Source organism: Carcharhinus amblyrhynchos, chromosome 4 (genome assembly GCF_965287045.1).
Source record: "Carcharhinus amblyrhynchos chromosome 4, sCarAmb.v2.hapA, whole genome shotgun sequence".
Lineage (NCBI taxonomy): Eukaryota > Metazoa > Chordata > Chondrichthyes > Carcharhiniformes > Carcharhinidae > Carcharhinus > Carcharhinus amblyrhynchos.
Window position 1 is genome coordinate 31,380,419 of NC_137327.1, and position 61,773 is coordinate 31,442,191.

The 61,773-nt window shown below is 43.2% G+C and overlaps 1 protein-coding gene across 2 annotated transcripts; it reads right to left on the bottom strand.

The window, feature by feature from the left end:
- Positions 1 to 12,462: 12,462 nt before the first annotated feature.
- vstm2b (V-set and transmembrane domain containing 2B) lies at positions 12,463 to 60,360 on the bottom strand. Of its 2 annotated transcripts, XM_080188097.1 has the most exons (6): positions 59,403 to 60,360; positions 58,499 to 58,683; positions 56,867 to 56,899; positions 55,898 to 56,264; positions 46,485 to 46,514; positions 12,464 to 13,234 (listed from the first exon to the last, which is right to left on the bottom strand). In XM_080188097.1, exons 1-6 carry the CDS (start codon positions 59,473 to 59,475, stop codon positions 13,158 to 13,160), a joined length of 765 nt encoding a protein of 254 aa, XP_080044223.1. In that variant the 5' UTR covers positions 59,476 to 60,360; the 3' UTR covers positions 12,464 to 13,157. The 2 variants fall into 2 exon arrangements, with proteins under 2 accessions (XP_080044224.1, XP_080044223.1); XM_080188098.1 differs by lacking the exon at positions 46,485 to 46,514 and having other exon boundaries at positions 12,463 to 13,234.
- Between the last annotated feature and the right edge of the window lie 1,413 nt (positions 60,361 to 61,773).

The window sequence follows — 61,773 nt, forward strand, 5'->3', positions numbered from 1 at the left end:
CCTACTGTCTTTTTTGAGCGGGAAGAGTCTCTCCACCTCTATCCTATCCATCCCATTCATCATCTTATACGTCTCAATGAGATCTCCCCTCATTCTTCTAAACTCTAACGAGTACAAGCCCAGTTTATTCAGCCTCTCCTCATAGCTCAACCCCCTCAACTCCGGTATCAGTCTAGTAAACCCCCTCTGCACTCCCTCCAAGGCCAAAATATCTTTGCGCAGGTGCGGCACCCAAAACTGCACACAGTACTCCAGCTGCGGCCTCACCAATGCCCTATACAGCTGCAGTAAGACCTCCCTACTTTTATATTCAATCCCCCTCGCTATGAAGGCCAGCATCCCATTCGCCTTCCTGACCACCTGCTGCACCTGCAAGCTGGGTTTTTGTGACTCATGCACAAGGACCCTGAGGTCCCTCTGCACCGTCGCCTGCTGCAGTTTTTCGCCCCGTAAGTAATAGTCCTTCCTACCATTCTTCCTACTAAAGTGGACCACCTCACACTTGCCAACATTAAATTCCATTTGCCATTTCCTGGCCCATTCGCCCAGCCTATCTAGATCCTTCTGCAGACTCTCCACACCCTCCGCACAATTTGCCGTTCCCCCAATCTTGGTGTCATCAGCAAATTTTGACACCCTACACTCGGTTCCCTCCTCCAGATCATCTATATAAATGGTAAAAAGCTGAGGCCCCAGCACCGACCCCTGGGGCACTCCACTAGTCACCATCCGCCAATCCGAATAGCACCCGTTGACCCCCACTCTCTGCCTCCTATTTGACAACCAATCCTCTATCCACGCTAACACCCTACCCCCAACTCCATGTCCCTCGACCTTCTGTAATAACCTCTTGTGAGGTATTTTGTCAAACGCCTTCTGAAAATCTAGAAAGACCACATCCACCGGCTCTCCTCTATCAACTGCCCTAGACACATCCTCATAGAATTCCAGTAAATTTGTCAGACATGACTTCCCTTTAATGAAACCGTGCTGCGTCTGCTCTATGAAGTAATTCCCTTCAAGATGCCTCGCAATTTCCTCCTTAATGACAGATTCTAACATTTTACCTACCACAGACGTTAAACTAACCGGCCTATAATTCCCCGCCTTTTGCCTGGCACCCTTCTTAAACAACGGCGTAACATTAGCCGTTTTCCAATCATCCGGCACTTCCCTGGAATCCAGTGACGTCTGGAAAATAACCACCAAGGCATCCACTATCACCGCCGCCATTTCTTTCAGAACCCTCGGATGCATTCCATCCGGTCCTGGGGACTTGTCCACAATCAGCCCCTCCAGTCTGTCGCGCACCACCTCTCTAGTAACAGTAACGTCATTAAGACCCTCCAGTCCTACCACCTTTCCATCACTAACACCCGGCAAATTATTCACGTCCTCCTCCGTGAAGACAGAAACAAAAAAGTTATTCAATACCTTAGCCATATCCCCATCCCCTACCACTAGGTCCCCTTTCTCATCCTCTAAAGGACCAACATTCACCCTAGCCAGCCTCTTCCTTTTTATATATTTATAAAAACTCTTGCTATCCTTTTTTATATTAAGCGCTAGCCCAGCTTCATAGTTTCTCCTACCCTTCTTTATCAACTTCTTTGTCAATCTTTGTTGACATTTAAACCTCTCCCAATCCTCTTCTCGCCCACTACTCTTAGCTACTCTAAATTCCTCCGCTTTTAATTTAACACTTTCCTTCACCTCCTTCGTTATCCACGGCTTATTACCTCTCTTCCTATTATCCTTTTTGACCATCGGAATAAATTTCCGCTGAGCACCAAGAAAGATCTCCTTAAAGATCCTCCACTGCTCCTCAACAGACCCTCCCTCCAACGCGCTCCCCCAGTCCACATTCGCCAATTCTTCTCTCATCCTACCGTACTCCCCTCTATTCAAACAGAGGACGCGTGTCCGGGCACCCACTTTCTCCTCCTCCATCTGCACCAGAAACTCCACCATACAATGATCATTCTCCCCAAGAGGATCCTTCACCACAAGGTCCCTAATTCTACCTATTCAGAAATGAAGCTTTTGAATATAAATATAGGCGAATGGAAAAAGCCTGGGGTATTAATGGAAGGTAAGGGTTAATTTATCTTTCTGAAGGCTGCAGGGCAGTATTGTGGTTTGGGTGAAATCAAACTTTGTGCCAAGGTGGAACCAAATGGGTTATTTTAGTAAAATATGGTGTAGGGATATGGGGGTAGGGCTTGGGTGAGATTGTGGTCAGCGCAGACTCGATGGGCTGAAGGGCCTCTTTCTGCACTGTAGGGTTCAATGATTCTAAAAGGATGAAAAGGGTACTAATTTGATGCTGTGCAAATAAGACACATCTGCTTCAAAGTCTAGTTTTAGCATGCAGCTTAGCAGGAGCTAATTGATTGCCATGATTTTAATGCACTACCAGGTATTAACACGGGTTCCTGCAGGTTTCACACTCAAGTGCTGATTAGAGGCGATTTGTGTGGAGCTGCCTACATGGGATCCTTGCATTTACTTCCACTGAAGGTGAGGATTGTTCAGGTTGACACATAAGCTGACACATTACAGGATGACTTAGAGGTTTGCGAAGAGGACACAAAGGCTCTCTGATACGGAACAGGAAAAGAATTGGCAGGGATGCGCGATTTGCATCTGATCTTCCTGACTTCCCTTGTTTTTTACAATGTATTCACAGGTGCTGCTGTCAATGCTTACATTTTTTGCCCATCCCTAGTTATCCCTGAGCAAGTGGTGGCGTGTTGCATTTTTGAACTGTTTCAGTCCATGCGGTACACTTGATTGTAGTGCTTTGGCACAACTGAGTGACTTATAAGACCAGAGGGGCTTAGAGCAGTTAAGAATCCACAACATTGCTGTGGGTCAGGTGTCACATACAGGTCAGACAAGGTAAGGATAGCAGATTTCCTTCCTTGAAGGACATTACTGAATGGAGGTGGATTTTTATGTCTGGTAATTTATTGGTTACCATTACTGATGCATACGTATGTACCACCTTTTTAATTAGGTACAGAAATAGGCCATTTGGCCCCTCGGTCTTATTATTTGATAATATCATGACTGATTTGACTGTGACTTCAACTTTACTTTCCTGTCTACTCCCTAGACCCTTTAATCCCTTGTGAATCAAGCATCTGTCTCACTCAGTCTTAAAAATATTCAATGACACAGCCTCTACTGCTCTTTGGGGAAGAGGATTCCACAGACGAATGACCCTTTGAGAGAAAATGATTCTCCTCATTTCCATGTCAAATGAAGAATCCTTATTTTTAAATTGTGGCCCCTTGCTCTAGATCCTATAGATTTAAGGTAAGCAGCAGGAGATTTAGAGGGGATTTGAGGAAAAATGTTTTCAGTCTGGATGTTGCAGGAATCTGGAACTCGCTGCCTGAGAGGGTGGTAGAAGCAGGAACCCTTGACATTTAAGAAGCATTTCAATGGCACTTCAAACGCCATAGCATACAAGGCAATGGACCAAGTGCTGGAAAACTGGATTAAAATAGATAGGTGCTTGATGCTGGCACAGAATGATGGACTGAAGGGCTCTTTTATGTGCCGTAAAACCCTATTGCCATGGCCTTATCATGGCCTGGATCCCCCTGCACCAGCAACATCCCCCCGCCGCCCAATGGATGCAGTGAGTCAGTTAAACTTCATTCAGTTCAGCGAGATCGTAATATCTAACTAGATGGGAGTGGCTGTAAAATCCTAGCTCTGGTCCTTGTGGATTGGAATGTAACAAATGTAACTCTTCCATTCAAGAAAGAAAGAGGAGAGCAAACAGGGGACTGCAGGGCAGTTAGCCAGGGAACATTTGTGGAGAGAATGCTAGAATCTATTCTTATAGATGTGGCAGCAGAGTGCTTTTTTGGAAAAAAAAATCACGATAGCCCAGGATTTGCAATCAGAATGAGGGTGATGCTGAAGCATCATTATTGCTTGGCATCTTTACTATGGGTGGCAATGGTGGCACAGTGGTTAGCACTGCTGCCTCACAGCACCAGGGGCCTGGGTTCAATTCCTGGCTTGGGTTACTGTCTGTGTTGGGTTTGTAATTCTTCTTGTGTCTGCGTGGGTTTCCTCCCACAGATTGAAAGACATGCAGGTTAGGTGCATTGACCTGTACAAGCACCTGAGTTTGGCAGCGGGGGGACTTTCACAGTAACTTAATTGTTAATGTAAGCCTTACTTATGACTAATAAATAAACTTTATTATGTAAATCTGACAACAGAAATTTTAAATCACAAAATTGTGTACTTTGGAGTTCTCTACCCATTCATTCTGTATATTTATGATGTAGATTGATAGATTCTTGGGTGTTAAGAGAATTAAAGATTCTCTTAGGAAAGTTCAGTTAATGGAAATTCTGTTCTATAATTTTCATGAATGTCAGAGGTGGACAATAGGTGAAAGGACTGTGTGACCTACTGCTCTTATTTCTTATGTCCTAATAATATATCTCATTCTCTGCTGGTGACATTTAGACCTGGGATGAATTTCAAAGCAGAACTTGTTTTCAGTGCAGTTCATCCTCAACCTATTCACAATAGTGACATACTTATACTGTGCTAAATTCATTTCTCTTGTCCAGTATTTTTATTCTTGTTGTAGTGACAGAGATTTCATCGAGAAGTCAGTGAATTATGTTTACAATGTGCAGAGAATGTGTGGCTAACAGCAGCAAAAAAGCAAGAGAAAGGAGACTCAGATTTGAATTGGTGATAGGTCAATTCTTCTGGATTTTATCAATAACTTCTTGAGTTCCCATGTGACCCCCCCCACCCCGGGATCCATCCTGTCATATTATCACTGGAGAATTGGAAGAAGCGTAGAATACAGACAGTACTCATGCTGCAATTAAAGCTGTGTGGATTGACTACAGTTGACTATGTACTTCATGCTGGTAAAAATATTAAATAGTTATTAAAATGGACATTTAAGCTGGGATTCTCCCAGCCTGCAGCGCTGTTTGAGCAGTGCAGTAAGCCAGGAGACAACAGCCGGGAGGTGGGGGGAGGGGGGGGGGGGCTCTCGCGAGGTTCGTGTCTGGCGCCCAATTGGCCATGAGTCTCTCAGATGCTTTTTTTTAGTGCCAGGGCTAATTATCATATGGAAGTTTGAATTTACATATGATTAGCAAGCCTGGGATGGTATTCTCTGAGCCTGCTAGCATTGCCCCCCACCCCCCCACCACCCCACTGCCAGGAGTGGTTCCCAGCAGGTTTATAACTGCTCCCCACAAATGGGCATCAAGCATCTTCACCCTGCTCATGGTGACACAGGCTGTTGAGTCTCCCCCAGGAGGTTGGGGGCAAAGGGGTGTGACACTTGGGCGGTGCCAGCCTAGTAGTACCAGCCTGGCACCTTGACACTGCTCACCAAGTACCTTGGCACTGGCCACTGGGCACTAGGCAATGTTGAGGAGGTGGGACCAGAGGGGACAGGATATACTGAGGTGGGACCTTTTGGGCAATGAGTGGGGAGGGATTGGGGTTGGCCATCTAAGGAAAGTTGGCCCGGGGAAGGGGGGAAGTCAGCCGGGAGGGAGCAGTAGGCCCATGATCAGTATGCGAGGGTGTTGGGGGTAGTCAGGAAGGCCAGCAATCAGAGGGTTCCGGGGAAGCTGGCAATGGGGATACCATTGTATGTACTGGCTATTGTGGATGCAACAAACCATTACTGGGCATCTCTTTTACTGGATGGACAATCAATAAAAATGGAGGTGAATATTCAAGCCACAGTTCCTTTGGCACCAGAAACGTTTTACCAAAAAAAGCTTTGACATATTGCCTTGAAGTGTTCAAAACTTATACTGGGAAAGTGGTTGTGTTGAAGGATTGTATTGCCATAACCATTAGATTGAGTGGACAAACCGCAGATTTGTCCTTGCACATTGTTGAAAAAAATTATCCAGCACTAATGACAGGAACCTGGCTGTTAAAAATCAGATTAAATTGGGCCAAGGTAAATCTCATGATAGATTCCAAAACAGGTCGACCGAAGATCTTGAAGAAACACGCTATTGTCTTCAATGGTGATCTACAAAGCATGAAGGAGATCTCAGTTAATTTAAAAATTAAAGACAAAAGTCAGGCATAAAGGCTAGGTTAGTGTCATATGCAATTGGATGAATTAGAATGGCTGGTCAAAACAGGAATCCTCAAACCCATTGTTGTGAGTGATGAGGCAACGCTGATTGTACTCATGAAGAAGAAAGATGGATCAGTGCCCATTTATGGCAATTTTAAAGTCACTTTACGTGGTACTTTGTACAGAGCAGGACCCTCTGCTTCTAATCAATGATTTATTTACTGAGTTGGCTGGGAGCCAACCCTTCAGTAAAACTGACCTCAGTCAAGCATTTCTTCAGATGAATGTGGATCCATATTCACAATACTGCTTTCTGATTGTGACACACAAAGGATTATTCCAGTATAAAAGATTACCATTTGGCATCACAACCATACCTGCATTGTTCCAATGTGCAGTGGATCAAATTTTAAGTGGATTAGAAGGAGTCCAGTGTTACTTATCTTAGTTACTGGAAAGAATGAGGAAGAATATCTTCTCAACCCAGATACTAAGGTCCAGGGATGAGAAAATTACAGATTAAGAGTCTGGGAAGATGAATGTGAATTTTTCCAATCTTCAGTTGAGTATTTGGGTCTTGTCATGGATGCAAAGAGACTGCAGAAGTCACCTTCGAAAGTCAAAGCCTTTACTGATGCACTTGCACCTCAAAATTTCAATCAATTTTGATCTATTTTTGGACTTACTAAATTATTATGGAAGGTTTATCCCTAATTTGCTACTATTTTTAAAGCCTTATACCATTTGTTGTATCAACACTGAAAATGGAAGTGGATGAATCAGTGCGGGAAAGCCTTTGCATAAGCTAAGGAGGCTCTACTAAAGTCAAAAATCCTGACACTTTGATCCAAATTTCCCCTTGCAACTGGGATGTGACTCATCTCCTTATAGGGTTATGGTGGTGGTTTCCCACATAATGCCCACAGGTAAAGGGCAGCCAATAACTTATGAATCAAAGTTCCTGAATAAAGCAGAAATCAATAAGAAAAAAATGTCCCAGGAACCATTTTTGAATTTTTGGAATAAAGTGGTTTTACCAATTCCTGTATGGGAGAAAATTTACTTTACTGATGGACCATCATCCTCCGACAACGATATTTGAGACTCATGCTGGGATTCCATCACTATCAGTGAGCAGGATGCAGAGGTCATAGAATCATAGAGATTTACAGCATGGAAATAGGCTCCTCGGCCCAACTTGTCCATGCTGCCCTTTTTCTTACACCCCTAAGCAAATTCCAATTACCAGCATTTGCCCATATCCCTCTACACCCATCTTATCCATGTAACTATCTAAATGCTTTTTAAAAGACAAAATTGTACCTGCCTTTACTACTGTTATTTTACAGACCTCTATAAGGTCACCCCTCAGCCTTCTGTGCTCCAGAGAAAAAAGTCCGAGTCTATCCAGTCTCTCCTTATAATTCAAACCATCAAGTCCTGATAGCATCCTAGTAAATCTTTTCTGCACTCTTTCTAGTTTAATAATATCCTTTCCATAATAGGGTGACCAGAACTGCACACAGTATTCCAAGTGTGGCTTTACCAATGTCTTGTACAACTTCAACAAGATGTCCCAACTCCTGTATTCAATATTCTGACCGATGAAATCAAGCAATCCGAATGCCTTCTTCACCACTCTGTCCACCTGTGACTCCACTTTCAAGAGCTATGAACATGTAGCCCTAAATCTCTTTGTTCTGTAACTCTCCCCAAAGCCCTACCATTAACTGAGTAAGTCTTGCCCTGGTTCAATCTACCAAAATGCATCACCTTGCATTTGTCTAAATTAAACTCCATCTGCCATTCTTCAACCCAGTGGCCCAATTGATCAAGATCCCGTTGTAATCGGAGATAACTTTCTTCACTGTCCACTATGCCACCAATCTTGGTGTCATCTGCAAACTTACTAACCATGCCCCCTATATTCTCATCCAAATCATTAATATAAATGACAAATAACAGTGGACCCAGTACTGATCCCTGAGGCGCACTGCTGGTCACAGGCCTCCAGTTTAAAAAAACAACCCTCTACAACCACCGTCTGGCTTCTGTCAAGAGACCAATTCTGTATCCATTTAGATACCTTACCCTGGATCCTGTGAGATTTAACTTTATGCAAAATCTACCATGCGGTACCTTGTTAAAGGCCTTGCTAAAGTCCATGTAGACAACATCAACTGCACTGCCCTCATCTACCTTCTTGGTTACCCCTTCAAAAACTCAATCAAATTTGTGAGACATGACTTTCCACTTACAAAGCCACGTTGACTGTCCCTAATCAATCCTTGCATCTCTAAATGTCTGTAGAATCTGTCTTTCAAAATACCTTCTAACAACTTACCCACCACAGATATGAGGCTCACTGGCCTGTAGTTCCCAGGCTTTTCCCTGCAGCCCTTTTTAAACAAGGGCCACTCTCCAACCTTCAGGCACCTCACTCGTGACTATCGATGATTCAAATATCTTGACTAGGGGAGCTGCAATTTCCTCCCTAGTCTCCCACAATGTCTTGGGATACACTTCATCAGATCCTGGAGATTTATTTATCTTGATGTGCGTTAAGACTTCTAGCACCTCCTTCTCTGTAATATGTACACTCCTCAAGACATCACTATTGAATGGTCCAAGTTCTCTAACATCCATGCTTTTCTCAATACTGATGAGAAATATTCATTTAGGATCTCACCCATCTCTTGTGGATCCACATACAGATAACCTTGTTGATCTTTAAGAGGCCCTACTCTCTCCCTTGTTACTCCTTTGCCCTTTATGTATTTGTAGAAGTTCTTTGGATTGTCCTTTGCCTTATCTGCCAAAACAATCTCGTGTCCCCTTTTTGCCTCCTGATTTCTCTCTTAACTCTACCCCTACATCCCCTATACTCTTCAAGGGATTCACACGATCCCAGCTGCCTATGCATGTCATGTGCTTCTTTCATCTTCTTGACCAGGGCCTCAATATCCTGAGTCACCCAGGGTTCCCTACTTCTGCCAGCCTTGCCCTTCACTCTAAGAGGAACCCTGGTTAACATACTTTTGAAAACCTGCCACTTACCAGACGTCCCTTTGCCTTCTCACAGACTCCCCCAATTGACTTTTGAAAGCTCCTGTCTGATACCACCAAAATTGGCCTTGGCCCAACTTAGAATTTTAATTTTTGGGTCAGACCTATCGTTCTCCATTGCTATCTTAAAGCTAATAGAATTATGGTCACTGGTCCCAAAGTGAACCCTCAGTGTCCACCAGGTGGGCATTGCTGTTGTCAGCAAACACATATCTGATAAAGTATCATCAGTCAAACCTGTGTGAGAAAACTGGTAGACTGTTCCGGCTACCTTTATTCAACAATCCGTCAATAAACAGTTTGTGTGGTAAGATTTTCTACTTCATGCAAGCAGATAACACTCCACAGGACAAGTTAAGACGCTTATCAGAAATGATCCAGTACTGTCAGAAATCATGGTGTTGTGTGGCAAGACATTATGAGCAAACCCTGAGTTAAAGCTATATTACACCCAAAGACTCAAACTATCCATACAAGCAGGGTGTTTCCTCAGTGACAGTCATCATTCCACCATTATTAAGAAAATGTGTATTAAACCAATTGCATGAAATTTATTCTGACATCGTAAGAACATAAGGATGAAGGAGGTAGCCAGAAGCTACTTTTGGTGGCTAAGATTCAATGTTGACATTGAGGAAAAGACAGGAATATATTTGTTTTGTGCCACCATTAGCTCCATTACTCAATGGAAATGAACAGGACAGGCTTGGCAAAGAGCACATATTGATTATGTTGGATCATTCAAAGGGTGTATGTTTCTCTTTCTGGTTGACGCACACTCAAAATGGCCTGAAGTTGCCATTATGAAGACAATGTCCTCGGCCAAAACAACTGAAAAACTGGATGAAATTTTCAACAGATTTGATTACTCTGAACAACTCATGGGCAATAATTTCACAAGAATTCATAAACTATTTCAAGGAGTACAGGATTTAACACATCCGATCCACCACTTATCCTGCCACAAATGGGCTGGCAGAATGCTTTTTATAGGTAATGAAAGGTTGAAGATAACTAGAGATCAAGGTTCATTGTCTAAATGATTGAGCCAATTCCTGCTGGCATACAAAAATACTAAACACTCAACAAGCCAAATTTCTCCGCCTTTGCTCATGGTTAAATGTCAAGTACCACACAGCATTTGATTTGCTGAAACCACCCAAGGCAATTATTGAGAAAAAAAGCAAGATCAGGTTATACCTCGAGAGAACAAGACGAAACATCGTCAGGGTCAAGAAGTTCTGGCAAGGAACTCGAACCTCAAGTGAAAAGTGGACACCTGTCGTCATCCTAGCACAGACAGGATCGTTCTCCTACACCATACAAACATGAAACAATGTGAAATAGAGAAGAAATGTGGATCAACTTTTGGCAACAAGAAGTAATCTGCCAGAGACAGAACCAACAGCTGTGCCAAGAGAAGACATGGACCTTCTGGGCTTAATGGGCCGAATGGCCTCCTTCTGCACTGTAGGGTTCCTATGATTCTTGAAAATGTGACATTACCCAAATCATTTGGGGAAGATAGAACCTCAGTTCAGAGTCCTTCAAAGCTGAGTCAACCTCAGAACATTTACATCGACTCCAGTTAGGACAATCCAGGCAATGTTCAAACCAAGCCAAAGACACCTGAGGTTGCAGTAAACACTAAAAAGCTGACATGTGAAGTTCATTGGCAACCACACAGACAGCGATGGCCTCTGGAATGTCTGATCAATTGACTTGTTGCTTACTAATTATTCATGTTGCTGAATTTGATTGTTAAAATTATACTGTTATTCGTGTCAGGAACCTTTGATTTAAAGAGGGAGAAAAGTGTTGTGTATTCATGTTATTTCTAATGTTTTCTCACTAGCAGCTTTGAATTGGAGAAGAGGCACTTTAAGCAATTGAACACATGACATCGCGGTAACACAGTGGGGCTGCTACCTCACAGCGCCAGGGACCCAGGTTCGATTCCAGCCTTGGATGGCTTTTTGGAGTTTGGATGACCAGTACCACTTGCTAATCTTCAGATACTGTTGTCCATTTACAGCAAGATCTAAGCAATAGTCAGGCTTGGGGTGGCACGATGGTACAGTGGTTAGCACTGCTGCCTCAAAGCACCAAGGATCTAGGTTCAATTCCAGCCTCAGATAACTATCTGTGTGGAGTTTACACGTTCTCTCCATGTCTGCATGGGTTTCCTCCAGATGGTCCGGTTTCCTCCCACAATCCAAAGATGTACGGGTTAGATTGACTGGCCATGCTCAACTGCCCCTCAATGTCAGGGAGCTTTAGAGGGTAAATACATGGGGTCATGGGGGTAAGGCTTGGGTGAGATTGCTATCTGTGCAGCCTTGATAGGCTGAATAGCCTCTTTCTGCACTGTATTCTATAATCCAATTATTAGGCTGATAAGTGGCAAGCAATATTTGCACTAAACAAATGCTGAGCAATGACTACCCCCAGCAATGGAGAATTTAACCATCTTCTCTTGCTGTTCAATGGCATTACCGTTACTTACTCCCTCGCTATTAACATCAGAAAACAAGGAATGTTAACAAGGAATGTTAACCAGAAATGTAATTGAATGAGCTACAAGAGCAGGTCAGAGGTTTGGATTTCTGTGATGGGTGACCCATCTCCTGACTCCCCAAAGCCTGTCCACCTTCTACATGGTACAAGTCAGGAACGTGACAGAATATCCTTGACTTACTTAGATGGGTGAAGCTCCAACTACACTCTCAAAACCATCCACGGAAAAATCAACTCCCTTGATCAATACCATCTGAAACATTCAATCCCTCCACCACCATGCACAGTGGCAACATGGCATACCAAGAACAAGATGCACTGAGCCTCTCTCAACAGCCCCTTCCAAACCTCTACCACCTGGGCAAACAAGGGCAGCAGTCATATGGGAACAACAAGTTCCCCTTCAAGATACACCATCTTTAGTCAGCACCAAATGTATGCATGGTGGCACAGTGGTTAGCACTGCTGCGTCACAGCACCACAGTTCAATTCCTGGGTTGGATCACTATTTGTGTGGAGTCTGCATATTCTCCCTGTGTCTGTGTGTTTCCTCTGGGTGCTCTGGTTTCCTCTCACAGACCAAAAGACGTGCTGGTTAAATGCATTGGCCATGCTAAAGTCTCCTTCAGTGTACCCGAACAGGAGCCAGAATGTGGCAACCAGGGGATTTTCACAGTTAACTTCACTGCAGTGTTAATGTAAGCCTACTTGTGACACTAATAAATAAACTTTAACTTCAAAGAAAAAGAATTTAATGAATCGGCCATTTTTGTGTTAAGATTGAGATGCACAGCAATACAGCTATTGAAGACATTATTTGAAAATTCTTTATTCCAACTTATTTTCAGCAATATATCAATACAGTTTATAAATGAATGTCTTACCTTATTTTCCATCTTTATTAAAAATAAATATTGTTGATGCTAAGTGGTATTTATGATGGAATGCATTGTATCTACTTAGAATTCTCAAAGGGAATCAAATCTAAATGCCAGAAAGTAAAACGAGAGAATGAACAAAGGGATCAATCTAAAATATTCAAATTTCATTAGGTTACTGACCCTGCATCATCACTTTAGAATATTAAGAACTGATAGGTGATTATGGAACGAGTTGTGCAGAAAACAAGCAGGTGGAATTTGTCACAAAGAAAATAATCTTATTAATAACAATTGCCATGCCATATTCAGCAAGGCTTTACATTGTGTTTATTGGGAAATCAATTTACCACGTTGAGAACATTTAGAATGTGCAACATTGGACAGCTGAAAATGTTTGAAGGTCATCCTCAGAGAAACATTTTTTTCCCTCTTATGCTTTTGAGAGCTTCCTTTGCGATTCTTTGAAAGGCAATTTGATCTAACCAGTTTTTAAATTCTTCACTCTTCATAGTCTTTTTTCTGCCTGTGTCTCCACTGCACATTTTCTTTGCTTGAGAAAGGTTACTTTTGGAGAAATCAGTCAAGCTTTATTAATATGTGCAGAGCCTTTGTAAGATCAGCAGAGAGATAAACAGGAATGGGTGAGTTGCAGAAAAGGGTTCAAAACCTGCAGGCAAAATAAAATATCATTTGTACAGCACTTCAGTTTGAATAGTCATGAATGACATTTCCCGATCATTGCAATAAGTGTACGCAAATCAGATAGGGTATTAATCCACAATATTACACTCTCGCCATCTGTCTGATTGATGCAGAATGTGGAAATTGCTCACTTTGCTTTTGTACTCAAAATATTCTAAATTAAAATTAATTGTTTCGGATCCAAAGTGCTGGATGATAAACAGAATGTACACTGAAACAACTGAATTTATGGTAAAGAAATGAAATGGCTATGTTTGGATCAGAGTTATACTACTGAATGTAATTATCACTAAATGTGATCATTTTGGAAATCCCATTAGAGCCCCTACAGTACAGAAGGAAGCCATTTGGCCCATCGAGTCTGCACCGACTCTCTGAAAGAGAATTTGACCCAGGCCCACATATCCCACATATTTACCCCACTAATCCCCCTAACTGACACATTTTGGACACTAACCATGGCAATCCACCTAACCTGCACATCTTTGGACTGTGGGAAGAAACTGGAGCACCCAGAGGAAACCCAAGCAGACACAGGGAGAACTTGCAAACTCTGCACAGACAGTGACCCAAGCTGGGAATTGAACCCAGGCCCCTGGTGCGGTGAGCCAGCAGTGCGAACCACTGAGCCACTGTGGGTGCTATTTCAGGGTCATGCAAACAGGAGTTCATTAATATTGTTGCCAGATGTCCCCTCTGGCCACTGCATCATAGAAACTAACTCCGTTTATGTTGTTGCTACTATGGCATTTTGATACACACCAAAAGAAAGAATAAAGAAAAAGATATGAATTTATATTCACAACCTCAGGACATTCCAAAACATTTAACAGCCAGATAGTATTGAAATGAAGTCACTGTCGTAGCGTAGGAAGTGAAATATTTTGCGAATTGGAGATGTAGCTTTAGAGATAGTCCTCACATGACTCCCCCAGTATTTGGAGATGCCAACATTGGATTGGGATGGGCACAATAAGAAGTGTCACTATTCCAGGTCAAAGTTCAACAGGTTTATTTGGAATCATGAATTTTCAGAGTGCTACTCCTTCATCATCTGATGAAGAAACAGCACTCCGAAAGCTCGTGAATCCAAATAAACCTGTTGGACTTTAACCTGATGTTGTGAGACTTTTTACTGGACTCCCCCAATAGTCACTGAGGTGGGTTTCTGCAGTAAAAGTGACAATTCAGAACTTCTTATTTTCAATAGAAAAGTGTCTCGTTTTCTCCACAAAGCTGGATTTATTTCACTCTAATAGTTACTGTATGAAAGCCACAGTCTATGGTTAAACATATTACGGCTAGCAAAAACCTTTCTGTGACCGTGAACACACATCAAACAGAAACACTCTTCCAAAGTATGGAACTTGCACTCTTATATGCTAACTATTGTTGACACCAATATGATGTCCTTTCAAACAGCGGTAGTACATACAAAGTAAATACAGGAGAAGAGATGCAGGTCTTCATGTGCGTTTCACAACTTGAAATCAAAAGTAGATGAGAACAGGAAAATGTTTTTCCTTCCTTCTAGTGGAGTAATTGTTGTTGGATTCATTAATCTCTGTGTTCGGGTTATATGTTCTGTGCTCTGATTGAGGATTTCTGTCTTCCTATTTTGTTGTTGCTAGAGAAACTGCTTCAGGTTCTTATTATCAAAACTAACAGCTCCTCAGTCTGACCTTCAGAGAGATTGTTGGGAGAAGGTTATTTAGTCTTGTTTACCTCAGGTAGCAATTCATCTGTTAAACCAAATTGCCTATGCTGCCTTCAGGCCCGCTACTGCAGGAAGTTACTGAAAATAAAGCTCTTCTCTAATAGACACCGGGTTCACCTCCTTTTATTTTTACTATTTAAATTCTTAACCATTTCTTTCTTTGCTGCTTATGCCCAGAACCATTCCTGCTTAACTGATATAAGTTTCCACTCCAGATGGGAACGACAGGATGGGCATCACAGTAGCACAGTGGTTAGCACTGCTGCTTCACAGCCCGAGGGACCTGGGTTTGATTTTCAGCTCGGGTCACTGTCTGTGTGGAGTGTGAACATTCTCCTCGTGTCTGCGTGGGTTTCCTCTGGAGGCTCTGGTTTCCTCCCACAGTCCAAAGATGTGCGGGTTAGGTTGATTGGCCATGCTAAAATTGCCCCTTAGTGTCCTGAGATGCATAGCTTCAAGGGATTAGTGGGTGGGATACATGGGTAGAGCCTAGGTGGGATTGTGGTCGGTGCAGATTCGATGGGCCAAATGGCCCCTTTCTGTACTGTAGGATTTCTGTGAACTTGAGTCAAGATTCATCATGTCAAAGACTTGCTTTGAATTATTTTCTCTTCTGGAATTGTGCTGACTGGATCTGTATAGGCCGACATTTAAAAATGGTTTCAATTAGAAAAGAGTTGCAGGCCGTGCCTCCATGTTTGACTGATCCACTTGACACAGTTTCCACATGAACAGTTGGAAAAGAAATTGGGAATGGTCCAGCATTTGGCACTTGACTGTCACCAAGGAGTTCATGGCATCAGGATAGGAAAATGGAGAGAAAATGGATAAGGGAGAAAAACAAAGTGGGATTTGCCGTAATGATATTTCAATTGGTTGCAGGGATCCCATTAAATGCTAATAATCTTTCTATTTCTGACTTCCCACTGGTGTCTATGTGTTGCCTTGGAAGCCAGGATGCAAGATCTAAAACATCAGTTTTTTAGCTATGTCATTTGACTCGTGTATATCAACTCATCTCCCTTGCACTAAATGGTTCAGTAACTCTCTCGAAGTAATTCTCCCAAGAATGTCATTTACCATTACTATTTAAATAAAGTTTATCGTCACTTGGGTCAGCTTTGTTTTAATGTAAGCAGTTTAATTACTGTTTTCGATGGTTGCCAAGGTTTCCTGAAGAAGAGATTGACCTAATATCTGCTCAGACATCTTTAAGACGTCCTTCAGATTTGGGATATTTGTTCCCCAAAATCGTTGTGTGTTCTGCCCATTTTATGTCCTTAAAGCAATGCAACGAGACTGCCCAACTGCCCCTGGGTTACTAATAGTGGTGGCTAGGTGAAGCCCTTAAGTGGGCATTAATTTCCCAGTTCACGGTCTCATTTGGCAGCGGGGCACAAAGGCTGTCAATGACCCTTCTCGCTACAGTCTTAACTGAGGTGCAGGCTGGAAAATGGAATGGTCCACACCTGCCTCTCCCACTGACTAATTAACTGCCTCCCTGCTGCAGGCCCACCATTGGTGGGGTGGGGGGGGGGGGTGCAGGAGGGGTGGGGCACAAATTTTCACCTCCCCAATTTCCACCCCGTTTTGTTTGTGTCAACAAATGTGATCCACGGACATGGGGACACGTAGCATTTTCATTATTTTGTTTAGTAACTTGAGAATAAATTGCACTGAGTGTATGAAGTGACTTTGATTAGAACTATGACTGTGTGTGTTCTTTTGCTGTGAAATTAAACAGCTTAAAGCTCCGACCTCATCTGACCAGGTCTTTTATTGATTCACTTTGAAGAGGATTGGGGAAGCACTGGGGGGGCCATGTCGCAAAGTCATGAATGTCTGGTTCACATCATAAAGGGGATTGCTAGTGTAACATCTTTGGTTTATGCTGTTACCCAGTTAGAAATCAGGCAATAAGAGCCACCTGTAGATGTAAAGTGAACAAACCACGAATAGGAGTGACTAGCACCGCCATTTCTGAGAATTTTAAGACAAGACCAAAATTTGTAAGAAACATATTAACTGGTGAACAATGTACAATCATCAAAAATGTATATTGTATACAAAAATGTATATTGTATACACTGTATATTGATGAATCAGTGTATTACTTGTGAACACCCCAAGAAGTGGCCTATGACTAAGACTTTCTCACAAAAATGTCATTGGATACAACAAGCTCCAAATCTTGTGGCCAGCCCTAACCTTGGAGTTTATACTCAGTCAAGACACACAAGTTATTGTGCTTTCAGGTCAAAATAGTATGGATTTTATTATCACTGATGTGAAACATGGGAGTAGATTTTTGAATTTGCTCTTTAAGCATAATACCGGCACTGACCATCTGTTATAGGAATATAAATTGGACCGGTGCTGCTCCATAATAGCAGTTATCTGCCCAAGGAGCAAGTTGAAATTCTACTCCGTGGTCTCTGAAGATAAAGAGAACATTAAAATCCAAACAGTAAACACTAATTGGCTAATATAATTAACAAACAAGCTGGTAATGCATGAGACTGTACAACAACAACAACTGGTAATAATGTAGTAACATCACCCAAGGTACCTCACAGGAGCAACATCAATCAAAATTTGACACCAGGATGCATAAAGACATACCATACAGTGTTTCAAACTCAGCTGTCCAAAAAACAGACAAACAGGACATTTTTAGAATGTGCCTTGCAGGAACTTTAGTTGAGTAAAACAAAACTGAACAACTTGCCCAGGTGCTGCATTGGCAGAGTGTGGCTCCTGACTGGTACTCCCCTTTGCCGCTTGTGCACCAGCCTCTTCCTGTGCTTCGAGCAACCCTTGCCCACCTGACCCAGTTTGACCTGAACCACCTATGGCCCCAACTGTACCTGACCCAAAATCCGGCAAGTTCTGAAATCTGGCATGTCCTCAGTGCCGTGATTGTCAGCTTTGAGACATCGTACCTGTAACAGGACAGTTGACTAAAAGTTTGGTCTCAGAGGTGATGACCTGGTGCCATTATTGTTAGACTACTAATCCAGGGTCTCAGCTTATGTTCTGTGGACCCGGGTTTGATTCTTAGTGGTGGAATTTGAATTCAATAAAAAATATCTGAAATTAAGGAGGCAACTCTCCCAGAAGAACTGAATTGGTGGCAAGACAGGTCTAGATGGTATCAGTTCTGACAGGTCAGCTTCTCACCTGAGTCTCTGCACTCTGTGCAGTGAAGAGGTCCGAGTCGTGAATCTCTTTAAAAACCCAGAGGGCCAGGGCCTATTTGCGGAGTTTGACAGTTCTGGAGCTCTGTGCATGTGCAGTGCTCCAAACTGTCAAACTCCTGTTTGCTGGCCAGCTTGATCACTGGCCAGTCTGGAACCATTTCACTGCTGCTCCTCCAGCATCCCCCCACAGCCCGATCACAGCCCCTACAAAGATTCCTGGGCCAGCCCTGACCACCGCACCCCCCCCAACCGTCATGGAGCAGCCCAATGCCCAGGCCCCATCACCCAGCAGTGGTGATCCCCCCACCCCCCTCACCTTGACAGAACCCCTCCACCCTGGAGTGAGACTACCCCCCCCCCCCCTGCCCAGAAGGCAGGCCTCCCCCGCCCCCCCAGCAGACCTCCTCCCCCCCCCCCCCCCCCCCCAGCTCACCCCAATCACTGCCCTCTCTCCATCCCAGACCGATCACTATGCAGAGTGGCAATGGGATCCCCCACTGATTGTCCCTAGGCCCTACCCACAATAGGTCCTGCCCCCCTTGGCATTGCCTGATGCCTGATGGGCAGTTCAAAGGTGCCCCCTTGGCCTGGGCACTTTGCCCCTTGGGCAGTGTCGGGGGCACAGGCTGGCACTACTAGGTACCCAGGAAGCACAAATCTGCTACCCGACCCTGTGGGGGGCCCTGATTGCCCCCCCCCCCTTCATTCCAGCAGTGTCTCCCGCTAACTCCCCTGAACCCCAGGGGAATGAATTACTCCTGACGGGGTGGGAGATTCGATTGGGACTTGAAAGATCCTGAACTTAACTACATATTTAAAATAGACTTTGAAAAGATTTGAATTACTTATCTGCCTTCCCGACAGTTTCCAGCATGGCCTGGTGGGCAATTTCTTGCCGGCTCTGGGAGATGCACATGTGCAATTCCCTGCAAATGTGCAAATCCCTGTTCAAGGCCGCAGACATGCTTCTCCCAGCCGGAACCGCCAGAAAAATGGCGGGTGCGAATGGCAGAATCTCAGCCTAAGGTTCTATTGATGATCATGAAGCCACTGTCGATTGTCAGAAAAACCCATCTGGTTCACTAATATCCTTTATGGAAGGAAATCTGCCATCCTTATCTCGTCTGGCCTACAGGTAACTCCAAAGCCACAGCAATGTGGTTGACTCTCAACTGTCCTCCAAGGGCAAGTAGGAATGGGCAGTGAATGCTGGCCAGCCAGCAATGCCCAAATCCCACCAGTGAATGAATAAATAAGGTAGATTTTAAGCAACAGCATAAGGGAGGAGAGAGAGGGAAAGAGAGGTGGAGAGGTTCAGGGAGGGGCTTCCGGAATTTTGGACCTTAGCAGCTCAATGTATGGCCACTAATGGTGAAGCAATTAAAATACAGATGATCTGATCCTGCAGATCTTATCAGGAAGCAAACTGTTAAAACTGTTTCGGTAACAAAGCAAGTAATTCCATTATTTACTTCTAATCTTTAGATTAGAAGGCAAGCAATTCACTCTGTACTGCTGGCACAATTGAATCTGAGTGAGCTATGTGTGACTTGTATCATTTCCTTTCTAGCTGCATGATCATCTAGCGTAATAACCCCAGAAGGTCAAAACCAGGTTTGGAATTCTTACTTTAATAATGTAGAGTTGATACTAAAATGAGATTATATACTAAATATTCTCTGTTCAGATGGAAATTTAATGGATTGTCACGGCACAAGAAAGCAGTAACCATCACTGTAATATTCTCACATTCAAATCTTCTAATCATTCTGTGACACAAGGTTGCAAGAAATGAGACAAAATTACCCCAGCATCGTGAGAATTGGCAAGTGCGTATTTCGATTTAAGCCTGCAACATCTCTAAATGATAATCCAGATGTGATTTACCAATTTCAGGTAATTCTTATAAGCTCAAATCAAAGCACTAACTTAGATTTAGAATCGGATCTGTTAGCATACAGATTAATGCAACAGAATAGAATCACATTTTAACTCCTTTAGGTTCTCAGCTGAAAATGTACCGACTGCAAGGAAATAAAGAACAACTCATAACCATAGCCACAGATTCGACAAACTCAGAACCAGCCAGCATGAATTAACTTCAGTTGAGAATGGAGAGTACAGTAAGGTATGAACTGGCTTGTCGTATGAGGAATAGTTGAGGATTCTGGGTCTGTAGTCATTGGAGTTTAGAAAGATGAGGGAGAATCTTATTGAAACTTACAGGATACTGCGAGGCCTGGATGGAGTGGACATGGAGAGGACGTTTCCACTAATAGGAAAAACTAGAACCAGAGGTCACAACTACAGGCTAAAGGGACGAATCTTTAAAACAGAGATGAGGAGGAATTTCTTCAGCCAGAGAGTGGTGAATCTGTGGAACTCTTTGTCACAGAAGGCCGTAAAGGCCAGGTCATTGAGTGTTTTTACGACTGAGATGGATAGGTTCTTGATTAACAAGAAGATCAGGGGTTATGGGGAAAAGGCAGGAGAATGGGGATGAGAAAAAAATCAGCCATGATTGAATGGCACAGCAGACTCGATGGGCCGAGTGGCCTAGTTCTGCTCCTATGTCTTATGGAAATGTAGCATTTTAGTTTACTCTGAGTTTTGATATTTCAGCATTAAACCTGTGTGAATATACACCAAAGCCATCTGAGGAACACTTTTATATATAGCTTGAAAGAGCACTTTTCTTTCTGATATTGTTTTAAGAATTTTTCTTAGAATTTTGCTTTCTTCTTCTGCAGTCTGTTGATAATGAGGAATTTAAACTTGATCTGAGTACATTTATTAGGAGTTATTAATTGCTGACAATACAATCCGAATTGGAAATTTTACATGACCATTGATTACTATGTCAGTCATATGTGACTTAAGCTAAAATGGAAGAAGCTGATTAAGACAGGAAATACACTAATCACCAGTGTGCGCTGTAGAGGTTAGCATGAAAGATAATTGCTTATTTCTAACATTATCAGATCGACTACTGTTTCAAAATACAGCCATTTAATTCTAGAATGCAGTTGACAAACTACAATACTGTCACAAAAGAGGAGAAAATGGAGAAGCAACAGGTACCTAAAGAGCTTGTTTTCCCTTTTGTACACATTATTGTTAAACATGCGTACAACATAAATAAATACATTATCCTCTGCTTACTATCTAAATATGTGATGTATACTGTAGAATATTAAAATAACTTGCACAAGGCATCTACTGACACACACTGAACCTCAGAAAGGATGCACTGAATTATAACTATATAATTACTCTTCTGACTCTGGGATGCAGTTTTATCACTTCGCCCCAGCCTTCGATGGGTCGACGGAGCCTCTGGAATTATGTGAGAGCCGAGAAATCAGATTCATGCCTGATTTCTTGCCTCTCGTGATCTCACCGGTGTATTCGACCTCCTGCTCATTTCTGGCAGGGTCTGAAGGGGTGGGGTCTGAAGAGGTGGGCTGGTCGGGTAAGGACTGGAGGGCACGCTGCCAGTCTACATCACGATTGGTGGAGGGGGAGTGGTGGTGGAAGGAGGGCTTGAGTGGTCTGAGTGGCGGGGCGAGGGGGCAATATTTCTGGGCAAGGGTGATAAGCTTTGGGGCCCCGCAATGGCTGGGATGGGGGAGTTGCTGGGTCGAGGCCAGCTACGGCAGCAGAGAGCTAACAGATATTTCAGACCTGTAAGCTCTCTGCTGGTTGCCATTGTGTATGTGCAGCCACAGGTCTGCTGCTGCAGCAGCCTTTCTGGCAAGTTAAGTTCTGCTCCCTCCCTCTCGCAGCTAGAAATGGTGTAGTCCATTCTTTCTCTCTCAAAGTGCATAAGGTATGCAAATTGGACTCGTCCAAAAATCGGATCTGAAATTCTCCCGTTTTCATCCTAGCTAGACACTTAGACTTTTTCACATAAATTTGCTTCTATAAAGTTTGAGGCGTGACCATCTGAAGTCATTACGACGATGAAGGGCAGACACAGAAAGACTAGATACCATCTCATAAAGAACCAAAAGAGCTCAAAACATTAGCTCTGCTTTCTCTCTTTTCAGAAGCATCCCCTGTTCTTGTTTCAGATTCCAGCTTATTTTAAACTATGTACCATGGTGGGGAAATTGAGAACAAGGAGGCACAGCCTTAAGATTGAAACTAGACCATTTAGGAGTAAAATCAGGATGAACTATTTTTGCACAAAGAATAGTGGAACTCTGTCCTCTGTGGACACAGATTCAGTTGAAGCTTTTCGGGTTGAATGGTATAATTTTGTTGTGTGAGAGCATCAAGGGATATGAAGCTTCTTCTTCCAGTTTTTCCCATTGCACCTGATGTAGCCCGAATGCTAGTTGATCATCCTTCTTCATCTCCTCCCGTTCAGTCACCCATTTCTCTTCCAATCCAACTGCGTTTAATTGTCTCATGGCTGCACTTTGCCATCTGGTCTTAGGCTTTCCCCTTCTCCTTCTTCCTGGCACGCTCCTCATCATATTTCCTCTCTCTATATATATATTTCTTACATCTCCTCTCAGTTACTTTCTTCCATGCTCCCACCACATTCACTGATCCCCATGATGTTCTTGCTATTTCCCGATTTTACCCTTTCTCATTACTCCATGTAACAATCTCAGTGTCCGCATTTCAGTAGTATCTAGTCTCTCGTTTTGATGTTAGATAATGCAGAAACTTGGGCAACAAGTTTGCTCTCAAAAACGTCTTGTTGATGCTTCCTTTCAGTTTCAGCAATACTTTCCTGTCACACTACTGCCCTTCTTCCAATTACTCCAAACAGAACTAATCTATTGCTTCATTTTCATTTCAATGCTTCCACCTTCTACCACCAGTGCCCTCAGCCAATTGAAACAACTCGCTTTCCACACCTCTTCGCTCTGATCCCCTTCTCCAAGCTCAGTCTTGCATTCCACATATTGGGTCTTTAGTCTTCAGATCTTCCTCCCCCTGCATCCAGTGCTTTTCTCCAGTGCTCCAGGTACTCAGTCGTATTCACCTCATCCCCACTGCATACCTCAATGTAGTCAGTAAACACCATGGGCTATGATACTTCCCATCTCACTTGCTCAGGTAGCTCATCCATGACGATCAGGAAGAAAAAGGGGCTCAGTGCAGATCCTTGGTGCAATCCAACTTTGTCTTTGAAACATTTCTCCACATGGTCTCTTACTCTTGTCTGTGTCCTGCAATAATTGCACGTACTTCTTAGTGACCCCTCGAATTCTAGCACATATCCAGACTTTGTCTTGAGGCACTCAGTCATATCCCTTCTCTAGTTGATGAGTATAGTCTTCATGTTGCATTGGCCTGTCTAATATTTCTCCACATTTCCCCATTCCCTTCCCAGCAAGGGATATGGATCAAAAGAGGATAAATGGGAGTTGAGGTAAATGCAGTGGAGTTGAGCTGAACGATGAACAGCATCTAATACTTATTTTGAATTATACATGCCATTGGCAGAATGTTTTTTCATTCATGATGTACAAAGAGAAAGGTCCAACGTGACAAGTTTCTGAAAACAGATGCTAAAGCTATAAAAGTCACTGGTCCATATAAACGAGCTAAGTAAAGAAAATAATAACAAAATAAAGATACTTTTCTTGCAGTCCTATTGCAAACCATTCTACTTTCTTGAATTTGCAGTATAGCAAAATGTGAATTTTATTATTTTTTTCTACGTGTATTAAGTAAATTTCCAATGACAAAAATGCATTAAATATTGATTTGTTTCTATGACCGTTCAAGAATTCTGGCAAAAAATATTGATTTAATTCTCATGAAGTATTATTTAGTTTCTCGTACACATTCTGAATTTGCCAGTTTCCCTGAAGGAGGACATTATTGAATTATATATTGCCTTATTTGAGTTCTAAATAATTCATGTTTTAGGTATTGAATCAGATAAGATGAATGTACTTTTATTTATACTCAGGATTTAACACTTCAACTTCAAACTATACCTTTTCTATTTTCTATTTGCATGGTACACATCATAGAATGAATAACACATCTCAGGATCAATTTGTCACATTTTCCTATAAGCAAAATAAGCAATAATGTGTGCTTGCTTATGGGAGAGTACATCATAGAATAAATACTTTTGTTTGTACAATATGTGGCCTAGTTCCCCCAAAAAAAGTTTCCTGCTCCATTGGTGCTGACTAGTTGTGGAAATTGTGGGTAATTTTCAACCTCATTGTCTGGTTGGTAACATGAGAGCGGATTGCCTGCTCACCTTTCATCTCATTCCAAACAAAGTTTCAGCAAATTCTAAAACAAACGGATGATCTGTTCCACTCTATTGCCAGCACTCAGATGGTGAAGTTGTACATTGACTCCCTGGTGTGCAAGCCAATAGAGATTAATGGTCTTTTTTTTAATGTAAATTGAGAATGGCATTGATGGAAATCCTCAAGCTATTGATTTCATATGGTGTTAAATTCATTCCAGAATGGACTTCAATTTCTCTTCAGTGGCAATTTTAACAGGAGCTGCTGCCAAGTGGACTGGTGGTCATGCTTTAACAACAGCAGTCAAGGCCATCGTGCCCTATATATTTTTTTGTTGCTAGATCTCACCAAAATTCTGCTTTAGACATATGTAGGAACTTGCAGTCAACACATATAGACTGGAATTTTCCCATCCAGCCAGCCACTAGAGTTTTAGCAGGCAGGGTTGCGGTCAATGTGAAACCCCACTGACAATCAGGTGGGAATTTCCAGCTTTTAGACCAGCGTAGCCGAAGAATTCCACCCATAAATGTATAAGACAGCTGGCTGATGGGTTACTTACCAAGGTCACCAAATGTGTCAACTTTTAATAATGTCAGTCAGAATGAGTGGGTGCTTTGTGGCTCTGGCTGGCTGCCCATAGGTGAAAGATGTCATTGAATATACGCAAGTGGCAGTCAAAGCACGTTGGAGTGTTTGTCAACTACATAAGCTTTTGCTCCATCAAAATGTTACTCATGTTCAATCATGAGAACATCTTTATGCAAGTGCCTGTAAGTTTTCCAGGCATCTGCCATAATGGTTTCATCTTGCACAGTCCATCAGTTCAGTCTTCTTGAGCTCTTCACATTTGGAAGCGGCAGCCTTCTCGGAGACAATGGAGATCTAGTAAAATGTGGATAATGATACCTCTCAGGAACCTGAGTTGTTATGATGTGGAGATGCCGGCATCTCCACATCATGACTACCATCGACACGAAACTGCTGGCTCCAAGTGGAGAGAGGAAGATCGTGCATATCGACACAGACATCAAGTTTCTACAAAGATGCACGAAAGCAAACAAGATACCGAAAGGACTACAAATCACGAACCCACTCAGGTAGCAATGAATTCAATAGAACAACCAGATGTGTCATTCAACAAGCCACTGGTATGTTGAACAGAAATTTCAGTTGTTTGGACAGATCTGGAGGCATCATTCAGTACATACCAGCCAGGATGTCCAGAATGATAACGGTGCACTACTCTGTACACTGTATTGCCCAGCAGTCAGGCTAGAGTGTGCAGGACGGCCAAGGCAGAGAGCACAGTGACACAGAGAAGAAGGGGAGAAATACGAGAAAGAGGAGGATGTAGATGGGGGGGTGTAGAGTGTAACGAGACTAGTGTATCACCAGTGGTGCACATTGCTACCTGGGATGCCCTGATTATTGCAAGATTCACTTAGGTTCTACCAATGTACCCATCTCACAACTTCATATAATACCTACCTTTTCCCTACTCTGCATCCAAATCACTAACACAACAAATCCTGTAAACAAACAAGCCTTCCTTTCACACCTTCTACCAGCCATCATTAAATCAGGCCTTTCTATTCATCACCAACAACTGAAAAACACATTTGAAAACAAGCCCTCAACTAAGAATGTGCAACACAGGAAAAAGGTGTAAAATAATAATATATGTGCTTTGAGTGAAGAATAGACACTAACAGTACAAAATACCTACCCTTACACATATTCTTGTGCCAATGCAAATTTTAACGCTTCCTTTTTTTCCACTGCTCCTACATGTTGCAAACCTTGTGGTTTCAGCAGATGTAGAGACAGGTTTCTCACATCCCAGCTCTTGACTGTTGAGATGTTCCTGGATGATGTCCTTTGGATCACAGGCTTTACCAAACATTGCTGCCCTTCAGCCATGGTGGGACAGATTTGTCCATCGGGACACAAGACAGAATGATGCGTACTGACTGTCCAATGGGTGAGGAATGGAAGATCTTTGAGCAACGCCCTAACTTCCAGTCCCCTATCCCTCTCATTGCCTAGGTGCACCTCTCTGCTACCACTTTGCTGGAGAGCATTTTTCTGAAGGTCAGCAGGGTGCCTTAAGGTCAAAATTAAAGTGTCAGTCATCCTTTTCAAGGTGGCAGCCAAAGGTGTGCACTTGCGTTTGATGTTCCATGGATTTCGCCCCTCTATCCATGGAAGAAGACATCACCGCAATGGCCTGTGACAGAAACCCACTCATTTTTGATGTGGATTCATAAAATCCATTTGCAATTGTGGACAGTGTGCTTGGAATGCCTGTCAATACATTGCACAATCTCCGCTGTTCCTTAATGATTATTTTCTTCAGCGATGGTCCTTAGGGTATAACATGTGTCCATTTGGGCAGAGTTTGGTAAGACTTGTGTCCTCTGACATGAACTCATCACTGCTGTCCCTGACTCCACTGCCTGCTCTTGTTCACTTGTGAAGTGTAATTCACAATGTGAAATCACAATAATCTCACTAACCTGTCCCACAGAATTATGACTATCTGAGCTGGTGTAAATTCTGGATCGGTCCTCTGATGATGCACATTCAGAGAGATGGCCTTTCTCTGAGGAATCATCATCAGAGACTTTCGTCCACTTTCTCAGGACACACGAAGGCCCTGTGGGTGAAAGAAGACCATGAATGAGTATTGTCAACTTAAGAATGATACAAATTATCAACATGAACACGATTATATTTCACTCACTCTTGTTGTCAAGTTAACATGACTGGTAGCTGTACAGCTGTGCGATACTGAATCCTGTTACAGCTAGCTGGCAGGCCCCCATCTCTCCATCACTGATGGCTAGGCACGTCACAACTCCACTGGTCTCCAAATCTCCTCCTTTGCACTTGTGACTTGTAAGATCTCTGCCTCCAGTTCTCTCTTTGGTGGGCTCAGATCTATTTCCCTGCAAGATGGGAAAGAAGAGACCTATGCAAGTAATGGCATCTGTCCACCTGATGGACGGACTGTAGATGTTGAGGGTGAGCATGAGGAACAACAATGATATTGCACAAGGATGTGATTGAGTCAATGGTGGATGCATAGTTGGAGATATAAGGAAATGCATAGCCAGGGAGAAATGTTTGTTCCTTTACGGTGAATGGTTGTGAGGCATGAGGTTATGAGGTCAGCTTGAAAAGTCAGGGTGATGGGGTTGGGGTGATGCACATTTGAGGATTTAGGTGAATATGTCACTGTTCTCACCTTTCCTGCCCTGGTAAGATCATTAAACTGCTTTTTGCATGGCACCACTCTCCTGCTGCTGGCCTCTTTTGCCACCTCCAAACACACCTTCTCGGTTTGGTCAGCCGGCTTCTCCCACTCATTGCTAAAGAATAGTCTCTCGCTCTCCTTTGGTTCACAGTCTCCAGCAGCACATTCACAGAGGTGTACATGAAGCAAGGCATAGCCCTGGGTCATCATCATGCCTGCTGCATTGATGGAATGGGAAACCCGGAAATAAAATGATCATGAGTTGGCCAGATACACACGATATCAGGCATCCCATTTCATGTGTGTTAGTCCATCTAAATTCAGCCTCTTGTTTCCATTTATCTTTACTGACACTGGAACCAGACTTAATTCATGCAAAGAGGTAGATTGAAATTTTAAAGATATAAATTATTGAAGTGACGCAGGAATATATCCAGACTTACTTTTTCATGTGGCAGGGCCTTGCAGCCACTCAGACAGAAACAACCCCAGTGGCCCTCAAACAGAATGGATGCAAATCATTTCAGTAAACAAAAAGTAATAAGCCTGTGTGTAAAGTCACTGATCAGTGTCAAATTGTGTAGAAAACAACAAATGGCACTGAACAAATTCTAAGGGGCCACACAAATCCCATGTCCATGGCATGAATTGCTTGAGATATGCTGTTGTGATTCATGATGCTATTAGAATCTCTCACCCGTGTAACTACTTTGAAATTTACTTGTAACCATTTATTATCAGAGCGGTAGGGCCAAAACAAATATCCATCTCACGGTGTTCTCTAAAATGATGGTGCACTGTGTTTAGTCAGAATTGTAATCAATAGACGATGCAGTGTTTGAAGTGTTGTCTCAAATAGTAGGTGTAAGAGGTCACAGAGAATGACTTATCAGAATTCAATTGCACAATAGCTCCATTTTTTACTGTATTAGTATCAATCTAAGAATAAATAAAATCATTGTCATCAATCTGCATATGATGGGATGTTGTCCTAAAATATGACAGCCTGTTCTACTGTGATGAACAAGTCTGAACCATATTGAATTTGCTTCCACCAAACTCGAAATAAACATTTCTCAGTGGCTCCTGCGTGTGAGGAAACAACACAAAATTTAACAATATTCAAATACCATCATGTTTGACATTTACGAAAAGGAAGCAGTAGGTTTGCTTCTGCAGAAATAGTTCCATTATCACAAGAAGAACTTTTAGCTGAACACAGCTAGCAATTTTGTATTAAGATGAAAATAATGAAAGGCTATTTTACAAGCAGGTATGTGCATTTGACTAATGTTGTTTACACTGCAATTTCCAACAATTTCAATGTTGAAATGTTGAACAGAGACATGGAAACAGAGAAAGAGAGAGAGATGTTTAAAGCATAGCATGATAATTTAGTCCTCGGGCAAGTTTTACATTTCTTATTCCAGAATTGAACTTGCTGGGGAGTGTGTGACTATCATTTGTTGATGGGTGACAATGTAATGGCAAATAACACTGTTTGTCAAATCAAAGCACGAGCCTGGAAATGACTGCAGAAGCATGAATAATGAACTTGATCTCTCGGCTCATAGCAGCTTGGCTCAGTTGGTGATGCTTCCACTTCTGATCTCGTGAGTCAGAAATTGTGGATTGGAATTGTTGTCCCTCTGATGAGAAGTAAAATTGAATTGTTAAAGATCTCTTGCTACTATGCGAAAAGGAGCAGAAATTTACCCAGCGGTCTGGGCGACAATGTTTCTTCAACCAACACTACCCATACAAATAGATTAACTGGCCATTTATCTCATTGCTGTTAATAGGATTGTGCTGTGCACCCACACAGAAACAGTGGATTCGACATATTTCAAAATAAATCCTTCTAAGTGAATCAGTTTGAGACAACAACATGAAAACCTCTTGCATTTGTATAGCACCTATAATACAGCAAGATGTTGCAAGATACTTCACAGAATTATTAGCAAATAAAATTTGACAATCCCAAAGATGCGATTAATGGGTACATCTATGCATATTCTTTATTTCTCATTCTCTTTTCAACCATTTCAGAATAATGGAGAGAGGAATGAACACACTAATTTTTGTATGCTAATATTGCAAATAATAATTTATATGTTAATATTTTTTGAAATGATTTATAGGACAGGTGACTTGAATACACAAATTTATCCTCAAGAAATAATGATTGAATGTATTAGAAAACAAGCAGATCCTTAAGATTTCAAAGGAGGTGCATTTCTCAGAGGATTAATTGCTCTTCAACCAGCTTCAAGGAACCTCAGAGAGTAGACAGGTTTTTTTTCTGTCAAGGCACAGTATTTTTCAGCCAAGAACAATTAGTTGCTTTTCTTCTAAGAATTGTAAATTATCTGGGAAATGCACTGCTGGGATGGACGATTTAGTATTTGCATTACTAATTGCTTCTTTTGGTTCCTAACATAACCTTTTTTTGCTCACCCTATATTTTTTCACACATCTATTCTCCTTTTTCCTCCCTCCTCTCCTCAGGGTGCTGCCTTATACTTTGACATGGTTCAAAGGGTGATGGCACTTCTCCAGGCACTGCTTCTCTATTTATCAGACAAAGAAGCTGGAATTTTATCGCCATACCCAACCCGGGATAAGAGATTCGCACCAGTTAGGTCGTAAAATATCGACCATAGTTATAGAGGTTTACAACATGGAAACAGGTCTTCAGCCCAGCTTATCCCTACTGCCCTTTTTTTAACCACTAAGCTAGGCCCACTTGCTTGCTTTTGGCCCATATCACTGTTTTCCCATTTTACCCATTTAACTGTCTAAATGCTTTTTAAAAAAACAAAATTGTACCTGCCTTTGCTACTGCCTCTGGCAGCTCGTTCCAGACACTCACCACTCTTTGTGTGAAAATATTGCCCCTCTGGACCCTTTTGTATCTCTCCCCTCTCATCTTAAACCTATGTCTTCTACTTTTAGACCCCCCCTTACCTTTGGGAAAAGATGTTGATTATCTAGCTGATCTATGCCCCTCATTGTTTTATAGACCTCTTTAAGGTCACCCCTCAGCCTCCTACACTCCAGGGAAAAAAGTCCCAATCTACCTAGCCCTTCCTTATAACTCAAATCATCAAGTCCCAGTAGCATCCTAGTAATATATTGAAACAGTGACCATTGAAGGACAGTTTTACCATGGAAGACATCACTGTGGACCCTATAACTGACATCTCCAAAGCTCACAAGCACAGAGCTTCAAACAAGATCCACTTGACAATAATTAGGTGTGGGAACCTTACTAATACTTCTCTTTCCCATTCTGGGGGTATTGTGATTAATTATAATAACTCACCAGTGCTCCAACTGAGATCAGATTATCTTATTGCAGGTAAGAAATCAAACTTGATATCTTTCTGTTGTGTACTGTTTACTATTTTCCTAGATTATAACAGCGGAGTAAGTTGACTCACTTTGGGATGTTCTGAAAAATGCTAGAGAGTCCGTTACATCCTTAATCATTAATGGAAACTCCAATTTCCAAGTGCAAACTAGTGATCTTGGGAATGGCATTCAACTTGGGCTGGGCTGTAAGGGGAGTGATATCCCATTGGCTACTGTGTAAGTGCCCTGCTGAAAATGTAATTCCAGGAACTTCAATGGAATTAAGCAGCAGGTGGTGTGTTATGTTCCTGCCCTGGTCAAATTTCATGTTATTTCCAACCATAAAAGTGCTTCAGCAATCAATGCACAAAAGCTTTTGCATCAAGTTGAATTATATCCAATCTTTTAACTCTCGGTAGGCTGTACAGTAACATAAATACATGACTCATTCATTGATTAATTTAAAAAAAGATATTAGCCGCCCTGCAGTGTACATGGAAATCATTTTGTGTAGGATGCTGTTCTTATTCTTAAGTAGAAAATATCACCAATTTGTATTTTACATTTCTAACTTGCATTAAACTTCAAAGTTCCACTTGATATTGACATTTCTTTCATTTTCCTGTTGTGTTTCTCTGTGAAGAGCAGAGAATGCTGGAGGAAATAATAGCTTCAAATTGAGAAAACAATCAAAGTAACTGCGAAAGAATTGATCCTAACTTTCAAAGAAGTCTGAGTTTAAATTTAGAAGGTTAATTTGGCAGTTTTAATTGGTATGGGGGAGCAGTTCTCCCAGCCTGCTGCACTGCTCTAGCCAGGAGACATCAGCGGAGAATGTTTCACAGGCTCCCCCGGGTGGCATTGTCTCCACGCGTCTCCAGGGCCAGGATTTCTGGCGTCATCAGTTTGGCACTGGAAATCGGCACGGTGGTGATTTAAATATTGAAATTGGCATTACCATCCCATTAGCGGGTCCAGGACTGAAGCCTTCGAGCCTGCTAGCGTCTCCCTCACCACTCCCCCTGCCAGAATTGGTTCACTCCAGCAGGGTTTACAACAACTCCTCACCAAAGGGCAGCCCAGACCCGTTGGAATGAAGGGGGGTCATGGAGGCCCTCCCATGAGATTGGGGAGAACAGGGGAAGTGCCCCCTGTGCATTGCCAGCCTGGTCCCCTGGCATTGCCTAAGGGGCACCTTGGCACTGCCCACTGGGTATTGAGCAGTGCTAAGGGGGTGGGGTCAGAAGGGACAGGGCCTATTGGGGTGGAGCCTATGAGGGGATTGGTGGGGGTGGAGGGGTCCCGCTACTACTCTGCATAAGGACCACTGGCAGAGGGAGCAAAGGGGGTGATCGGGGCTGGCCATTGGGGTGGGAGGGAGGGTTTCAGGGATTCGGGACTGCCAGTGGGGGAGGGAGTCAGAGAAATTGGGACAGAATTTGGCTGGTCAGTGGGAGGGAAAATTGGGGCTGGCCAGGAGACATCCCGCAGCCCAGCGTTCAGAGGGGCGGGAGGGTCACCCAGCCAGTGATGTGGGGTCGTGGGGCTAGCCAGCATCAGGCTGGCCAATGATTGGGAGGCCAGCTATGCCGGCCCACTGTGCAGGTGCTGATCTCTACGCTGACAGATTGGCACACGTGCAGTGCCCACACAGCGCTATGCTGCTGGCCTCTCCAGCAGGAATACACCTCAGATTTTCAGCACAAATCTCTCTGGAGCACTTTGCAGTGCTCAGGGTGTGGGGGCAGGGGGATTCATTCTGAAAATCGCACAGATGAAACTAGCAATTCCCATTTTAACGCATATTCGCCACTTAGAATTTGAACTTTATTCACAGTCCAAATCTAACCCTGCCATCTCAGTGCAAGACACGTGCAGCAGCAAAATACCACCTTCAATATCACTTGTAATTTTAAACTGTTCTTTAGAGTATGTGAGAGAAACACACACTGGAAGGCTGTGGGTCCTTTGTTAAATAGGCAGAAGAAGTCACTGAGGCCCAACTTCAATTTTAACCTGAAGCTTTTGCCCTGGGGGTGCTGTTGTGAAGCCTGGACAGTGACTTCCACCAAGGAGTTAACTTTGGGTCTGCGTGATCAGCTTTTAGCTTGTTTCCATTTGGTTAATAGTGTTCATGCTAAACCTTCCATATAGATTATTGACTGATTTCAACTTGAGGAATGTGATTTAATGGCACGGTGGCACAGAGATTAGCACTGCTGCCTCATGGCGCCAAGAACCCAGGTTTGATTCCCGGCTTGGGTTACCGCTTGTGTGCAGTTTGCACATTCTCCTTGTGTGTGCATGGGTTTCCTCCAGGTGCTCTGGTTTCCTCCCACAGTCCAAAGATGTGGGGTTAGATTGACTGGCCAGACTAATTTGCCACTTAGTGTCAGAGGGATTAACAGGGTAAATTAGCAGGTAGTAGGAGCTGGGTGGGATTGTGGTTAGTGCAGACTTGATGGACTGAAGGGATTCTATGATCATTGTAGCTTCATAAACAGGGATGACAGTGAGGACCCAAATCACTCAAACAAAACTTTCTGTCACTCTTTCATTAGTTTACTCACATATTAACTGAATGAAACAAGTCAATAATAAAATCTGTACATGGTGATTCCTCCACTTACTGATAAATAAAAATTCCTTCAATGGAAATGCAACATGAATACTGAAGTAAGGGGAAGAGTGGCGTTTTGGATGGATTGGGTGTGGTTTATTGTACATTTCAACATCTCTTCAGTTCAGTTCAGTTGATCAAAGAAAAACCACTTTGTATGAAAGCTACCTTTCATCTTATCCACAATGATAGTGAACATTCCAGCTTATCAGTGTGAACATTTCTTGCTTTTGTAGTGTCATGTTGACTATAGTTCCAGCTTGTGCAGTATGACTAAGACATTGGCCCTTTTCTCCGATCAACAAAAATTCATTCAATTCAAAATTGTATTTGATAATTCAATTTCAGGCATAAAGTTTCCATGTTGCTGTGCTTTTGATGTTATTTGATTCAAATTATTGGATAATTCAAATGTTTTTCATGTTAAAGGTGACGAATTATTAGATCAAGATGGCACCAGTTGGTCATATGCTGGCTTCCAGAAGTTTCTGAGCCACTTCAAAGTGAACAAAAGCTAACCCCTTAAACATCAGGAACATAATATCTTTTGCATCACACAAACAATCCAGCCAAGCTAACACAATGGCCCAGCAGACCGTTGGCCTGCTCCAGCCAGCTTCCAACAAAAACAGACATTTGTAGATCCTATTCTCCAAGAGTCACAGAATCTCTACAGTAAAGAAGGAGGTCATCGGCCAATTGAGTATACACCAACCCTTCAAAAGAGCATCTTTAGGAGTTGAGAACATGCAAACTTCAGACAGAAAATCACCCAAGGCCAGGATCAAATCTGGGTCCCTGGCACTGTGAGGCAATATCAGCACTAATAGCCTAAACATTAACTGTTCTAATATGATGATTCCAACAAGACGGCCTTGTTTAATAACCCAAAACCAGTGTGACATGAAGAAGACTAGGGTTATCTGAATTCCTTTAATTATACAGTCTTTGATCTGTGGTCAGTTACAGTTTGATCTCCAAAGAGAAGTGGCATCCAGGCATTGGTCAGTGCCGTCTACCATCAAGTAACTGGCAACAAAAAGAACACTGGCACTCAAAAGCTGCACTGCTGAAAATTTGGAACTTGTGCCTCCAAGACCTGTTCATTGTAGATGCCTCTTCTTTCACCATAGAAATCTCACTTTGGAAAGACAGGATCACTTCACAATCTCCTCTAAAGGAAGGTTCCATCTGGCTTTTGAATCTGGATTCCAGACACACATAAAACCCTAATTTGTATTTGATCATGGTCATGTCCTGAATCCTTTTCCTTTTTCCTTATCTCCCATTTATTGCATATGTACAAAAGAGGTGGACGTTGAGAAACCTCCCTTGCATGTGTGTGTGTGTGTGTGTGTAAAAATAAACCAAACCTATATATTTTATCTTACTTTGAGTTTGCTGCGCAAGTTAGTCATAGAGGATTGGAACACTCCAAACTTACGGGTTGGGGAAAATAGAAAGATGGAAATCAGAATAAAAAAGATCTTTCTGTTTATGGATGGGTAGTGAGTGAGGCAATCAAGATGTTTAAATTGACTCCCCATCAGCCCATTACATTAAATGGAACTGTTCTCATGTGCTCAGTTTTAATAGATGGACCCACCAACTGTTTACTCGATCCCTTGCAGGCAGCATGGTGGCACAGTGGTTAGCACTGCTGCCTCACAGCTCCAGGGACCTGGCTCCAATTCCCAGCTTGGGTCACTGCCCGTGCAGAGTCAACATGTTCTCCCCGTAGTCTGCGTGGATTTCCTTTGGATGCTCCAGTTTCCTCCCATAGTCTGAAAGACTGTGCTGGTTAGGCGCATGAACATTGCTAAATTCTTTCCCAGCGTACCAGAACAGATGGTGGAGTGTGGCGACTTGGGGATTTTCATAGTAACTTCATTGCAGTGTTAATGAGTTGGTGATCAAATCCACTCCCATGAAAGATCACAAGAAAGGTCCAAAATCTACAGCATCAAATGGCTGCTCAAGGACAGATTTAAGTATAAGGTGATCCTCACAGGTCGACAAAGCTTACAACCCCAATGGCTGATGCACTCACTGGAACACAAGTGTGGAATTCTGCAGACACCAAGAAAATGATCAGCATTCAATCAATTCTGCAAGGCTTGTGGTGGAAAGAAAGGGCCACTGCAGCAGTAATGCACTAAACCAAAGGCTGATGCAGTTGCAAAGAGCCATGCGCTGATCCAACACAGAGGGTACCTCCAAGCAATAAGAGTAACCACCCAGAATCACATCAAAAACCATACATATGAAGTGACTGACAATCCAGAAAATGATGATGATGCTCACGACAAGATGAAAAGTGGTGAACACATGTTTCATACTGTCAATCTTCAGGAAAACAGTGGCACCATCACATCATCCAAAGTATTTGCCAAGATTCAAACGATTTGCTCGAAATAAGTTGGTAACTATTTGTTACTGGTCAAGATTGATACAGGGGCGAGTACCAACATACTACTCCCCAGAAAGTTCTAAAAAAACATGCATCCACAGACATGGAAAGCCATGGTGAAATACACAGCAAACAAAGGTTCGTTAATTCCAAGAGCAGGAGCCATAGTAAAAGTACAATCAATCCTCCTGGGTGACACAGATGCTATACATCATGGAATCGAAAGTCCCACTGATTGCAGGAGTACTGGCATGTCATGGACTCAAACTAATCCTTGGAATCAGTCTGACTTCACAATGCAAGTCAACCTCGGAAATTATTGCCTTCGCCTCAGTTCACGACTTAGCATTGGAGAATCCAGATTAGTTCAACAAAATTGGATGTATCAGGGAGCTGCATTATTATATTTGCAGGAAAATGTAAGTTTGTCAATTGATCCACCACAAACTCACAGCAGCCACATACATGGCAAATTGAGGGTTGACCTGGACAAAATGGAAAAGGACAGAATCATTAGAAGGCTACAAAGAGCACACAGACTGGTGCAACTCAATCACATAAGTCGTAAAGAAGGATGGATCAATATGAGTATACCGCAATCCACAATATTTCAACTCAGCGTTGAAACACTGTCCTTAAAAAATACCCACTTTAGCAGAGTTAAAGCTGAGATTTTCAGGTGCAAAATTCTTCTTGACACTTGACGTCAAGCATTGTTACTGGTTTGTCCATCTTGGCACAAAGCCTCACTGCATTTCATGCCTCATTTGGATGATGCTGCTTATAACAACTTCCTTCTGGGCTATCTGTTAGCCATATCTGTTGTGGGAAGGACAAAGTAAGAACATGACTACAATCTGCGCTTACTGATGCAAGTGGCATGTAATGAAGGAGTGGTGTTCAACAGTTCAAATGTGAAATCAATGTGCAGCAGATCAAGTTTTCTGGCTCTTTTATTCCAGTGCTGGCATATTTCCCAATCAAAGTAAAATAGAGGATAAAATAAAATAAAGGCATGTCAACACCACAAGATAAGGCTGATTTTTGAAGGGGTCTTGATTTCTAATCTCTTGACTTTTAAATGCCCAATTTTGGTCAAAAATCTTCCTTGCTAATGGAATGGTTGAGAAAGGATATGTGTTTCCTGTAGCATGAAGATTACCAATATCTCTTTCAAGCATTGATACAGTCATTATCAGTAGCATTGACATCGCAATTTTATGATCCCAGGGAGACAGCTACCCTGGAAGTAGACACCTCACAGGAAAGTCTGGGAGTATCCATCCTACAAAAAGGCAAACTGATTGCATTTATTTCAAAATCATCATTTCATTTCACTGTGATAATCCTCATGAAGTCCATAGAGAACCACTGATTTATCTTCATGTGGGGCTCTTTGTATAAGTTCCCCTGGTAACAGGCAGTGACCTGCCCAGGTGGAATTCTTTGCCTGAGCCTTTTATGAGAAAGGCCCAGGACTGGGCCTGCTGAACAATAATCATAGGCAGCGACTAGTGTCTTCCCATCAAGTTAGTGGTTTTACTTTGCATCCTTGTGAGGTAACATACCTCAGGGACAGAGTTAACAAGGATGGATTACACCCTGCCAAAGAGAAGGTGAAGGCCATAACAGGAATTCTGACTCCAAGGAAATCAACAGAGTTGAAGTCTTTCCTAAGTCTCATAAGTTACTATGGAAATTTCATACTGAAATGGGCAACCCTGCCAGCACCCATCCAAGTACAGTTAAAACAAATTCAGAAATGGTTGTGTTAAATGCCACAAGAGAAAACCTTTACAAATGTCAAACAACAATTGTTGCCGATGAACACACTGGCCCATTATGGTCCCCTGAGATTACTCATTGTAAACTGTAACACTTCCCCCTATGGGATAGGAGCAATATTATTGCACCGTTGGGATGATGGGACAAAATGTCCAACCATGTACACATCACAAATCCTGGGGAATGCAGGGAGGAAGGATGCCCCAATCAAAAAAGAGATTAGCCATGGTGTTTGTTGTGAAAAAGTTCCAGCAGCACATCTACGGTCAGCATTTTACCATAGTAACTGACTGCAAACCTCTGTTAGGCCTCTTCAAGGAAGAAGAGGTGATTTCTCCCATTGGATCAGCCTAGATCTAATGCTGGGCTCTGCTATTAGGTGCCTGTGAACATACCTTAGAACATCCTCCAGGGAGACAAATAGAGGATGCCTTTAACTGCCTGCCGCTACCCATTACCCACCTTCTGCTCCAAAGATGACTCACCTTCATGGACACCCTGCCAGTATCCGCCAAGCAAATCTAGGCATGGACACCAAAAAGAGCCCAGATTGTTGAAACTCTATCACATCATCCTAAGTAGTGGACCACAGGGATGACCGATGGAGGATTTCAGACCCTATCTCTCTGAATCTCAGGAGTAGAGTATAGAAGATGACATCGCCCAGTGGGGAACCCAGATGGTTATCCCACAGCCAGGTTAGTGACCAATACTTCAAGAATTGCACAATGGCCACGCAGGAATTTCTCAGACGGGAATATTGACGAGGAGCTATGTGTGGTGGCCTGGCTTAGACAACGATATCGAAAACCTGGCCAAGCGGTGCAAAGCTTGCCAGAAAAACCAAACAGCCCCACCAGCAGTTTTGGTTCACCCTTGGGAATGGTCGGGGGGATCCTGGGTGCAAGCATGTGCAGACTTCACAGGGACATTTATGGGCTTCATGTTTTTAATTCTCAGCAATACCTATTCAAATGGATCAACATACATTGGATTTTCTCCACTACCTCTTACAATATTGTAGAGAAACTCCATCATTCTTTTAGTATGTATGGTACACCCAAAGTTCTCACGATAGACAACGGGACCCCGTTTCCTAGCGGGGAGTTTCAGACCTTCATGAGTACAAAAGGTCAAAGGCTTATCCACATAGTATCCTATCAGCCATCCTCCAATGGCCTGGCTGAGTGGGCAGTCCAGACATTCAAAAGTGGCAAGAAGAAACAAACTCCAGGTTCTCTAGAAACAAAGTTCACAAGTTTCCTTTTTAACTGTAGGATGATGCCATATATGCCGACAGGAATAGTCCCAGCAGAGCGATTGATACAATACAATCCCTACAGTGCAAAAGGAGGCTATTCGGCCCATCGAATCTGCACTAACCACAATCCCAGCCAGCCCCTATTCCCATAACCCCAAATATATTTACTCTGCTAATCCCCGTGACACGAGGATCAATTTATCACGGCCAATCAACCTGACCTGCATATCTTTGGATGGTGGGAGGAAATCAGAGCACCTGGAGGAAACCCACACAGACACTGGGAGAATGTGCAAACTCCGCACAGATAGTGACCCAAACTGGGAATTAAACCTGGGTCCCTGGCACTGTGAGGTTAACCACTGTGCCACCATGCTGTCCCAGGGAGGGCTGCGATAGGTTGACAGCTTTGGACTAGGAATTAGTCTGACGTTCCCAAATTTGGCTGGCAATGTCGAATTAAAACAAGAAGCCGAGAAAAGGGGCCATGATTGTCAGAGACCAGATAGAACCTTCAAACTGGGAGATATGGTCCACGTGAGGGATTTCAGTGATGGCTCTCCATGGATTCCTGGAATTATTCTTGAGAAAACAGGAGGTAAAAAACAGGGAGAAGACCTTAAGGAGTACGTAGATCATCTCCATCACAGAGAATCCTCCACAGAGGCAACTGTTTCTACAGACATACCACCGTTGGCGTCCTTCACTCCAGACTGTGGGCGGGAAATGCCACTCTCTGAAAATTCAAGAGCCAATTGTCCGGACAATAAAGATTCTGGTTCAGACATAGAGACAGGGGTGGCAGACGCCCAGTCAGAGGTCACCGCCGAGGACAAGCCCCCTCGAGTGGCTCTGTTGCTCTTCATGGAACAGACATTCACCTTTCCATTATATTCCCCAACCAGATGAGCAGAAGGCCCCATCGTCATGGAAGTGAGGGGGGTCCCTCAGATTTGGGGGCAGAGAGGGGTGTGATAACCCCACAAGGAAATCACTGATTGATCTCCCTGTAGGGCTCATTGAGTGTGAGTTTCCTTGGTAACAGGCAGTGCCCTGCCCAGATAGAACTCATTACCTGAGCCTTTTATAAAGCAGGCCTAGGACTGGGCCTGTTGAACTTTAGTCCCAGTAAGAAGTCTCACAACACCAGGTTGAAGTCCGACAGGTTTATCTGGTAACAAACGCTACTAGCTTTCAGAGCGCTTCTCCTTCATCAGGTGAGGGGATCTATCCATTATATCTCCCAACCAGATGAGCAGAAGGCCCCATGTCATGGAAATGAGGGGGTTTCCTCAGGCTTGGGGGCAAGGAGGGGTGTGATAACCCCAACAAGGAAATCACTGATTGATTTCCCTGTGGGACTCATTGAGTGTGGCTCATTGACCCACTCACCTGACGAAGGAGCAGCACTCTGAAAGCTAGTGGTTTTGTTACCAAATAAATCTGTTGGACTTTAACCAGGTGTTGTGAGACTTCTTACTGTGTTTACCCCAGTCCAACGCCAGCATTTCCACATCAAAACTACTGTCCCAAGTAGGGACCAGTGTGTGTATACCACAGTAGTGTTTTTTGAAGTCTGTAATAAACCATGTTCCTTTCCAGTTGGACTTCCTGACTCATTACAGTCTCACAATCCAATTATTCCAACAATCAGGTTACTTGTCGATGCGGTATTAGTTTAAAAACATGCTATTTTTGCTAACAACCCAATGCTCATCTGCATTAATAAAACTCCAACAGGCTACCACTCTTAAAAAGATCAAGGAATACTCCTTGATAAAAGAAAATGAATCATTATGTTCTATTGTTCTGTCAGCTTCCACTGGTCTTTGAAAGATCTATGTTGGTGATTGTGCAAATGAGTTTTGTCAGGAACTTGAACCGTTGCCCAACTCATGTGATTTCCCAATTGTGTCCAAAACAGAAACTCTACTGGTCTATGAAAAAGATTCTTAATAGTCAAAATAATCTCCCTAATTATTAATGATTCTCAGTTGGAAACAACAGAACAAAAAGTGTGAAAAAATAAAAGGGTGATATGCCAAGACTTCAAAGGAAGAGGATTCACTGAACTCTCATTGGAATGAAGAACCTTGACAGCAGCATCAAGATGGCTTACCATCCTCTGCCTGCACAGAACTGTATGCTTTATCATTGCAGTACAAACAATTATCCATTCACTGATGGTTATAACATCTCACCATCCCCCTTGTCTTTCTTCATGTGGATTTAAAGTTACTAGACAAAGTCATTTTATTGACATTTTTCTGTTCCCTCTTATTTGCCAAGTTTCTTTTCCTGTTTGCACACATTGGATTTTTTCTCAACATCATTAAATCTACATTCAGCTATCCTCTCTCCTTTCAATGGTGATTACTTATTTTCATACAATCTACACCTTCTTGACAATTCACTTAATTCCCCCATCTGTGTCCATGTTTTGCTTTGTGTACTCCAGAATCGCTCAGCCTTTTTGTGACTCTGGTATTCAACAATCAACTCTCTGCAAATTTTGAAATTATCGTTGATAATTCCAGAAATTTAAGGGCAGGCACCAGGAAGAAAATGGTCACGAAATCTACTAACTGTTGTATAAGCACAACGGATTCACTGGTGTCCTTTAAAACAAGGAAACTTGCACTCCTACCCACGCTGAGCAACATGTAACACTAGTCCCACAATACATGGCTGACTTTAGAGCAACTAGGGATGGGCAATGAGCACACAAAAGTTAATGCCAGAAGTGGGCTTTGCATCTACTCAAGCCTGCTTTGGGGCCTCACTGGTGTCACTCACATCCCACGAACAAATAAACTGAAAATAACCATATAGCCACTTAAGCAGTGACCATCTCAGAATATTGCCAATATAAGAGCAATAAGCCTCCTTCCCCCACTAGGACATACTGGTGGCATGAATCAGATCTCAAATTGCACAGTCATTATCAATCATGGTCTCAATCCAATCTGAACAAAAACTTTTTGGTATGTTTTCCAATATTCTGGACTGATGCAAAGAAAGTTCAGTAAGAAGTCTCACAACACCAGGATAAAGTCCAACAGAACAACCTGTTGGACTTTAACCTAGTGTTGTGAGACTTCTTACTGCGTTTACCCCAGTCCAATGCTGGCACCTCCACACCATGGCAAAGAAAGTTGACAGGGTACATTTAATTTCATTTGCTTGATTTTAATGTAGGTGAATGTGTACAGTAAAACAGACACTTTTTTATACACCTAGATTAAATGGGCTCAGACTGGAGATAGATCGACACTCCTGACATTTAAAATCAGAACAAATGAAAACCCCACATTTGTTCTGTCAATGTAAAGGAATGTTGTGGTTAAACCAATTTATCCAGAAGTAGAGGAAACTTGATCCTCACTGTATTTTTAATAATTGAGGTACTGAATATTTGCTCTTGAAAGTGATTATGTTTACAATGTGGCAATAAAATTGCTTCTCTTAGATTGTTCTTGTTGTCGAAATATTCCAACACTGAATATCACTAACAAAATATAATTGAAAGGTCCATAATGTCCTCTCCCAAAGGTGCAATGTTCTTTCTAGTGGGTCAAGATAAAGACTTCACGGGCATGGCCAGTGGCACAGATGGGCTAATTCTACTGGGAGATATCCTTGAATGATATGGGAGTGCTCCTGGCCTGAATGATTTTCCCTTATCCGCAGAAATAATTTACCCAGAAGAGGTTTTATTGTAAATTTCAGTTGCACCTCAACCTTTTCAAATATCCCACCTGTGTGCCCACAGTGTTTGCTTCCAGCAGTGATGAAAATATTAATTAGGGCCATTTCAACTCATGTCTGCATGATGATTAGGCTGGCATTGAGATGAACTTGGAGATTATGTCCTAGACCATCAATTATTCTTACCATGGTGAATAATTACAATCAAGGAAAAAACACAAAAAAAAAAGTTGGCGCAAACGTGCCTAAAGTCTTGACTTCATTATCTGCAAGAGGTATTCATGGAATCCCTATAGCATAGAAGGAGGCTATTCGGCCCATCGATCTACATCAATTCTCCAACACAGTATTTTACCCAGGCCATCCTCCACACTATCTCCGTTTACCCCGCTAATCCCCCTAACCTACACACCTTGGGACACTAAGGGACACTTTAGATAGTCAATATACCTAACTTGCACATCTTTGGACTGTGAGAGAAAACTGGAGCACCCGGAGGAAACTCACACAGACACAGGGAGAACGTGCAAACTCCAGACAGTCACCCAAGGCTGGAATCAAACCTGGGTCCCTGGCACTGTGAGGCAGCAGTGCTACCCATTGTGCCACCCGTTTTATGCCTCTTTCCCTGATGTTGTTTCAGGTATTGCCTCCCAACCAAAGATCTATTTCCTCTCCTACTCCAAGAACCCTCTAATGGAACCCCATGCCGCAAAAAATACTCTGCACCAAAAAAAAACCTGAAAAAAATGACACTAACTTCAAATTATTTAACTATATTAAGGAGGAATATGCTTACATTAGAGGCAGTTTGGAGAATGTTTATTCCTAGAATGAGGGGATTGTCTTATAGGTTGAGCCAATATGCATCAGATTTTAGAAGGATGAGAAGGGAATTTACTGAAACAAAAACATTTCTGAGGGGGCTTGACAGAGTAGATGCAGAGAGAATGTTTTCCCTCGTGGGTGTATCTAGAGCTAAGGCATCATTTCAGAATAAAGGGTGTCTTATTCAAATGGAGAGGAGATGGATTTTTTTTCTCTCTGAGCATTCTGAACCTTTGCAAGTTTTCACCCTAGAGTGTTGTGGAGGCTGAATTGTTGAGTACATTCAATCTGGAATAATAGTTATTAGAGCTGTAGGGGAGTCAGGGATTTGAGGAACAGGTAGGAACATGAAGTTAAGGGCAATATCAGACCAACCATTATCTCATTAAATGGCAGAGCTGGCTTGAGGACCTGTATAACCTACTTCTGCTCCTATTTCATATTCTCTTATGTTATGGGCAGAATTTCACAATCTCCCACCAGTGAGTTTGAGGGCAGGGAGTTCATAAAATTCTTCAGAAGTCTTCCCACTAAGCTCCCAACTGAGGTTAGAAGCCTCATTTCCAGTCAATTAATGCTCATTGGAGCAGCCAGGTTGCCAGTATTGACTGGATGCATTTGTCACTAACTCTTTGATGGCCAGATGCAAAATTCTGCCATCCTGAAAATCCTGGTCCATGTTCTTAATCATAGAGTTGTATTGCACAGAAGGAGGCCATTTGGCCTATTGAGTCTCTATTGCCCGATTTGAAGAGCAAGTCCAGTTCCCCTGCTCATTTTCCACATCCCTGCATTCCTTTCTATGTCAGCTATTTATCCAACTCCTGTTTTGAAGGTGACTCTTGAATCTGTATGCACCATCCTATCAGACAATGCATTGCAAGTTCTGACCACTCATTGCATAAAAACATTCTTCCTCACGTCACCTCTGGTTCTTCGCCAATTACCTAAATCTATACCTTCTGCTTATCAACCTTACAGCTATTGGAAACAATTGCGCTTCTCTCTAAATCCTTCACGATTTTAAACACTCCTTTAAAATTTCCTCTCAACCTCCTCTGCTTTAAGGAGAACAACTCCAGCTTCCCCAGACTTTCTGCTATAATCCATGAGAACTGGCAACATTCTAATAAATATCTCCTATATCCTCTCCTAAAGTGCAGTGCCAGAATTGGACATAATACTCCAGGTGAGGCTGAATTATTTTTATATTGGTTAAAAAGGGTTAGAGTAACTCCCTGGCTTTTGTACGTATTTAAAAAGCCTGGGAGCCCATATGGCTTATTAACTGTTGTGTTAAATTTGCCTGCCATCTTCAAAGATTAATATGCAAACATTCCCAAGCCTCTCCCTTCATTCAGTCCCTTTAAAATGTTACCATTTTGCGTATATTATTCCTCCCCATTCTTTGTACCAACATGTAGCACCTCACACTTCTCCTGAATTCATGAACTGGTCCACCTAGACCCAAATCAACATGGTCCTATTCATAGACATTCCACCTCCCATCTAATCAGCTGATACAGCTTCTGCAAAGGGTCCAGCTTTGACCACAGTGTAGAAGCTATCAGGTATCAAAGCCAACATGTTAGTTTGCTCCTGGTGAGGATATAGAATTTAAGAGTTAAATTCCTATCTTCTCTTAAAGTCGTAAGCTCTGTAACAGAAACAATTAGATGAACATTTACTCCTTAAAGACGTCAAAAGAAGTGTCAGAAGGAGAATGTCTTGAACAGCACTGAAAGAGCAGTTTATGTCTATTTGTAAGACAGATCATAATTCACTGTAAATTCATTCATTTTGCAGTATTGGGTCAGCCTCCAATATAAAAAAGTGTTTCACGGTTCATTGTGACCAAGACTGTTGACATTTTCCTACGTTACAACAGCAACTATGAATCAAAAGTACTTTGTTCATTATACCACGTGTTGGGATGTCCTGAGGTTATGAAAGAAACCACGTCAATGTAATCCTTCCTTTATTTTGCTTTTGTGGCGAGATGGGTGGAATTGCACAATGCGATTCCAAAACCAGTAATAACAATCCCTGACACAAAAACAATAAAATGGGTTATGACTTAATTATCATAAACTAATGACCTCCAATTATTGAAAATAGCAACCCTTTCATTTTCATAGGGAGGGCCAGGGATTTCCCATCTTCATCACAGCAAAGGAATTCACATTGAGAAATGCACAGGAGAGCAGCAAAAAATCCAGGAATCCCAATATAGACAAAGCAGAGTTTGTCGTTTAGTCACTATAAATCAGTGGTCCGAAGAATTGAAGGGAAGAACTTTGGATTTGTAACTCTGAGCACCATATGTGTGAATCACAGTACTGAAATTTAATGTTTTAATTTGCTTGGCTTAATTGAGCAATTTTGTTTGACAATTTTGACAGCTCTTAATTGGATCATGAGATGGCAAGCACTGCATCACTTTATGTGGAAGAGATGCAGTTATGAGGGATAACCCATCTCGAATGTGCCTCTTGCAGGTGAATGTGTAGCAATGGGAAGACAGTGGAGAGGGATTAAAAAGCAGAACAAGTTGAGAAAACAAACAAAATTATACAATATTTTAAGGACTAAAAATTAATTGGCTTCCCTAACATTCTGAAATGCAAATACATTGAAAATTTGAATATGCCAATACACAAATATTGCAAAGGATTACATTGCTTTACTGAAAAATGTAAGAGTAGAGCAATAACTTTTGGCTACACATGTACCATAACAGAGATATAAATGAAAGTATGTAATGACTTTAGTTGAGATAAATATAAAGGTTTAAACACAAACAGCGTTATTTACAAACAGCCTTGTATTATTCACCTTACCTGACGTTAGTGTCTGCGTTGGCTTCCCACCTGTATTGAAAGCAAATGCATGACAATGTTTAAGCAGCCATTGTGTTCTCAGTCTGTCTCATTACTGCATTGTTTCTTTCCTCTTGAGATTTCCATGTTTAAAACAATCTATTTTGACTACAGTGATATTGAAAAGTCCAAATGCTCTTCTCTAATCTTATTGCCACATCCTGCTTTTATAAAGACAGTGAATGTCAGCTTGACTTTGGATAGGAGGCTGGAGGGGCTTTAATGAATTTTGTTACACTTTTCGTACAAGCAATTTAATATCAAGCACACAGAGATCCGGTAGAATATTGTCAGACACAGAGTAAAGCTCCAGTTATGTTAGCTCAACTATCTTCCCTTAACTCGAGCCAGAAGAGAAACCCAACTGTACCACATATCAATTTCTCACATCAATCATCATTGTGGCCTTTTTGGGTTCTTGATTGCCAATTTAATGCCAATTACTGCTGGATTATGGGCAGCTTTGTGGTGTGGGCCTATTAACTTCAAAAACTCATTTTACTAAGGACCATACAGTTGGCAGAGAAAGGAGATGATCATGCCAGGAGCTTGGGCTGGATTCAGATCCAGGTTTGAAGCAAAAAACCAGTGTACTAACCAACTGATTCATTTTTTAAATCAGTCACAGAAAACAATCACTACATAATTTCCAGTGAAAATAATTAATGTTAGCATGCATATTACTTTGGAGCAATCCCAATTTTGAAAGAATTAGGCCAAATATTGGGCCTTAACTTCTGAACTCCCCAGCATCAGATTTGGAGGCGGGGGGAGGCTGGGTACCCCCAAGGTACACTGGGGAGTCCCTCTTGGCACTTCATGGCAATTGCCCAGAAGTGCTAACTTCTTGTGGTCAATTGCCCTACACTGGGAACCATCAGAAAATGTGATTTTAATCACAAACTTTGGATGTTTCTGACAGGGTCACACCAATAGTTACTCAGAAAACATTAGAAGAACTAAAACTCTTCTAACTTCTGAGTAACTGTTGGAAAGACACAGGTCAAAGCCTAATGGGATGCCCCCCCCGCCCCACCTCCCCCCCCCCCCCCCCCCCCACCCCCCACAAACACCTAGCCCAGGGGACTTCCCACTCTCTGCCTAACCAACCCCCACAATGTTCCCTCATCCTTGAACCCCCATGGGATTCCTCTCTCCGCCCCAGCCCATGGGATCCCGTGCTCTCCAAATCCTATGTGGGCCCAACACACCCCCAGGTCCAATGAATCTCACCCCACACCTAGCCCCCACTGAGTTCCAAAATTCCAACACCCCCAACCCTTCACAAGGTGAACCCCCCAAAAACTTCCAGCTCCCCAAACAAGGACCAATTCCCTCTCCTAAGGCCTGATCTCCTCCACCCTCCCATCACCCCCAAGGATTGACCTCTCCCCCTCCTACGAAGTCCAACACACCTCCATGAGTTCCACTTCCCTTTCCCCCCATGAGGAAGACACGTCCAGCCTCCTGCCTGCATCCACCATTGACAGCCTAACCTTTACAGCACAGTGGCACTGCTGTCTCACAATGCTAAGGACCTGGGTTCAATTCCCAGCTTGGGTCATTGTCTGTGTGGAGGCTGCAGATTTTCCCTGCGTCTGTATTGGTTTCCTTTGGTGCTCCAGTTTCCTCCCACAATCCAAAAGACATGCTGGTTAGGTGCACTGGCCATGCCAAATCATCCCGAAGTGTACCGGAACAGGTGCTGGAGTGTGGTGACTAGGGGATTTTCACAGTAACTTCATTGCAGTGTTAATGTAAGCCTACTTGCGACACTAATGAATAAACTTAAAAAAATTGAACTAAATCTCCCTAGTCCCTTTCCTGAGATCAGACCCACCCTCTCGCCCTGAGGTCCAATTGCCCTGCCTAAGGCCTTACCTTGCTAACCTCAACCCCCTCTGCCATGGAGTTCTGATCTCTCCCAAGTCTAATCAATCTCCTTACCTCGGTTACCTTCTCCCTAGCCTGTGAAGGACCTTGATATTTTAATGGACATTCAACTTAGCTGCGTTATGGGAGCTAGTGCTTTAAAAAAGGGAGTGGTGCCCTCCTTTATTTTGACAGAGCTAGACTTTGATGATGGGACTTGAAGATGAGCTGTACTATTTAGAACTTACCTGGGCTGAATCAGAGGGATGGGTGAGACAAGATTGGAGAAAAATCATGTCAGTAATTGGGCACTGAGTGACAATCCAGCACTGATTGTCACTCCAAGTGAGCTACTGTGCCTCCTCACCAAAGTTTTTATTCATAAAATTAAAGCCAATTCCATTTATCTGAAGCTGTTAGTGTATTTGTTTAGTTTGGATGGTATAATTGCAACATTGTAAATCAGCTTCCTTAGCCCAAGGACAGATTTGCAGATTCAGAAAAATGCATTCCGTTACTCTGTTGCCAAGATTAGACAATGCAGACAAGAGCATTGAAATCAAACATTTTCATCCATGGACCATGAGGTCAGAAGATTACCTATGAGTACTACCCCACCTACTTCCACTCGCCACCACAAAAAAACTCATCAGAATTAATAGGAAGAGTGCCGCTGCTTTTGATGAGATGACAATGAGTGATGTCTGCTTCTAAGTTAATAAGATTCAGTCTCATGTGGGGCTCCATGTTCAACCAGCCTCCCTTCTTTATTTTCAACCCCACAAGTGTTGAAAGTCCGATCTCACAGTTGGGTATCATAACAACAACTTCAATCTAGATGATAAAACTATACTTTTGTTACTCGTACTTATAACGACTCATGTCAGTGTTATTCTGGCTTTGTGATATCACAAAGCTAGTAGGGGTAAGGATTCTGCTCTCTTCTCTCTTATGGCTTGGACCATGGCATAGCACATCAGTGAGTTGTATTTTGGACCACCAATGGACTACCTGGAATACCCTCGTGAACCATACTTTAAAATCAGGGTATTGACAGTTGCAAGATCCAAGCGAAAAAAGATTCAATGTAAAGCACCTCAATTTTCAGTAGGTTTCTTGTAGTCATGATAACGTTTAGAAAAAAAACCTTCCGTGTCAGAGTCCAAGCCACTAGCTATCTCGAAAAATTGTGGATACCATTTTGTTCCGATAAGTAAACACGCCACTAATGTCCCTGGTGGACTCAGTCAGTAGATATAAAGTGGAGCTGGGTCAAACAGCTCAGGGGCATCCCAGATTTGATCTTAAGCCTCGACTGATCTCAGCCAGTGCACTTGTACAGCTGTCACAATTGGCCTCACACTTCTCCACTAGGAAGGGGGAAAAATGAGCAAGTGTCAATACTGAGCACCTGATTTACCAGACAAAGCGATTTTGGGTATCAGGTGCAGAATGGATTGAGTTCAGCCGTAATGAGCCCACATTGAATAACATAGCAATTTTTCAAAGACGGTTTCTTCACATCTTTCAAATTTAACTCAATTCTTATCTCTGGATATTCTGCCTTCATTCCTTTATTTAGCAACAATAATTAATAATTGATGCTCACCTGTTGATTGACTGCAAGTAGTTTCAGAGATTTGTGAATATGATTTAATTTAGTTCCATTTTGAGAGTAAATGAGCAAATTTGTGACACAGTTGACCAATTGTAATGGAGGTATTATCTACATAAATAAAATAGCATGGAGTAATTAAAATAATTTGGTACAAATTATAATGCTAAGGATGTATCCGAAGTGTCAGCTTTTGTAATGTGTTTCAGCTATGGGCGAGTCCTGCACTGTCACACCTCCCAACTAAATTGCACAGCAACTTGTGTGTGCTCCTTAAAAACACAGCACAAAGTGCAGCAGACTGAGGGACAACTGGGTAAGAACTTTGCTTTCACATGATGTCACCACCTGTCTTATAGATATTTTATCATACATTTCAAGAAGGATGACAACATCAACAGCTGGACCAAAACAGCAGCAAACTGTAGCACCATGGCAGAGAGAACATAGAATTCAAGCTTCCAAAGACAAAAGAAAGTAAGCCCTGGATGTGGATGACACCAAGCAACCTAGAGGTATAATTCATGCCACGTGAAAGAGATGGCACTGACCATAAATGCCAATTTCCTCACCTCCAAGATTTTAGAACATTGCCTTAAAAAGTTCCACACCCTCAGCAGGGCAGGCAACGTGAGCAAAGACACGACCTTTTCTTCATTGCTCAATCTGAACACTGGTATAGTTTACTACTTAAAGCAAATGTACAAAACTAATCTTTTAAAATGCTCCCTGGCTAAGGGTGGCTGTAACGTAACTGCATTATTTTTAGTCTATCAGCCTCATATCCCCTCTGTAAACTCTCTCATGCCACTGATCACAGATTCCTAAATTGCTGAGTCTTACCCTTATTTACTATAGAATTTTGCAAGACCAGTTAGTGCATAATACATGCCATAGATAGAGCAAATTCTTAGAGGAAACACCTTGAGAACTTGTGAGTTCTTATTGAGGAAGACAGAAAAATTGACAGCACCTTGGAAGTGCTGTGTGCCATATCACAAACTGAACACATACAATAGCAGTATGGCATTCCACATAGCTACATATTTCTGCGCCTTAATCCCAGAAGAGTAATGCACGTTCATTCTATAAGGATGTGTCTAAGGCAGTGGATAGAGGAGAGCCGGTGGATGTGGTCTTTCTGGATTTTCAGAAGGTGTTTGACAAAGTACCTCACAAGAGGTTATTGCAGAAGGTCGGGGGACATGGAGTTAGGGGTAGGGTGTTAGAGTGGATAGAGGATTGGTTGTCAAATAGGAGGCAGAGAGTGGGGGTCAATGGGTGCTATTCGGATTGGCGGATGGTGACTAGTGGAGTGCCCCAGGGGTCGGTGCTGGGGCCTCAGCTTTTTACCATTTATATAGATGATCTGGAGGAGGGAATCGAGTGTAGGGTGTCGAAATTTGCTGATGACACCAAGATTGGGGGAACGGCAAATTGTGCGGAGGGTGTGGAGAGTCTGCAGAAGGATCTAGATAGGCTGGGTGAATGGGCCAGGAAATGGCAAATGGAATTTAATGTTGGCAAGTGTGAGGTGGTCCACTTTGGTAGGAATAATGGTAGGAAGGACTATTACTTACGTGGCGAAAAACTGCAGCAGGCGACGGTGCAGAGGGACCTCAGGGTCCTTGTGCATGAGTCGCAAAAACCCAGCTTGCAGGTGCAGCAGGTGGTCAGGAAGGCGAATGGGATGCTGGCCTTCATAGCGAGGGGGATTGAATATAAAAGTAGGGAGGTCTTGCTGCAGCTGTATAGGGCATTGGTGAGGCCGCAGCTGGAGTACTGTGTGCAGTTTTGGGCGCCGCACCTGCGCAAAGATATTTTGGCCTTGGAGGGAGTGCAGAGGAGGTTTACTAGGCTGATACCGGAGTTGAGGGGGTTGAGCTATGAGGAGAGGCTGAATAAACTGGGCTTGTACTCGTTAGAGTTTAGAAGAATGAGGGGAGATCTCATTGAGACATATAAGATGATGAATGGGATGGATAGGATAGAGGTGGAGAGACTCTTCCCGCTCAAAAAAGACAGTAGGACTAGGGGGCACAGCCTCAAGATAAAGCGGGGGGGGGGGGGCGATTTAGAACGGAGTTGAGGAGGAACTTCTTCACTCAAAGGGTGGTGAATCTCTGGAATTCTCTGCCCGTTGAAGTGGTGGAGGCTGCCTCGCTAAATATTTTTAAGACGCGGGTTGATGGGTTTTTGATAAGAGAGGGGATTAAGGGTTATGGGGAGAGGGCGGGAAAGTGGAACTGAGCCGCGACAGATCAGCCATGATCTTATTGAATGGTGGGGCAGGCTCGAAGGGCTAGATGGCCTACTCCTGCTCCTATTTCTTACGTTCTTATGTTCTTAACTTCCATTCTTCCTTCCTGTATATTCACCAAGTTGAAGATAGCAAAAGAAATGATGAGTCATGTAATAGGATACTGGAAAACCTCTAAGCTATCTTCCTCATAGAGCTACACTGATGGGTTGTAAGAAGTGACATCAAGTCCCCCACTCAAGACTAAACAGACTGAAGAATGTGATACTGTCACTGAGGTGACATGTAGCAGGAGTATCAGAATAGAAGGAAGGCACTAGTGCAACCCTGGGGAAGCAGAGTGTCAGGAAAGATTTGTATAATTGTGGGCATTTTCAACTGCTATCACTAAACACTGAGATGGTGCTTTGACATTCATAGAGGTTAGTCACACGGGAAAGGAGGCATACATTTAATACTGACTTACACACACGAATGATTATCATTAACAAAATAAGGGCAAAGAGGGCTGAGATACTGTCACGTACTGGGATGAATAATGGATTGAGAGAATGCCTGTGTCTGTACTTGTGGGAGCAGGAGGTCAGGCTGTCATATCAAGGTAGACTATGTTACATAGAACATTTCAAAGGTTAATCTGTTTTCCCATTCGCATTACAGTGGTCACTGAGGATTCACTGTGTCTTGCCCACCTTGATCCTTTGATCCATGCAGTGCTGGTTCCAACTTATCAAGGGTCTTATCACTCAATCACTTATCACTCAAGTCAAAGTCCAACCCTTCTGAGAATGCAAAGCAGTGAATGGCACACCATGATGCCTTATTTAAACTACATTGCACTATTCCTCAGGATCTATATTTACTGAAGGTCCTCTCAATATGCCCTGTTGTATCATTCCAATGTTGGGGCACTCTTACTGGTCCCATTAGTTGTGGAAGCAGAGGGTAGATGCTGTCAGCCAGAAGCTATCAATTGATACGATTTTTTTAGCTAAACAGACTTGATAGGGCTGAGTTGTGAAGGAGAAAGGCATCAAGTCAACTTTCTGCATATGAAGCATCAACGTTCAATATCTTCTGATTGTTGCCGCATATGATATTTACATTGAGGTCGTGGAAGCCCTATCTTTTGGTATAGTTGATTCAGTGTTCTGTAGACATCCTCAAAGCCGTGTGGGTGACATTGATTCGATCCTGTGTTTTGAAGATCCCAGTAAACCACAAAGCTGTTGAATCTTTCTCACTGCTGTCTTGTGATATTGCCAGAGACGATGAATTGGGTTTGCTCTCCTGCACAGTGTGTCAGTGACCTGATCAATGATTGCTTGTAATGCACACTGGTAAATCCTCCGTGGCTGCCTGCAATCATCATGAGCCGTAGAAATTGAAGGATGATGGTCACCTTCATAACTACTGAGAATGTAAGGCAGGTGATTAAATATGGCTTGAGGATGTATAGCAGCTGATAGAGCTGTTCTGTTACTCCTTTGCTGAAATGCATAGGTCACTGAAAAGGCTCTCAAAAGACCTTTGCTGTGGGTACATTCTATAGGGGTGTGTGGGGAGATGGTGTTGAGATGGGTGTGCGGGTTTGTGGAAGTGTGGGGGTGTTGTGGAGGGGTGGTGAGCCGCTGTAGTGAAGGTGGGAGGAAGGAATATTTGTTGTGCTGCATTTTCCAGATATGGAGCCTGACTCTCAGCTCCAATATGAGCTGGGCCTCCTCCTCCTCCAGTGTGATAATTGCTTGCAATTGCATGCCTATAAAAATATTCTACCTTAAGATGTAAGGTAGCATTGTGACCTTGTTACTGGATGGGAATCCAGGTAAATAAGCCAGAGATATGAATTTAAATCCCACTACAGCAACTGTTGAATTAAATCTGGAATAAAAATCTAGGACCAAAAATGGTAAACATAAGATGGCTGTAAGAACCCATCTGCTTCCTTACTTTCCTTTGGGGAAGGAAATCACCAGTTTTGACATCTGGAAGATTTTCAATGCAAGCTGATATTGTCTATAAATATATAGCACAACAAAGCTGACAAGCTTACTTCTGAAAGGTTCCAAATATCCCAGCTCTGACGAAGAGTCATCCTGACTCAAAACATTGGCTCTATTCTCTCTTCACAGATGCTGTTGGAGCTGCGGAGATATTCCAGCATTTTCTGTTTTTGCTCCAAATATCCAATGATTGATATTATAGAGAACTACAGAACTGTAAACTGTTTTTAATATGGCACGGTGGCACAGTGGTTAGCACAGCTGCTCACAGCACCAGGGACGTGGGTTCAATTCCTGGCTTGGGTCACTTTTTCTGCGGAGTTTGCACTTTCTCCCTGTGTCTGCCTGGGTTTTCTCCATGTGCTCTGGTTCCCTCTTGGTCCAAAAATGTGTGGGTTAGGTTGATTGGTCGTGCTAATTTGCTCCTTAGTGTTAGGGGCATAACAAATGGATTAGTAGGGTAAATATGTGGGAGTACTAGAATAGGGCCTGGGTGGGATTGTTGTTGGTGCATGCTCGATTGACTGAATGGCCTCCTTCTGCACGGTAGGTATTCTATTCTACTGATGGAAATCATTAGTTTAATATTTTTAAATGCAAATTAATCAATGACAAACTTGCAAATTAATGATTAGGTACCAGTTTTGGCTCAATGGGTGCATTTTCACCTCTGGGTCAGATGCATGTCTGACCGTCAGTGGTCCTTCAATACTGCAATGACTTTGCACTCCTCTGGGTCAAATGACCCAGTAAAAAGTCTGACAACACCAGGTTTTAGTCCAACCTATTTATTTGATAATATACTCGCAAGCTTTCGGGTTAGCCCCTGACCCAGGACATGCCATCTTTCAGCTGAGAGCTTGCAAAAGACAACCTCTGCCCCTCTGGTGAATGTAACAGTTTGCAATCTTTCCGAGACAAGCAGGGGAACATGTTTATCTCTATTAACTAACATAGTAAAACCGATGAATCATTCATCATTTTGTGGCCGTTTGGGATCTTGCTGTGCAGAATTTATAGTTGAGATCTGTGGCTATACTTCAAAGGTACTTCATTAGCTAGGGAAATGGTCCAGAAACCCCTGAGAAAAAAGTGTGATTGAAAACGCAAGCCCTTCTTTCTGAAGCTACGCAGCAAGAATCTGCTCAGACACTCCGGTCTATCTTTGGAAGTGCAGATGTGCTGACGCAACCTGACATAACCCAAAAGAGAACATGCTGGAAAAGCTCCAAATGGCAGCATCTGTAAGGAGAGGAAAGAGCTTTAACAAAGGGTCATCTGCACTCGAAACCTTAGCTGTTTTCTCTCCTTGTAAATGCTGCCAGACCTGCTGAGATTTTCCAGCATTTCCTCTTCTGACTGTGAGATATTCTGCTGGTTATTACAGAAATATGAGGCGACACTGTCAGACCCTTAAGAACTCATTTGGAAACGTTTACTTGTCCCTGGGGATAAGTTAATTGCAAGAAAAGTCATCCGTTAACTGTTTCTTTTTTTCCACTGCTGCCGCCTATTGCAAGGGTTTTTTTAATATTCCAACTCTGCTGCACGACTGAAATGGAAGTGATTTGTACACATTTCAGCACAGTGAGTGGCCACATGGTGGCAATGTAACTCCACTTACCGGAGTTGTGCTGTCCGATAATAGCTGCGTTGCCCGGCGGTGGGGAGACAGAGGCGGGGGTGGACGGGGAGACTGTCTCGCTGCCAGAGCCTGCTTCTGCCACTCGCCGCTTGTCCGGACCCGCCGCCGGGGTGGAGCGCACGCTGCTCCTGCGGGGTCCGTTACTCTGAATGTGGGAGACGGCTTCGGCCGCTTGCATCTCCGGACTGTAGCGGGCCGTGACCCGTAAAGTGGCCTGGGCTTTGTGTTCCTGAGTTTCGTCGTCGATGAAGTCGGTGACTCGGCATTCGTAGACACCTTCGTCCTCTTTCTTAACACCCGAGAGCCGCAGCTTGTGCGAAATGTCATTGCCCATCACCCGGACGGTCTGCAGACACAAAGAGAGGGCTGCATTCAGAACACAGGGCTCCAGACACACGAGAATGAATGGCATCAGCCTCACTGACAGGGAACTACCATTGAAACAAACTGGGCACCAAATAACAGACAACTTGAAGAGTGGGGTGGGGGGAGAGTTGAGTACATTAACAATTAAAAGCTACTGTGGCCAAAACTACTAATAAATCGAATTGAAACATTGTGAAAATAAATATTGGTGTGATTTTTCATTAAAATAGTTTTAACAGTGCAAAAATAATGAGCAGATAATGACTAGAATTAATTGTGCCACATATCTAGCTAATTAGGGGAAAAAATTTAGCCGAAGATATATAAGTGAGATAAAAGCTTATGATCTTTTTCTGCTGCCCTCTCCGCCGAGATATTTATAGAGGAAGTCTGTTAAGTACACCAACACAGCGTTATACGGAATACAGTTAGGAGAAAGTGTAGGGAAGCGGGATGATCCACTCTAGTTGCGGCGTTTTCTGTCCTCCCCGCGTTATTGTTAGGGTCATTATTGCTTCATGTTCAAATGATCATTAATGGGGCCGTCTTTATTAATAACACGTAGTGGAAAGTAGCACTCACGCTTATTTTGGTGGCCTCCTTCTTTAATGGTACCTAGAACAAGTAAAGACATTGGATCAAATTCTCCAGGCAAAGCTTCAAAGCTGAAAGTCAAATCTTTCTGCCCGCTATAAGCAGAAGGAAAAGGTTATCAGAAACAAGAGTGGAATGTCATTTCCTGATCTTGGATTTTTTATGGTGTCAGTTGCCCTGGGCGATAAATTATGCATTTAACTCGAGCCCATGTTTTTACCATGAATGGAATGAGATTGATATAACGTTAGCAATTATAATGTAATTAACACACCTGATTATCAGCACATTGGGGATATTATTAATCCCTTTTCAAATGATCGACTGACGCCATCAATTACATTGTATGTAACAATGTATTGGTACAATTGGAAATGTATAATTGATGTTATTAGTGTGACAGGCAACTGTACCGTCCACTAGCTTCTCAGTTTGTGGGTGATTAATGCAGATCTATAGGAACCTGATACTTGTACATGTGGCAGGTTTCTCATCGAGGGGGAAGAAAATTGTGGTGCTTCAGAAAGCCGTGCCTCAGTCTCACTAGAACACCCCTGTCCCCAACGCCTGGTCCCCGTCTCCCTGTCCAAAGGGCAAACTCAGAAATGGAACGGGAACTTCAAACCCGCCCCCTAGTCTATACTTGTTTTGCTCCTGGCAACTTGTTTGGGGCACTTTTTGCATGGAAGCTGTTTTGTCCTCAGGACCCCTCCACAGGGATTAGGGCTGGAATCAAAGCCGGGGTTTCCAATCAAATCTTATGGCACTGTAGCTCTGGTACTTGTGCGGACTATCTTCTTGTCCTCCTCTCTCCCCTTACTGTCGATCTCGGGACGCTGGCAAGTCTACCCACACATTTCCCTCGATTCCCTCAGTTTATTCCAAGGAATTGCGTTGAGTGCAGCCGGGGCTTTTACCCCTGTTTCCTTTGCTTTCCCATCCATATGAGGAGGTCTGTGAGGAGGTGTCACAGGAGGTATAAATCCCGGGAATACGAATTAACCTGACAGTCCTGGCTTCATTTTAAGCCGGTTGTGGCAGTTGTAACCCTGGAGTTTGTGGTTTGCACTGGGTTTGAAAGCCTATCTGTTGCCCAATTCTTGATTGAACCAACAAAATTCCCACCAATCCCGATTTTCTACAGAAATCCCTAAAGGTGAGAGATTAGTCAAGAAATCCTGAACTTGCCCCCATTACCTCAGGCTTTTTACTCTAAACTGTTGTATCTCCGTGATCTAAGATTCAAATCTTGAGGCACAACGGGCTTCTATAAGGGCTGCAGTTGTCACGTTTCGTGTACTTATATACTTCAGGGCTGGCTGGATTTCTCTGTTAGCCTTGACCTGAAATGTACAAGTTTTTTTTTGTTGTTGTCGAAGAAATGCCTCTACCGTAAGCTTTCCGGAATCCTTTCCCCCTTTCCGTCTTGTGTGACGTGGCGCTGGATTTTGCAAAGAAGATTTGCTCCCTCCTGGTAAATGCCTTACCACGTATACAGAGAGGATTTCTCCAGGTGACCGCACCTTGCGCCGGCACTCCCTACACCTCCTGGGGGCCCCTCGCTCCAAGTCGCCCCTCTCTGGGTTTGGTTGTGTTTTTTTTTTGTTTTGGGGTGCTTACCTTGGGCCTGATTCCCTGGGCACCCAGGGTCAGCTCGTGTGCTAGTTCCTTGGCAGCTTCCTTCAGGTACCACCACTGGATCTCCAGGGAATAGGAGGTGGTCCCGCTGGCTCGAAACGCACAAGACATCTCAATGTCATCGCCTTCTTCAGCAATCACATCCTGGGGGACTTCGAGAAATTTCGCTGACGGGGAAAGGGGCGGGGGGGGGATATGATAAGGCATGGTTAAAATAGGTCTTTCGAAAGCAGTCCCCCCCCCCACAACTCAGTTCACATTTGGTCGGGAAGCCTATCTCCTTTAAGTTACTCTCATGATTTTGCTTCCCATGTCAGTATTAATTCGACTTTGCCGACAACAGGTATGATAATTAAATGCCACGCACCCATCATTTCTTAGCTACATGAACTTTTGCCAGTGGCATTTCCAAAACAATCACACAATACCGTATAATTATGGATGGCAAACATCCACACAGCAGCCAGTGGCTCGCTGCATCTTTTCCCCAAATGCAACTTGAGGTGTAACAGCTGGAATGAGGGATACAAGGTCGAAATATTCCAGCGTGACCCCTCGGTTAGTCTGTAAACAGGAGATTGCAACACTTAAAATATTAGAGAATGATGAGGCAAGACGTGCTTTGAGGCTGTCTCCAGCCCCCAGTGCAGTGGGAATGAAATGGATAACTCTGCGAAATAGCCAGTCAAACACTTGCCCAGCCATTTAGTCGGATGCGGCGTGTCCACTTCTCTCTTTTCTTGGCTAATTTGCTGTGGTTTCTCTCTCCCCCCACCCCCACCCCCCTCCCCACTCCCCCGTCCACCCCCAGCTCTGATCAATTGATACTCACCCAGCACCTAACAAGAATAAGATGCCCGCCACTCGTCACAAAAATAGCACTCACCGTTAACACAGAGCAAAAGTGGTGCGTTTAGAATCAGGTAATAGAGAATATTGGCGATCCCGCGATTTTCCATTTCATAGAGAGTTTTAATGTACAGAACAAACGCCAGCTAGTTGTTAGATCTGGAGCCCTCTGGAGCGCTGCAATCCCATCTCAGTTAACAGAGCCTCACTCGCCAAGGTTACAGATGTGGACCACCAGATCCGGCACCGCTGGATGCAAGAGCAACAACGCGATCGACAACTTGCTCGGACCTCTCTCTCCCTCCTTCTCTCTCTCTCTCTCTCTCTTTCTTCCTTCGATTTATTCCTGGGTATTGGAAGGCAGTCTCTGGTGTCTGAAGCAAGTCGCCCCAGTCTCACAAACACGTCTTGCTTGAATTCATCTTCGGGAAAGAGGTGTGATCAGAAACACCCCGTTACTTGCCCCACCAGGAAGGGCTTGGATGTGACCGCAGCGAGCTGGGGGCAGGGGAATGACTGCCGAGCACCCATTCCCGGGCGAACCGATTCTCTGATTCCCCTCCCCACCACCCCAGACAGCAAGAGCTCACCCAGCCTGTCTTCCAGCAGGGTCTCTGTGGGGAGATGTGTAAGAGGGGGGGGATCTCACCGAATGGTCTCTCTCTCTCTGGTTGCCGTTTGTGACTTGGTGGGATTTAGCGGCAGGAGGTGGGGGTGTAGAGGGTTGCCCGGCAGCTCCAAATAACAGCAGTAGGAAGTGCGCTTTCACCCAGATCACACACGGACAGGAAAACCTCAGCCAACAGGCAGCCAGAGGAGAGAGAGCGAGAGAGACAGAGACAAGCTCAATCGGCTCCCAAATCAACAGCCTCCAGAAACTAGTGGGACAATGAATAAAACTGACGTGTCACGCAATGGGTTGAGCAGCAAGAAACCCAGAGGAGCCCCAGTTGCAAATTCTGTCACTGGCGCCATATGTCCCGAGCATACATTACACCCACTGCAAATATCTGCCAGTCAGTGTGTGTGTGTGTGTGCGTGTGTGTGTTAGGGCGGGGTGGGGGGTACACATGCTCTGGGAAGGTGCATCCTGAATGGTGTAGCATTAAGGATTCTGATAGCTCCCTTCCTCCAGGTAGTAATAAGCAAGACCCGTGCCTCCGTCTTGGATTCCACTTTAATCCCAAATGAATTGACCGCAAGGATTTAGAGGGCGAATTTCAATCCGACTTATGTTTACCTGAGGGTCATGTAAAGGGACATTGCTCTTTGAAAGTAGCACGCAGCACTAATGAGGACATTGCTCTCGAACCCACCAGCAACTGGAGTTGGATTTTTGCACAGTTGGTGACACAATGGGCACCCAGTTAACAGATACACCAGTTACAATGCTGCGGCCAAGCCACAGCCGTTAGTGTTGTTAACTGCGGACAATGTGGTGGAATATAAAATACACCATTCTGATACAATCATGTTTCTAATCATCGCATCTTTGGACATTTATCTTGCTCCACATAATTAGTTATCTATGGTCTAGGCCTATTATTGCATAGCACACTACCCAAGCTGTTTCATTAACATCTCAACACATCCCATCTCTTTAAAGTGCATGGCGCAAACTTGAAACCAGTTAACCATCTTATTAAGGTCTTAGTAATGCACCGTGCGTCTCCGCAAACCTCTCAGTCAGACCGGCCTTTATTTGGGAGATCTCATTCTCATTTGTTTAAAGGTCACAAACAACAGTAAGGTCTGCCAACCAAAGCAGAATATCCGATAATTTTGGATTTCCGTGAGTGTTGAATGATTTCATAAATGTCATTCCGTCACCATAAGGGAACGCCATTGAGAACTAAGTATAAACTCCAGAGGCTGTTCAATTGAAAAAAAACACTCGTCCCACCATTGGATAAACAATACCTCTTGACAAAGGGTCATCTGGACTCTTTTCTCTCCTTACAGATGCTGCCAGACCTGCTGAGATTTTCCAGCATTTTCCCTTTTGGGTTCTTGTCCCACCTTATATTGCTCCAAGATAACACCCAGTGCTTGCTTCACCTTCGGGTCCGCTTGTCTGCCTTTTATTAGTGCTGGGCTGGGATCCCGCAAGTCGCCCCTTCACCGGTTGACTGACCTGGGACCTGGCTTCTCTCTCCACAGACCTGCTGAGTATTCCCAGCATTTTCTGCTTTTATTTCAGTTCAGTCTAAATAACATTTCTCAAGCAAAACAGACATGTACTTGATTGCTGGAAGCATGTGGACTATACCCCCGTTATTTCAGTGTTAACCCCGGGGTCGCTGCCAGGGAAACCTACAGCCAATCTTCTAAACTCCGCTGTTTTGCTTTTGTATTTGTTCCCAGTTTGTATTTGCTCGTGACATTTTATATTTTCATTCTATTTTTTG

Excerpts from the sequence above, each read along its gene's own strand:
- vstm2b (XM_080188097.1), bottom strand. The coding sequence starts at position 59,475 with ATGGAAAATCGCGGGATCGCCAATATTCTCTATTACCTGATTCTAAAC. Across the intron at positions 56,265-56,866 it reads AGGAGGCCACCAAAATAAGC|ACCGTCCGGGTGATGGGCAA; the intron begins GTGAGTGCTACT and ends TTGTGTCTGCAG. Across the intron at positions 46,515-55,897 it reads TATCGGACAGCACAACTCCG|GTGGGAAGCCAACGCAGACA; the intron begins GTAAGTGGAGTT and ends CTTTCAATACAG.